Raw genomic sequence first — 70,599 nt, forward strand, 5'->3', positions numbered from 1 at the left:
TAATTTAATCCTTCATGTATACAGTAAGCCTAGGGCTTTTAGGAGGTAGGGGACTTTCAAACATGTCTTCTCTCTTTCCAATAAACTGCAATAAAGGTAGAAATTACAGCTGCGCAAGGTTCTGAGAAGTGACAGCTGCATGCTTGGCCATGAACAAGACATTTATACCATCTCCTCCAAGCTCGGGAAATACAGCAGACACTGGGAGGTGGGGCGATTGTAAGGTCTGGAAGGTAGGGAAAAGAGCTGCAAGATGTCACCTTCTGGGCAGTGCACAATCTTTATGATGTACCCTCAGCGGCTGCAGTACCTACTCTGGGCCTGTGTGGCAATGGGACATTAGCACCCAGGCAAGGCTGGAGGAGAGGCTCTGAGGCCCTAACTCTCTCTTACTGCTGAGTCATGTCCTATGGAGTGAGTCACAGAAAGAGGGAGTCTTTGCTTTCGGCTGTGACCCTCTGAGGGTGACCCCATCGGGCCCCAGTGGATAACTTAAATCTAACTGTTTCACTAAAGGGATGGCACAACAAAACTTAGTCACGAATCTGGGAAAAGAGCAGGTAGGGAGAAGGGAAGGTTGGTAGAGGTGGGGAGGGAAATGAAAGAAAGTAGCAAGAATACAGTGTGTGAGTGAGTGAGTGAGTGAGTGAGTGAGTACATGCCTGTGTGCGAGCATGTGTGTGAGTGTGTACACACACGTGTGTGAGTGAGTGAATGTGCACATGCTTGTCTACGAGCATGTGTGCATGTGTGAGTGTATTTGAGCATGTGTGAGTGTGTGTACATGCCTTGTGTGAGCATGCATGAGTGTGTGTGTGTGTGTGTGTGTGTGTGCATACATGTGTAGGTACTTATCAAATAACTTACTTAATATAAAACAAAATGACTTCAATGGCCTACCTACAGTTTTACCCATTCAACAAATTGTGTGTCCCTAGAAGCACGTCTGACCAACCAGCCCAGGTCAGCACACACCTGAGTGTGTCTGCAGCCACACTCAGCCTTCCTCAGAGACAACACCCCATTCCACAGACTGCCACAGATGATAAACAGCAGCATAGGGGGAAACGGGCCCCCACATCCACCAAGAACCAAGGCAAAGGCTCTCAGCACGTACAGGAGGCATCTGCAGAGTCGCTGCACACAGGAGAGAGAGCCTTGCTCAGTTCCCACCTGAACACTCCCATGGAGGCAGGACTCTGGGTCCTGTCTTCCCTTCACGCACTATTTTCATTATGAAGTATTTCAAATACATCGAGAACTGCAGTTGATAATATAACAAACACCATGTGCCCACTGTGGGAGTGAACAAAGGTTAACTTTTCTCCAGTGTTTTCTCCCTGCCTCTGCTTCAGTTCCTACATCCAGATTCCTACTTTCAGTCTTGGCTTCCTGCCATGACGGACTGAACTATAAGCCAAATGAACCCTTCTTTCCCAAGCGGGTTTTATTCAATGTCTTCTTGCAGCAGTAAAAGCAAGTTAAGATGGTTGTTTTTCTGTTTGTCGTCTTATCAGCTCCAGCCTGATGCGTGATCTAAGCATGGGGTATGCATATTTCAACTTTACTAAATGGTATCAAGTTGCCTTCTAAATTGCTGGAAACTTGGATTGGTTACTTTTCTCATTGCTTAGAGCATAGACCTGACAAATGCAACTGAAGGGAAGAAGGCTGGCCTGAGGGTGTGGTCCATTACTGCCTGGGTCTGGCTGCAGGAGCAGGAGGTGAGGGCTCGCTTTGCATTCAGAGTCAGGAAGCAGATAGAGGTGAAGGCTGGTGTTCAGCTCACCTTCTTTACCTGGTCTGGGGTCAAAGCCATGGGATGGGTTTCCGCCTCCATTACACCTCTCTGGCGACACCCTCAAAGGCACACCTGGGTTTCCTAGGTGACTGCAAACACTGAAATTTCGACAACACAACCCTCTACTCCCATCAAGCAGGGACTTCACAGTCCTCATGCGAGCCCTAAGAACCCATTTGCTTGCAAACAGCACCAGCTCCTGAGCCAAGTCTGTAAGGAGCATCCCTGCTCTCATGAAGCCACACCTTGATTTCCCCTGCCTCTCTGCACTCTGCTTTCTTCATACTGGGGGCTCAGCAGTGGCCATCTAAAATTGTATTCTGTGGGGGTGGGGCTGGAGCACTGACTGCTCTTCCAAAGATCCACAGTTCAAATCCCAGCAACCACATGGTGGCTCACAAGCATCTGTAATGGGATCTGATGCCCTCTTCTGGTGTGTCTGAAGACAGCTACAGTGTACTTATAAATATGATGAATAAATAAATCTTTAAAAAATAAAAAAAAATGAAATCGTATTCTGGGAGGAGCAAATCCAGATTGGGAGCAAATAACGACACTGCCCCCCAAGATAGTCTGTGCAAAGAGAACCTGAAAAATCATATGTGATTGAGATTGTTCAGCTACTGTAAGTTACCATAGCCTGGGTAGTTCATGAGTGACAGCAGTTGGTTTCTTGAAGTTCTGAAGGAAGGAAGTCCACAGTTTAACAGACTAGAAATCTAAGGCCCACCCTAACTGGGCTGTAGTGAGAGCTCCCTCCAGACTGCAGGCTGCCAGCTTCTTGCTATGTTCCTATACTGTAGAAGCAGGGCAAGAGACTCTGGGGTTTCTTTTTATAAGAGCACCAAGGTCACTCATGACAAATTACCTCCTAAAGCATCCCCCACCCCATGCCTCTCACACACTAGGACTCTAACATGGGAGTGTTACAGGAACATGATTGGTCTGTCTATAGCAATCCTCTCGTTAGTAGTAATTGAAAACCTTGCGTTCAGAAATCATTTGTCAGATCCCAAACCCCATCTTTTTTTTTTTTTAACAAACATCAGTTCTGTTTTTAGATATGGTTTTCATTTGACTATCCAGGCGATTTAATCCCCTGGAAGCCATGGAACAATAACTAAGGAACTTTACCATTACTGAAACTATCAGCCTCATCAATAAGTAACGGAAACTGAGTCACAGTTCACCTGGCATCGCTTTGGTGTTATGAGAAATATGTAACAGTCCACATTACACAGATGCTGATCAATCAGAACAGCACCTGCCAACAGCCTAGGACAGCCACACCATAACGACGTAATGAAATGCTACCTGGCCTGGGGGCCTGCTGGTTATTACTACACTGCCAGACATTGGGAGTGTGCACCGTCAAGGTGTTGGGGCTGGAGTAGGTAGAATATGAAGCTAGGATATCACCCCAATATGGTGTTTCACCAGAACCTCAAAATGAGACCAATGAAGAGGGCAAGTTTCTTTACCAAATCTGTGACCTGTGTTCCTCTGCCTACATCACTCCCTGTCCCTTTATCTTCTTACCGCTTTGGTATGTAGGACAAATTCTTTTTGGTGGGCAGGTGGTATGGATGAGGGGAAGGTGTTAGAGATGATACAGAGGTACCAATGGTACAGGTGATGAGGGATGATGGTGGTGGTGGTGGTGGTGATGGAAGCAGTGAAGATGACCGTCCTGGATAGTTTTATGTTAACGTGACACAAACTGGGGTTGTTTGAGAGGAGGGCACCTCAATGAGATGCCTCCATAAGATCCAACTCTAAGGCTTCTTCTTAATTAGTGATTGATGGGGGAGGGACCCAGCCCATTGTGGGTGGTGCCATCCCTGAGCTGGTGGTTTGAGATTCTATAAGCAAGCAAGCCATGGGAGCAAGCCAGTGAGCAGCATCCCTCCATGGCTTGTGCATCAGTTCCCGCCTCTAGGTCCCTGCCCTGCCTGACTACCCTTGATGATAAACTAAAATGTGAAAGTTGTGAGCTGAATAACCCTATTCTCCCCACTTGCTTTGGTCATGGTGTTTTATATTAACAATAGAAACTCTATCTAAGACAAGTTGGTACCAGGATTGTGTGGTATTGCTGTGACCGGCCTGACTGTGTTTCAGGGAAGATTGTGGAAGGACTGTGGAATTTTGTCCAAGGAAAGTCATTACTCAATGAGCTCAGGTGGGATGTTCTGTAGGAATTACAAGACAAGAAGGTTGAGAGCAGTGTAGAAAATGGAGGCCTGGCTTGTAAGGTTTCAGAGGGAAGTTTAAAGACTTTATCAGGACCATTTGCTATTTTTTAATTAAGATTCTGTCACTCTAGTCAATTCTACCTGAAGAGTCAGCCACGATTAGAAAGAGACCGGCATCATTGATATGAAACCTTTACATTAGTGGGACAATTGGTGTTGGTTATGTACAGCTAAGAAATTAGTGGTGATTAAGAAGAGACCAGCATCAATGAGGTGAAATATTTTTGGTAGTGTCTCCCTGGGGTCAGCACACAGAAGCTGTCTTTTAGAAGCAGCAGAGGTTGTAACTTGGTACTGTCAGAGTTACCCTGGTGGTACTGGTCTTGAAGGCATAAATGAGTCATGGAGAACAGCTAAGGCTTGGCACTGTGAAAGGCTGGGAGTGGCCATTGGTGAAGGTACAGACTCAATGGCAGTTGAAGGCCTAGAACTGATGGGACCATACAGAGAAGTTAAGGCACCATAGTTAAGGTCATTGGCAAAAGGGCAGCTCAGTTGCAACAGAAAAACCCAGCATTTGGGCTGGAGAGATGGCTCAACGGTTAGGAGCACCCGACTGCTCTTCCAGAGGTCCAAAGTTCAAATCCCAGCAACCACATGGTGGCTCACAGCCATCTGTAAAGAGATCCAATGCCCTCTTCTGGTGTATCTGAAGACAGCTACAGTGTACTTACATATAATAAATGAATAAATCTTAAAAAAAAAACCCAGCATTTTGGAGATGACAGCACAATGGAATGACCACCAAGAACAGTGGCAGCCATATCATAGACCCTAGACAACAAGCTGCGTGTACTGCAGAAGGTAGAGCTAGAGAAGTGACCTAAGCCCTTCGGAGGAGCCCAGAAGATCGTGTGTGGATCCCAGACATTGGACATTGAGTTATCTGTTGGACTTTGGTTTTGCTCTGTTCAGATAGTGAATGTGCCCTGGTTCTTCCCTCTTGAAGGGAGAAGGCCTTTGATTTAATTTTTATTTTTCACAGGAACCCACAGCTGAAAGATTTTGAACTTTTGAAATATATTTTGGATTTTTAAGAAAGAGATTGGATATTTTAAAGAGGTTAGAGTTTTAATGTGCTTGAATTTGTAAGGACCTTGGGCCTTTTAAAAGTATTTGTGTTTTATGTTCTAATATATTCATGTACCATTTGGGGGATAAGCAAGAAAAGAATAGTTCTAATTGGAAAGTGACGTTGTGTTTATGTGTCAAGTTGACAAGAGGTCAGTTACATAAAACTGTACTGGCTGGTTTTATGTAAATTTGGTGCAAGCCAAGAGTCATCAAAAAGGAGGGAGCCTCAATTGAGAAAATGCTTTCGTGAGATCTGGCTGTAGACAAGCCTGTGTGGTATTTTCTTAGTGATTGATGGGGGAGAGCCCAATCCACTGTGGGTGGTGCCATCCCTAGGCTGGAGGTCCTAAGTGCTATAAGAAAGCAGGCTGAGCAAGCCAGGAGGAGCAAGCCAATAAGGTGCACTCCTCCATGGCCTCTGCATCCAGGTCTCTGCCTTGCTTGAGTCCCTGTCCTGTCTTCCCTTGATGATGCACTGTGATGTAGAAGCATAAGTTCACTCAGTTCTTTCCTGTCCAAATTGCTTTAATAGTGATATTTCATCACAGCAATAGACACCCAAACTAAGACAATGCTTCATAAGTTTTTGTGTGGAAACTACCACATGTTGAAGAAACAGCCTTCACCCTTGAAACTGTGGTGAACTGGAGCTCAGTGCTGTTTCTCCTACAATCTCCCTACTCAAGGCCTCATGCCTACTGAAAGACAGTCTTCTCTCTCTCTCTCTCTCTCTCTCTCTCTCTCTCTCTCTCTCTCTCTCTCTCTCTTTCTCCCTGTGTCTCTGAGTCTCCCTATCCCTTCTCTGTCTCCCCGCTCCCTGGAGGCTTCCAGGCTGGTGGCTGGGAACAGATGGCCATTAGCCTTTGGCCAGAGGCCCTTATCATCACTGAGTCTCCTCCCTCCGTGGCAACTTGTCAGAGACCACCTGGGGAGTGCAAACGGTCCTGCCACAAACAAGTCACTGTCACCAGTGATTCAGGGCCTGGCCCTGTCTAATCTCAGCCTGCCTCGGGTAACCCTGTGTGTGAGTGGCCAGCTCCCTGCCTTGCTTGCGCAATGGGTGCCGCAGGGGCCAGAAGCCAGGAGTGGGCTAAAGAAGGACAGTGGGAAGTTTTGCACCCAGTAGGGCCTTGCCAGGCCCAGAGGAAGCACCTGGGGGCAACAATCATCTGTGAGCCATGGCCACAGTAGTTGAGATGCCCTGGGCCTGTATCCTGTCACCAACCTCCCGTATCGGAACATAAGAAATGAAACCAGGCTGCTCAAAGTACCCCAAGCCCCAGCCTGAATTCTCCTGGATCTGCATGGTGGAGCTAGAGGGGCCTTATTTAGGTGTCTGAGGGCAAGCCCTAAAGAACACTGCAGTGTCCAATGAGAAGCTGGTACTCCCATACCCACCATGGCCTTAGCTGTGCCAGCACCATTTGCCTCTGTCTCCTCTTTTAGGGTCAGACCTCAGGCAGCCTGAGGAAGTCTCTACAGTGGGTAAGGGAAAGGATGAGGTGTCCAGGTACCTATTATTTACCATGTGGGCACCATCTGCATCTGACCAGAATGAATGCATCTACTTTTCCATTACAGAATATGGATCCAGAGAGATAAAATGACTCTGCTAGCATCCCAAGCACCTGAAGGGTCCTGAAGTTCAGGTAGCCTAGCTACACCCATGTAGGTACACATCACACACACCTACACACACACACACACACACACACACACACACACACACACACACACACCACATACTCACGCATGCACGCATGCACGCATGTGCTCACATATACATGCATGCACGCATGAATGTACTCATACACACATGTGCAAATGCATGCACACATGAATTCATCCGAAGATGAATTACCATAAAGTAATACCTATCATATGTCAAAATGCTGTTCTCAAAAAAACACAAAAAAGCAGACAGGATCACCTCTAGAAAGCTCCCTGCACAAGTACCTGGCACACATTCCTGCACTCTAGTACACGTGAGATACCGAAGTGAGATGCTGGTGTATGGCCTGCTTGCACCCCTGCTCTTCCCCTATCCACACAGCAGGGGCTCCGAGGGTGAGGTGAGCAGCTGTGGTCACATGCCTGCAGTCCTGCCCCAGGTTCGGGGACAGGTTGATGTCACCTGTGCCCTATTCAGTACAGAGCACATGCTCCTTTGCCTTATCTGCCGCCTTCTATCTAGGCAGTGGGTCAGATGATCCTGGTTTACCCAACGAGGCTGACGCTGCAACTAGCCTGGAAATGCAGGCACTTCAACCTCATCATTCCTAGATGTTGTTATAGGAATCCAAAGGAATCCTGTAGGATCCAAAGCAAAAACCCCCATCAGGAGCAAAAGGGTTGGCTGAGAACCACTGGGCTGGCCCAGCCTTGCAAGTGTGAGTTGCAGGAGGCCAAGCAGACCCATATGCAACCTCGGGAAGGAAGGCTTGGGTTCTGCAGTCACCATGCACCCACACCCTATGAGCTGCCTGCTCTGTAGCAGCCAGAGGCAGTAAGGCCTAGGAGCTCTTCCCCAGGCCTGTCCTCCTCTGTCCCCACCCTAGTCACCCCCCTCCTAGTTGGAGGAAGGACAGGATGGCAGGATACAGTGGGTGCAAACCCGGCTCATGTTTCCCTCCTCTCTTCCTGGCAGGGATTACGCGGTGAACAAGGAGAGCAGCTGAGCTGGCAGGTGGGTGGCTGGCCCTGCCGAGGGGCGAGCTGGGGAGGAAGGACAGGACAGCTGAGGTAACTTGGGCCTGGAGCAACTTCACTCCCCTTTCCCACATCTCCCCTCCTGGCTACCCAGGGGAGCATGTATGTCAGAAATGAGTCTATCAGGCCAAGCCCCCACCGATGCACAGACACTTCTCTTGCTTTACCCTAATTCTTCCTGAATGGGGAAAAGCAAACTACATAGGGTTTTTTTTTTCTTCAACAGACAGAAAGATTGAACACAGAATTGAAGATCTGTGGGCTGGGGATGGGTAGTAGCAGGCCTCGAGTGGGTGAGGTGTATCCAATTCTAGATCCACTCGTAAGCATTGACACTCCTCCCTCTCCCAGCCTCTGCCACAGCCGCAGTAGACCTATCTCCACAGCTGTCAGGAGGCATCTGTCTGTACAAATGCAGCTGTGCCTTACCCCATCTCCACCCTGATACAGTCCCAAAGCCTGTCATTTCTTGGGCTACCTACCTGACCATTTGGAAATACTCAGCTTCAGGACAGAGGAGGTCAAATGGTGACCCTTAGATATTTATTAGAATGACTAGGGACAGTTTGGAATCAAGTGATAAAAAGTTAGGTGCGAACCTAGAAAACACAGGAATCATGTGTCAGCAGAAAACTGACCTGGGCTCAGGTCTTGCCGGAGCCCTGAGTGACAGTCCTGTGCAAGGAAGTAGGAGAGGAGCCTGTCGTTCTCATTCCCACCCCACCCACAGGAGGACATCCTCTATCAGAAAAGTCAGGGTAGATATTGAAGCTTTTATGTGGATGTCCCCCAGATCTGACCCAATATCAGCTGGTATACTCCAGCCAGAGACAGTGTAGTTGATCTCTGGGTCTGATGCAACCACGAAGGAGTGCTCCAATGCCATGGCCAACAGGTATAATCAGGCACCCGACGCCATCAGCTGCACAGGCTCTTTACCCTCCTCACCTGGCGCTGCTGAGCTAGTAGACTCCGTGGTTCTTCTCTATATCTACTCTGAGCAGTGCAGTCTAGAGGTTCCTGCCAGGTAGCATGTTTGCCACCTGCCCTAGATCTGTTTGCTTCAAACCCTCGTTCTGGAGTCCTATATTAGCAAGCCTGTTCTTCACACACCTGTGCACGTTCCACAGAGACTTCTCCGAGCCCTGCTCCAGGAGCGCAATGAGGTAGCTACTTGGAGAGTCCACTGAAAAACATTCAAGATCAAATAAAAGCACCTGGCATGGGGCCCAGCGTAGAGTGAGCCTAAAACATGTTTCTCATCTTCTGTCAGTCCACTATAACAGCTATGATGAAATACCATTAACTGGGAAACCTATATACCAGAAAAAAAAATTCTCATAGTTCTAGAAATTGAGACATCAACAATCAAGAGCTCAGAAAATTTACCATCTGCAAGGTCTTCTTCCTGCGTCCGAGGTGGCACTTCCTATGTCCTTACACACTCATCTGAGATAGTTTGATAAGGATGCTAAATACCATTTATAGCTTAGTCATCGCCCAAAGAACCACCTACTGTTACCACCACATGGACGATGAGGATTTCAATATATGATTGGGGGTGGGAAGAACACAACGGCTCAGGCCATAACCAACCCTCTTCCCAAACCTTCTTGCCTGCCTGCCTGCCTGCCTTCCAACCCTCCTTCCTGCATTCTGTCCTTCCTGCTTTCCATCCTTCCTTCCTTTCTCCCCCATCTCAATCCTCTCAGTGTCCTAATTAATCCCCACTCATCTGCCTCTCTTTCACTCCACCCAGATTCTCAGTGCGCCTCTGGGGTCCCAATGGTCTCTGTTGCCTTCCTAAGTGGATCTGCACACAATTTTCTAGGTCAACTACAGAGAGGGACTCCTCCATCTCTGTGTTCCCAAGCATCAACACAGGCCTAGAACATAATGTCTGGCTCCAGATGGAATGAAGGGGTTGTGGTTGGATGGGGATGGAGGACAGATGGACAGATGATGACTATGGGGGTGAATGGACTGGGCTAGACAGAATGGATACAAGGGTAGATCTGGCAGATGGGTTGAGGACCAGTGTCTACGTAGAGATGTAGGGATGGGTGCATTAACAGCTAAGTGCAATGGACAGATGCAAATGTGTGATACCCAAGTATTGAAGAGGAGGGATAGGAGGATGGATAGACAGATGGCTGCCGTCGTGTGCCAAGTTGGCCTTGGGCCAAGGCAAGAAGGTTCCAAGGAACTCTCTTTAATAATTTCACCCCAATCCTTGTCACATCCTGTGTCATTGTGGCATTGCTGTCACAGCACAAACTTGCAGTCGTGGTGACCTATGGTGGTGGGTGATGCCTCCGTTTGCAGTTTTACCCAAGCCCTCACTTACTGATCCCTGCCCCAGGCTCCGTGTACCACAAAGCTCAGAGCACAAGCATGGCTGAAGAGCACATTTGCCCTTCCCCAGACACCTGCCCAGCCCTCAGAAGTTGCCACAGAGAACGATAACTGAGAGATGCTGCCGTCCTCACACTCGATAACTAACTGAGTATATCAGTGAGGATTCTGCTGTCCTCACGCTCAACACCAAAGTCTGGACACCGGCCAACCAGTCTTCTCCCCAGGGTGAGCTTGGATTCCAGCCACATGGAGGTTCAGCTAGGCTGACACTCCTAGGCCGCCCTCAGTAAATCCAGAGCTCCTTGACGGCAAGAAGGGTATCATCCTTCCTGCCCAATCCAGTCATACCATCTCTGACACAGAGTTGGCAGAGGAAATGTTTGTGGGCTAAAGAAAATGAACAAGGCATCCTAGACACAGCTGGTTGTTGCCATGGGAAAGCGTGGTAGGTGCTCATCCAAGATGAGAAGGTGCACACCAGCTCTGCCACTTCCCAGATGGGCGGCTTACCCAGTCCCTGGACCTCCTTGACCCAGCCTCTCTTCATCCATAAACTCATAGTAACAGACGGTACCACTCAGCTATCGCCTCTGCTTGTTTGGATCATGCAGAAGACTTCTCATGTTGGTCTTTTGAAGGGCCCTTGTTCGAACCAATGGTTCCCAATAGTTCCTGCCCTAGCTCTTCTCCACCAGGGCAGAGCAAGGCCTGTACAGAGGAGCTGGTGAGTTGAAGGCAATGAGCATACCCCACTTCCAGGTTTCTGCAGCCAGGGCTATCTATAATCACCCTGACCCCAATCTTTCCGTGTGAATTATGTAAAGAGAGTTCTCTAAAAATGAGGCCTATGAGCCGTTCCGGCCTGACTTTCCAGCCCTCATGCCATCGTTCCCAACTTGAGAAGGATCACAGCTTGTTAGTTGCTCCTATCCAGCTCACCCTGTCCTGCGCCTGCACACGTGAGACTAAAAATACCCATGGCTCCTATTAGACACTCTGCCCTAGGGACAAGCCAAGCCTGAGTCTGCAGTGACACCAAAAGCTGGCTCCCTCACAGCCCTGGGATCCAGGCCACTGGGCTGTTTTCCCCAGCAGCATCCTGGGGTCCCCCGGGGGTCCACAGAATTGATCACAAGGCTGCTGCGGGAGTGGTTGTAGCTCTGGGTCACTCTCCAACGCCTCTCCCTTCATCCCACTCATCCACTTCTTAGACAGCTTCACCTGCCCAGAAAATGGTTCTTTCTCAAGGAACTCTCATCACTCTGAGTGCTTCCCTGGTTCCTACAGATATCCAATCCAAACCTCAGCTGCCCCTGGAAAAGACCCTTGTGCCACTTCTCATGGAAAACATATACAATAGCACGTGTGTTAGGTTTAACGGGAAAGTCAGACAGACCTCCTCAGAAGCCATGGGGTAGACACAAGTGTGTGTGTGTGTGTGTGTGTGTGTGTGTGTGTGTGTGTGTGTGTGTGTATTGTTGTTGTTGTTGTTGTTGTTGTTGTTGTTACATGTCAGTGAATGTGTTTATATGTGCATGTAGGTACACATGCATGTGTGTATGTATGATTGTAGAGGTCAGAGGTCAACGCCAGTTGTCTTCCTCAGCTCTCCTGCTTGTACAGAAAAAAGAAAATCTTTATTGATAGAGTCATTTCTCCAGTCTCCTGAACCAATCTCTTCATCCTTCACTATTTTCTGTCAATAAAATAGACACAGATCCATCAGTCCAACCTCTAGCTGTTGTGAGACAATTGGGATGAACCTATGGAAAGAACACAAGCTGTGAGGTCTAACCCAGAGCTGGCACTGAAACTGGAACAATGGGGTGGGCAAGGTCTCTTATTCACAAGAAACATGCCAGGGACATGCCAGGGACATGCCAGGGACATGTCAATAGCCAGTGACGCATGCTTGGCAGGGCGGAAGAGGCAATCTCTCCTTGGGCTTTCATGTGCTACTGGATATCTCTCTTGGCATTGACCAAGCTATTTTGGAAATGGTGGTGAGAGACGAATTGATTTTCATCATCTCCATCCCCAGGAAAAGGCCAAGAGTGTCACAGAGCAGGACTCCTATAGTCAAAGTACTTGAGGGCTGGACCAGAGTGTTTCCAACATTTGCCCATGAATGTGTGTGACAAGGCGTGGCTTTAACAAGCTATGGACAAACAAACAAACAAACAAAACATACAGAAAGCTAATTCAAGGATCACAGAAAGTTAGACTGAAATGGAAAGTGTTGAATGGTAGACTGGGGAGGCAAAACAGAAAAATGGAGAACAGAGATTGCAAAAAAAAAAAAAAAAGACTTCTGCTTTGGCTCTTGGCAGCAGCCGGGTTGGGGGTGTGCGAACAGGACTAAGCAGCTCTCTGAATGAAGCGCTCCCCAAATCTGTGCTCCAGAACGTTCTGCCAGCAGCCAAGGAAGGTGTCTTTAGAGACACTTGTCCTCACTTAACCTTCCTCTCCTCCGGGCCCGGAAGGTCTGCGAGAACGATGCAGAGAAGGAGCAACTGCTCTGCAGGGCTCAGCAGTTCCCGGGGCTACAGCTAGAAGCACCAGCTTGCTGGAAGCCTTCATTCTGTCCAATTTGGCTCAAACGTTTATTGAGCACCTCCTGTGTACAGAGAGTGCACAGGAAAGCAGAGGGCTGAGGAGCAAGAGAGGCAGTGACCTGGTCCTCGAAGAGTTTAAAGCGCTCAGAGGTTTGGAGAGGCCTTTATCAGAGTTTACTGTGAGATAAGGAAGACCCTGTGTAGAAGGAAGAGTGTTCCTCCTCCCGTTAGTGTTCAAATGTCTGTGCCATCACAGTAGAAAACGGAAAGAAAGGCTACGAGGGAGCCTTAGAAAGTCAGCAGCACACACATGTGGGCAGGGCGGGAGGGGTGGGAGTGGCTCGGTTGATAAACTGCTAACCTTGCAACAGAGGACCTAAGTTCAATCCTCAGAATCTTTGTGTAAAAAAAAAAAAAAAAAAAAAGCTAAGCAAGGTGCTGACGTTTGTAAACCCTGCACTAAAGAGACAGTGGTGAGGGGGGAAAGGAGAGAAAGGAAATTTAAAAAAAGATTATCCTCTGACCTCCGCATGCTTGCCCATAGGCAAGAGTACACACACATGTACCTGCACATAAACACACACACACACACACACAGAGAGAGAGAGAGAGAGAGAGAGAGAGAGAGAGAGAGAAGGGGGGTATAAAAGTTCTACTAAAACTCTGCCCCATGCATTAATTATTCTAATGCCAAAGGCTTATGTAATGACAGCATTCAATCAGGGGGACAGGCGACCGGAGGTGGACATACAAGGCTAGTGAGTTTGTAAGTAGACACAATCTTTTTGGAAAGTCATTTGACATTGTATATATCTCGAGCCTTAAAATAGTCATAACCTTTCGAGTCAGTGATCCCACTTCCAGGAATCTATTCTAAGGAAATAACCAGCTATGTGGCCAAAGGGGTAGGCACACAAACATCCACCGTGGTATCACCCTGGGGAGAGGATAATATGAAACAAGCTGAACTCCTAACGCTGGGCAAATCACTGATTATAGCCTTTTAAATTTGTTTTGAGGAGGTTCACTGTGTGTGCCAGAAATGGGGAACCTGTACACGATACCACCCTGGTGTTATTTTTAAGGTGCTCATACTCAATTTATTATATGTAGCAACAATAGCAGAAGAAACACTAAAGAACAGAACACTTAAAAGAGGTCATGCCTAAATGACAGGGCTTGGGTGATACAGTTTCTCTCTTGCCTGGTCTTCTAAATTTTCAGTACTGGTCATGAGTTTGGCAGAACTCAAGCACTTTCATTTGCTGGAAGATCGCCATGAACTCACTCATCCAGAGGGGTCACATTGCTCTGAAGACTTGGTCGGCCACCTTCCCTGTATCCCCTCACTTCCTGTTGCCTTTCCCTAATACATCCATGGAGAAAAGTTTGCTGTACCTGCAGGTTCCCTGCTAAAAGCTTTGTCTGTACCCACTGGTGCCTGACATCTGCTTCTGTGGAGAAGAGAGAATTTCACCTCTTGGAAACCCAAGGGAAGGGAAAGGGTTCAAACTAGTAGACCCAGAGAGTGCCTCTTTCTAAGGACAAACAGCAGTGTGAGGTAGGACACAGGGAAACACTCCTCTCAGGTGGGAACCTGTAGCCAGGAGCAATTTCCTCCCCACCAACCCCGTCCTTCAGCTCAGGGCCTGGAACTCAGCAGACAACTGACAAACCCACCTTCAAGCAAAGGATAGGAAGCTGTGAGGCTGACAGCTGGATGCTCCTGTCCGTCAAATTGGGAGGAGGACACTGGACTACAAAGCAACAGTCATGCGCTGTCTGTCTAGAGCACTGTGGTCTGAGAAACACATTATTAAGTGATGTCATCGTTGTATGAGCATCTCACAGTGTATTCAACAAGCCTAGCTAGGGCAGGCATAACGGGGCTTCGAAACACTTCCCTCTCTTGTGGCCTCTTTTCATCCCCCCAAAAAAGTCTTATTCAACCACAGGTACATAAGTATATAAAATAATACAAATGGAGCATTTACATTCACTGTATATGTATAACTTTTGCCATGTATTAAAGGTTAAGATAAATTTGCATACTGATAACATGATTGTTGCTTTTTTTACATAAAGAATTAAAGTGTGTCTGAGAATTGGATAGGCCATCTTCAATGGTTTCTTTTTTTTAGAGTTGACCAGTGTTTGGATTTTATAATCAATCATCAATGCTGAGATTATGGCTTCCCTTAAACAGAAAGGACAAAATAACAGAAGAATATTTAGGGTTATTCTGGAAATTGTTGGAAAATGTATCCTAATCCCAAACCAAAATTCATCTAATCATTTTTATCAAAACTCACGTCAGCAACTTGTTGAAGCGATGTTTAAAATTGAATATTCTGACAAAATACACTGGAAAAGTAAGTAATTTGATATTTATATCCTGGGGGATAATAGTATGGAAATATTTCTAAAGTTTTTATTTTCTATAAATAAACTTATATTTCTATATGCACTGAAGATTCTGATGCACAGGGAAATGCTGCGATCCGTAAAGTGCAATTGTCTGATGCCATAACTATTGTCTTCAATCTGAGCCACAATATCTAGGGCAGCATTGGTTGGTGCCTCGTGAGTGATGTCATGCCCAGTGCTGAGCGTGCATGCTGTGTGCTCAGAACCAAGGCTGCAGTGGAGTCCCACAATGCATTGAGGGTGAGCACTACCAGAAATACTCAGACTAATTGCACATTGATTTTGAGTTAATTTGGGGTCATTATACATTTAGAAACTCTTGTTCTTGCCAAGTATTTTTTACAACTCGCACATTTGTGGGCTCCCAGCCCCAGTTAAGAAGCTCCGTTGTAGCCTGCCACCTATTCCTTCTGTATGATATCAATACGTGGATAAGCAAATACATGACAGATACCGAGGGAGATGCAGATACATGGGTACGTATATAGAGTAGCCTACTGCCTGTGGGTCACGATAAACAAACACGAGATCGAGTGAGATTGAGTGAAACACAAGAGAAAGTGACACTATCAAAACAACGCAATAATGGAGCAAGAATTTCTTGCTTTTTATAAAAGTATTTACATTAGCATGTAAGATATAAGATAGCATTATGGCATTTTCAAACAAAGTCAGAATTGTTTCATATCGAACACTTTTTGATAAATACAAATACACTCTAACAAGAAAAGAATAGTGTAAATACATGAGTGGTTAACAGTCACAGTTATCAAGAATGTACTTTGCGGGGTTGGGGATTTAGCTCAGTGGTAGAGCGCTTGCCTAGGAAGCGCAAGGCCCTGGGTTCGGTCCCCAGCTCCGAAAAAAAGAACAAAAAAAAATGTACTTTGCATAACTCTATTGCTAATGGTTGCAGGCAGATAACAGGTTTGCCTTCAATGCATCAACATGTGTGTGCTGTGCGGTATCATGGTTAATATAATGCCAACCACATCCCTAGGACACTCGGAGTTCTCAGCCCCTTCAGAACCTTGTGAAGCCTCCGTCGTACACAAATGTGGTCCATTTCTCTACAGAGACATTGCCTATGCAATGCACGCTGAATTCTGAGTGTTCTGTGTCATTTAAATTCTGAAATGTCCAGTTCACTGCAACTTAAATAATTAAGGATTTACCCCAAATGGAGGCAGCCTCTGTTTTGCCAGACCTTAGGAAAGGGTAGAGTACAAATTCCTTAGTGAGCTCAGAATAAAATCCTTGAAGCCCATTATTCAACATGGCATCAGGACGGAGGGGCTACCTCTTAGAAGAAAACCTAAAAGCAGAAAAGCCGGGGGTGTTCCAACCTAAGAGATGATTTGGGCTGCAGCATGGGTGCATATGAAGCTGGTCCAAGGTGTGAATTGAAGGCTGTTGCTTGTTTGTTTGTTTTGTCTTGAAGGTCCAAGTGGAGACGGGCTTTGAGCAGATGGAGTAGACACTCTGCCTAAAGGCTCAGTATCCTCAACCTTCTCTCCAGCTCACCCCCTCCCCCTCCCTGATTGATTCGTCCTAACATCCTCTGCTACCTCCACTTCTCTATGAGGACCTTCTCAAGTCATCAGAAGAGGGAGCACAACTGAGTCATCCCAGGCCAGGGATGGGATTTGAGCAGGAAGAGGGGGAAAAAAAGATCATCTCAGTTTTTCCTCCAAGCTCTAGGCAGGGAGAAGCTTACAAGCCACAGGAGCTGGGTCTTGGCAGGAAGGACCATGAGGAGAATAAGTCCAAGTGCCTGGCAGCCTCAGGATTCAGAGTCAAGGTGACCCTCGTTCAGGGGTTTGCTCCAAAGCAAGACTCTCGGTGCAGTTCTGGAAACATTTGTTGACATCTAGACACATTCTAGATCACTGGGATTGGGAAGGAGGTACTACTGGGCATCTAGTAGGATGCTGCTAAGTATCCTACAATACATAGGATGGCTTTCTACGGCAAAGACATCTCCAGCCCAAATTTCCAGTCACAAGGATGGGAGGCAAGCACTTCTGCAGAGACTTGGATTTCACACACAGACAGTAGGACAACACACACACACACACACACACACACACACACACAATCTGCCTGTACCTCTGACTCATATACTTCAGCTAACCATGTTTCCCAGAGAGGGCTCTGAGAGGAAGCATTAAGCTGAATCCTTTTTTTTTTTTTTTTAATCTTTGTTAACTTGGGTATTTCTTATTTTAAGCTGAATCCTTAAGAACGACACTTTGCAGCATGACAGCAAGGGTGGTCATGTAACCCTAAGGACAAGGGCCGCAACCTCTCTGTATGTTATACCACGAATCCCCTTCTAGCAGCAAGGGGAGATGTTAAGACGGTCTACTCTCAGACAACAGGCCTGTGTTAGTTACTGTTCTTGTCTCTGGTACAAAATACCTGACAGAGGCAATCTAGAGGAAGAAGGATTGATTTCGCCTCAGTTTCATGACCTGTTCTTGGACACAGAGAGGGGCCTCATAGAGAAGTTTAGGTGGCAAAGGATGTTAGGATGGATCAATCTGGGAGGGGGAGGGGTGATCTGAAGAGAAGGTTGAGGATACTGAGCCTTTAGGCAGAAGATCTACTCCATCTGCTCAAAGCCTGTCTCCACTTGAATACTCAAGCATAGCAAAGTTCACAGAGGTAGGCATGGCTTGCGCCCACAGTGTTGAGGGTGTGGCAGCTTGCTTACATCTCTAGGCCCTGCTTCCTGAAGGTTCCACAACCTCCTCAAACAACATCAACTGAGGGCCAAGTCGCTTAACAATGACCAGGTGGAGAACATTTCACATCTACACAGTAACACTGTCTCTTGAACAGTGACCCTTCAGTACAATTCCTCATGTTGTGGTGACCCCCAGTCATAAAATTACTTTTTGTTGCTACTCCCTAAGTGTAGTTTTGCTACTGTTATGAATTGTAATGTAAATATCTGATATGCAGGATATCTGCTATTCGATCCCTGTGAAAGGCTTCTTTGACTCCCCCGTCCAAGGGGGTCTTGACCCACAGGTTGAGAACCACTGACTTAGGACACACTGGGTGAAGGAGATGAGTGCAGGTCTTCAAGGTCTTCAGGTCCTCATGGTTGCCTCAACCACCTCTAAGACCCAGAAAGTTTGCATAACCCAGTCCTTTCTTTCCCAACCAGTATGCGTGTGTGTGTGTGTGTGTGTGTGTGTGTGTGTGTGTGTGTGTGTTGACACACATATAGTCAGGGAATCGGACTCACTTCAGCAGAATGAAACCTGCCTTGTTGGCCATCTGTCTCCCCTGTCTGTCAAGAGACTCAGCTGTCTAGCAACACCAGCTCAATATTGTTAGAAGCCAATGACAGACACCCAGTTAGAGAAGGCATTGTGTGGATCCTGATGCTAAGAAAATGGAGGAAAATGGTCCAAGGTCACATGGCCAGCAAGCAGTGTGGCACTGCAGCTGGAACATAGCTTGTACCCATAGTGGCTGTTTCAAGGACAAGGTGGAGAGCTCTCAGGAGCATGTACCAAGGTAGAGTCACAGAGCAAGACCTCCGTGCAGAAGTGGCATCTATTACCTGTGTAAAAACATATTAGGAAATTGTCTCCCACCTAGTTGAACCATAAGTGCCAAAGGCTGCAAGGCAGAAGCCATGTAAACACTCCTTAGACATACAGCCAAATGCCCTGTCGCTGTTGGCTAGGCAGAACAGGCCTGACTAAAAATAGAAGGGGCTCTCAGGTCCAGCTCCCTGACAGCAGCCGGCAGCTCCCAGTTCCCTGGCCTCTCTCTCTCTCTTGTGTGTCTCTGTCTCTGTCTCTGCCTCTGCCTCTGAGCCCCCCCCCCCCCCCCCCGCTTTCTCTCTTTTCCTCAGGCAAGAGCTAGTCTTCCCGAAGGAATGGAGAATTTTAAGACCTCCATCTCAGGAAAAATAAATTGTTAGTGTGATACCCAGTAGATATGACCCAAGGTCTGAAACAGTCATCAATGGGACTTGGGGGCTTCACCATAATGTCTTAATCTATGAAAAGAACTATCAACTTTCATGAACTATCAACTTTCATAACCCACCCAAGGGAACAAAGAAGTCAAGGCTACAGATGTAGCCAACATCTGCACACCCTGCAATTCAACCTTCTCCTTGCCTTTCTTTTCCAAAACTAACCCAGCTCTGATTTGAGGTTTCAGGGTTGGCCAGTGACTTCTCTTAGGAGATAGATGGTGGCGATGAGGCAGCACCCAGCCCAGCCACAGGGAAAATTTTGCAGGAGCCCAATACCTGCACTTCCGTTGCATAGGGAGGAAGGGTCATAAACCCTATAAAGTGCATCCTGGGTGCAGTTCAGGGCCAGGGCCCGGGGATTTCCTTTCAAAGGTGACTTAGAGGCACTTCAGGAGGGTAGCGCCCTCCCGGGCGGGTCCTAATGGTGAATTTGGCAGAGTCAGCGAAACTGCGCCCGGCGGACCTGGCGGCGGGGCAGCGCCCTCTCCCGCGCCCTCGCCCTGTCCCGCGCCAAGCAGCGGCGCGCACGGGGCCATTTGCAGCCTAGGCAGCCTCGCGAGCAGCCGCTGTGCGCCGGCCGGGAGGGAGGCGGCACCATGGAGCTGAAGAAGGACAGCAACGCTGTGGCCATCGACATGCTGCTCATTGTGCACTCCGAGAAGCGGCGCGCGGCGCAAGCCACGCACTTGGACCCGCAGGCGGACCCGGGCGCGCTGCTGCAAAACCGAGGAGGTAACACCCGCCTGGCCCGGGTCCTCAGGATCCCTGGGCACCTCGGCCACCAAGCCCCGGGGTCCGCCCGCCGTGGGGCGCCTAAGCAGCACCCCCTTCCCTTACGAGGCCAACCCAACCCTCTCCCGGACCACTGCTTATGCCCAGGCGCCACAGCACTTGCGTTCCTTGGCAACGCACAGCGCACTGGTTGCCCTAGGCCTGTTTTCTCCCTCTATTCTCTGAAGGGTGCAAAACTTGTAGAAAAAATGCTCCGCAGAAAGAAGCCAGGGCCTTAGGCTGATCACGTGTAGCAGAGGCCTAGTCCCCAGGCAGTATGCAGCATACCAGAAGTCACCAAGGACCCAGAAGGATCCTTGTACTGAGTCAGACTTTGAGATAACTTAGAGCCTCAGTTTCCCCTTTCTTAAGCCTCTCTTCCAGCCTCCAAAAGATATAAGGACTGAATGGGGGAAGGGAACCTGGTGGCGTGTGGTGGAGTAGGGTTTGAAGTCTCCTGACCGTACTTGATTTTTCAATTTTACTTGTTCTGCAGACTTAGGGAAACAAAAATTAACAAGTGATTGCTTATAGGGTGATTGCAGAAGTCAGGATCTGCCTCTATTCTCCACACACGCAACTTGAATAGAGTATAAAGGGTGCCGAATGGAGGCTCAGGAAATCCCCAAGAAATATAGGAGCCTCGTGGCGCTGGTCTTGGAGGAAGCCTCTGAGGCTAACTGAGGGGTCTAACCCCGCAACACTTCTTCAGCAGAGACGCCTGACAGCTTCACGGAAAAAGATGACTGCTGTCCCCCATTCTCTCTCCAGCTCCCGCGTTCCTTTGGGACTCCCTCCTGCTACTGTATCTGTCCCCCAGAGCTTCTGTGCCCATGAGGTGCCCACAGCCCGTCCACCTTCTGTGCTAGGGCAGGGGTTCTATAGACAACCTTGACCCACTAGCCACATGGCGCTAGTACTGGGATGCAGGTCCTGGGGAGCCTGAAGAGAGGCCTTTAGGGAAAGAAAGACTGGAGAACTGAGAGTGTTCACCGCAGAGTTTAAGAGCGAGTGTGGGGATGGGGGCTGTTTGGGTTAATAGATTCTGTAGCCCTCCACGCCGCTTCTGGGAGAAGGGATTAGACCCTCTCAGGGTCTTTGAAGGAGAAAGAAAATGTCCTCCGCTTCTTGATGGGAATGAGATGGCGCCCGTCGCTCGCTCGTAACCCAATCCAGAAGACCGCTCCCCTAGTGTAGTGAGAGAGGCCCAGTTCCAAGTCAGCCCAGGAGTCCCCACCGCCCAATCAGAGTCCCTTCGCTTCAAGAGAGAAGCCTTGAAGTGTTGGGTATCAAAACTGCCCTCAGGGTACCCAAAATGTCCATATCTCCATACCGGCATACATACTTTGGCCCTGACTTGGGGTTAAAGCACCTCTACTTGAAAGGCATTGGTATTTTTCTATAAATGTTTTCCCAGCGAAGGTTTCTGAAGATGCTGGGCAGTTGAGAAAACTGTTATTCTGCACCGAAGCGGGAAAGGAGGCCAGTGTGGAGTTTCCAAGGTCTACTGCCCACGGAAACCCCAGGCTGTGCCAGCCTGTGTAGCCACACTTTAGGACACAGTCTGGGGGAGAAAAACACTAGGCCAAACTACTTGTTCAGACGCCTCACACAGATGCATATATCTATCCAAAATCACCCCGCAGACTTTCAAATCTCTTCCTGTCACCTTCAATCGAGTTCTCCCGGTAAGGGGAAGCTAGAGGAAGGCTTTAAATGCCGCCCCACCCCCATACCCATCAGAAAAGAATAAAGCTCAATTATTGTCAGGAGGCAGACAACGTGGCCTTGCGCGGGAAAGGAGTCAGAGGGGCAGGACACTAAGGCAAGGAGAGGCATCAGGGATTTAGGCTGCAGGGCTAGCCTAGTCTCTTTTCTCTTCTCTAGGAAGCCTCATTCTCCCAGCTATTCACATAGAACAGCACTTCCCACAAAACAGACGATGGAGGAGCAGACTATGGGGAAATCAGGGGATGGGGAGGCTGAGGAGCTTCTGAGCAGGTGAAAGGTTAGAGGGCCAACCCTGATACTGAGCTTCCCAGGAACACAAGAGTCAAGGGTGCCACAGAGTTAGTCTTGTGGTGACACCTCAGCAGCCACCAAGAGACTCCAGATACTGCTCCCACACCAGAAATGAGTTTTATTGCAGTGGTTCCCACTGCCCGGGCATACATCGGTCCTGTGCCAGGAACTCACCCTCTCAACTGTCACTTCCAGCAACTGCCAGGGAAAGAGCTTCCCTTCCCTTCCCTTCTGCATTGCATCATCGCCAGAACGAAACACAGGTGCCATGATGGGCCGTGCTGAGGCCTATCGAGGCCCACAATCTAGCTGCAAGGGATGCTGGGAAACAGGCAATTGTTGCTCTCTATTCCCCTAGGAAAAGGCTGTCTTTGCCAATGCTCCCTCAGCCCACTTTAAGACTCCCTGCATACAGAAATGGGGAGGCAAAGCAGGTAGAAAACTCAGAAAATCATACTTTCATACTTACATGTTGGAGATATGGGGATGGGTACTGGGCATCTGTACAGCAAAAATTCCTTCTGGAAAGTCCTGATAGCCAGTCCCACCATCACTGAAATCTATCATTTTCAAAATATTTTTTTTTTAAATTTAAGGGTCAGATTGTTTCCTCAAATGCGTCTCATTCAAGGGCAGCCTATCTCAGATCCTGAAAGAACTGGTTCCCACCAGGCTTGTTTAGCACAGACGGGTCTATAAGTGGAACAGTGGTGCATGGCACTTGCCCTAGGGCTCCCTCCAGAGTCTCACACCCAACCCTTCTCTCACAGGATTCCAAGGTGTCAGAAACGGAATCCGGAAGTGGCAAGAATTGGAGGAAAACGGCTTTCAGGGTAAATCTCATTTTTCTTTCTATCTCCTGTTCCGTCTCTGTGATTCAAAACCCTGAAAAAATGACTGGAAGAGCTGGGTTGTGCTCATCGGGAAACTGGCTCTAACATCTAATCAGTGAGCAAACATGGCTGCCTGTGGCTTAGCCAGGCCTCTAGGCCTCTGTGAACCTGGAAAATTGCCCTGGCATTAGAGCTCCTGCTTTTCTGGAAGCTGTAAATGGGGATGGTGCCGTGGACTTCAGCACTCATGTGAGCTGAGCTGTAGAAAAGGATTTGGCTTCACTTGGGGTTGAGTGTGTTCCCACCAGAAGCAGAGCTGCTGACAACACAAAGACTTTACAGCTTTAAAATGTTTTGGGTTTGTTTGTTTGTTGTTATTGTTGTTGTTGTTGTTTTGTTCTGGTCAGACTAGGGTAGTGACCTGTCTTAAGTCAGAATTACTTGAGGCCTGGGCAGAGCCAGTCAAAAGTTCTATAGTCCTGCCTGCCCTGAGCAGTTAGAAGTTCATTTCCAAAGCCTCTTCTCTCTGGTTCCAGGCAGCGCTCTTTTCTGAACTTTTCTGGAACACAGGAGATGGGCAAAATATAGTGGGCTTTGCTTTGTGGTCCCCAGAGATTGATGACCCCAGCTTCCAGGGAGAAATATCAGTGCTAAGATGCAGGGTGGGGACACAGGATTCTAGGAGGAATCAGACCTCCACTCCCAGGACGTTGTTAAGGAGTTCCATCAGATGCCATCCATGTAAACCATGGAATCAAAGGCTGACCCTCCGCTGGAGCATAGCTGAAGAAGAGTGAATAACTCTGGTTCCTCCAGCCTTCAGACGGGGGCAAACAGGCAAAGCAAACTAAGAAAACTAAACTCCTTCAGCAGCTCTCCTTAGTGGTTACTTTGCACCAAGCAAAAGGTTTAAGTGTTTGAAATCAAACAGTTAACATGCAAATCAAGAACCCTGTCCTAGTAGGGCTGTTTTCAAATGATTGCCATTTCCCTCTGTCCCTTAGTTTGTTCACGGGAAGGAGCCATCTTCCAGATGCACACACACACCCGTTTTCCAGAGGCACACACACACCCATTAAGGAAATCACTGTGTCCTGGTTAGTGGATCCGTGTAAAGGCTTCCTTAACTAGGACTGAGCTATAGGGAAAACCTGACTCACTCGGGGTGGCAAAGGTCTGTACCGTAGTTAGCAAAGTGAATAAGAAGCCCGAGAACGAGACTCTGGGAACTTCAACCACAGGGATGGCCACTCAGAGCGTGTGTGCATGCGTGCTAGGTCCGTGGGTGAGCAGGTGAGTGAGCGAAGTGAGGCATTGTGGATAAAGGAGAATACCCTTCATATTGATCTTCTCTTTGCCTTGCGTGAGCCATCTGTCAAGTATCAAAGGCCTCCCAGGAAACACTGGAGCCATTCCACTTTGAGCATCTTCAAGGTTGGATGGGAGATTAGTGAAAAACTTCATGAAACAGAAAGTAATACAGTAACTCTCAAGATGATTATTAAATAAAAAAAAAAAAAACTCAGGCTCTTAGAATCGGTCCACAGAAGGTGATTCCAATTGTCCTTGAAAAAAAAATCTATTGGTTGAAGATTTGGTATAAATCTGGCTACAAAGGATGTCTGCGGAAATCCCAAATCCAGGAAACACAATGGTTCTGCCATCCTGCCAACATGTGGCGTTTTAATGTAAGTCTTCACCTACTTTTTAAATGGCATGCACGTATGGAGAAATATAACGACTTCTTTCCTTGGTTTTTGATGCCAAGATCCAGGTCACTAGCGTTGCTGTTGATGTCATCACATATGTGCCTTCTTGGTACCTAAGTCACCCAGTCCTGGTAACCAGCAGGCTGTCCAGCCCCGGCAGTTGGAGAAATTTCATCTCAGAAGGAAATGGCCTGGTGGCATGTGCTGACAGAGTGTGCACAAATGGGACTGAGTGTGGTGTTGATCCAAAAGGGCACATTTGTCCTCTTGTTGCTACTCTGTACACTCCTTGGGCTTGGGTGTTGGCGAGAGGAAGGGTGGGGAGCCTGAAACACTCCAAACTTTAGGAAGCAGCAGGTGTTTGGGCTGAGCCACCCCTCTCCCATAGCTCGCCCAGCAACGGGCTTCCCCTGCTGTGATTGGCTGCTTTCCTTGGTCCTGGCTGAAGTCTGCCTAGCAGCACGGTGTCTGGTGCCCTAAAACTAGAGAGAAACCACTTGTGCTGCCCTGGCTATAAATACCTCCCAGGAGCTGGGCCAGCCAATCATCCTCCTTGAGGATTTCCTTCCCAGCTCCTGTTTCCTCGTGGAGGTAAAGCCAGCTGTGCCCACAGAAGGCAGCCTCCCTGTCCTCGCCTGAGTGGCCTGGCGCTCCAGCCCAGCATGCCACATCACCTCACGTTGGCACACAATGACAGTGGATCTGGCCTTAGCTAGCCAACCATGTTCTGGAAGCGCTGGGGGCCTGACTCAACCTGTTCATAGGGAAAGGCTAGAACGTGCAGGTTCCCCAAGGCAGACCTCTGCTGGGTGGATCCCAAGTCTAGCCCAGGTAAGGGCCTTGCCTACCCACCTTGACCAGCTTCTGCTAGGAGTAAGCATGGGAACCACAGAGCTGCCTATGTAGTTGGCTCAACTGTTCAAGGTAGCAACCCTAGAGACATGTTAGTGCCCGGCTAAGCCACTGTTTCTCCCAAAGTGAGGCTCACTCTAGGTCACAGAGAGATGATGAACTATAAGGGACAAGTAGTTCGGGAACTTCCTTCCGCCATGATCATGGCCCTTCCTCAGACTCTCCCTAAATCCATGAAGTCAAGGTTCAGGGGCCGTCTCAGTAAGGATAACCCACCACCACAGAGCAGCAGAAATGGATCCATGCCTAGGAAGGGCAGAGAAGAGAGTGATGGCCTGTAGCAAGAACTAGGCATCTCTCTTCAGCATCCTGACCCCACTGGGCTATAAGGACATGTAGATATCATCAGTGGATACAGAGAACTCAATCATGTTGAGTGCCCTGTCATATTGGTGAAAGGAAACCAAACTGAGTATCCTCCCATCTTCGAGGCTAAGATCAGAGGCAGGTTACTGTCCCCTGTGCTCCTCATAGGGAGGAAAGAAAGCTGAGCTAGGAGTTTGGAAACTCAAGAGTTCAAGTACCATGTTGGAACCTCCCAATCCATTCCACAGAAAGGTGGGGCGATCAGTCAGGCGTCTGTGTGTGAGAAATTATTTTGGAAATTGTAGCAAAAAAGTGGTGGTCCCATAGACTACTAGAATGAATCCCGGCCTGGCTAGGCTTCCACTGGGAGGCAGAAGGGGTGGGCACTTGTGGACTCCCGTGAGTAAGGCTATGCTGGTCCAGAGGTGTGCACACCATGGCAGTAGATGTGCTCAGCCCCCACCAGCACACAGTTGTCTCCGGTGCACCCAGCTCCTTCTGTCCCCCTCCCAGGGAACACTATAGCATAGTCACCATGGTCACCTGGCACCTTCTTTGTCTTTCTTGAACAGGAAACTTGCCAGAGAAGCAGTGCCTTCAGCAGCCTCAGGTCATCACTTCCTATGACAACCAAGGTAAGAGACAAATCGCTAACAGCCATCTCTCCCAAGCCAGCTAGCCCAGGATACAAAGATCAGGTTCCAGGGAGTCCCTCCTCTGTGATCCATGAAGGCCAGAGCATCCTCCCATCTCCCAGCATCCCAGAGGAAGAACGGAAACTGTATGGTCCAAGTCTGCCTTTCCTCTCCAGTCAAGAAGTGAAGACCTCGGATTAGAGTCCCACCAACATCGACATCGTCCGCAGTGCTACAGCTAATGGTTACTGAGTGCAAAGCATGTGTCTAGGACTCTGCCAACCCCTATACACACTCAAGTATCAGAGCAACCTAACGGGGTGGCAGTCTCACTGCTTTACAGACAAGGAAACCAAGGCTTGAGACAGTGATCCACCAAGAGTCAGGGCCAACTCTCTCGTACCTTACCTCCACTCCCAGCAAGGTCTCAGTGGTTAACCTTCACATATCTGGGCTTCTGTGACTCCCTGGAAACTGATCTCCTGCTGGCTCACGGTATCCAAGTCCTCCCACATCCTGACTCATAAAGGTTCCTTGACCTCTCTTGAAACTGAGCCTGATGAAACATCCCATTTAGCGTCGAGTTTTCTGCAGCAAGGTGGAACGACCTGGTCCTTCCTTGAGAGACCTAATTTTCCCAGAAGTGCTCTGGGTACTTGGAAATGGTGGGCAAGGGCACTCTCTGGTGGCCAGGCTGATTCTGCAGTTGTCTAGATCTGAGACTGTCACAAGGTAGAGTTAATGTTTCCGCTATGGCTGGAGGAGAACCTGTTTAAAGGACTCCAGCATCTACCATGGCTCTTCCTCAGATGCCTGGGGTTCTCAGGCTCAACCTACGGAGTCAGCTGTCATTGCTGATGCTATAACATGCAAGAAAACTATGCCACGGCACCCAAGGGGAACCCATGTGCCTTTTCCTGAAGCACAAGAATCCATGCAGGCCAGGCTGCTTTCTGACACTGACTTGGAGACACAAGCCTCACATCAGAGACATCTCGCCGATGTAGAAAGGTCACAAATGGGCTGCCATTCTCTCAACATGGGAAACAAAACAGAGGCTACTGTATGTAGAACTGAGCCCTCTCAAGAGGGAAAGACAGAAGGGGAAATTAAGGCAGGAGGGATGGTGGGGGTGGGGGTTGTAAATCAGCTTCCTGTAGCTCATTGGCTAGAAACAGCAAGAAGATTTCACCTTATGCTTCTAGTACTGAGAAGTCTGAAGTCAGCTTCACTGGGTAAAAAGGCAGGTGTCAGCAGGCCGCAGCCTTGGGAGGGAGTCCATGCCCTCCCTCCTTCTGCACCTACAGGCTGCCAGCATTCCTTGGCTTTATGACTGTGCCATTCCAGTGACCGCTTCTATTATCACATTGCCTTCTCCCCCATTTTAGGTAGGCAGTTCTCTCTCTGTCTCGCTCTTATAAAGTTATATGTGGTCACATTTAAGGCCCAACCAGATAGCCCAGAACAATCACTCTGAGATCCATAGGTAAGGCGGCATCTGCGAAATCTTCCTCACAGTCAGACATTCTGCATGGATACCCTGAAAATTCATCATTCTGCTCATGATAAGGAACCATTGTAAACAGAATAGAGGAGGCTTAGTGGTTTGGCTAGCATTCATGAGGCTTTTGAGTCTGATCTCTAGCACCCTCCCCCAACCCCAGATAAAAAGAACAGGTGAGAAACACCTAAGACAGAATATCTGTGTAAGAAAGAAGGGGTGGGACAAACACAAGGGCATCTGGGGAGAGATTGTAGCTGGGAGCCATGACGTGAAGGCACCATCAGGCAGGTAGGCATCTGGTGGGTGTAGAAAATCTGTATCTGTGGCCAGGGGAAAGGGGACATGAGCAGAGTATGAAGTAGGCGTCGAGGCAGACAGGACTTGTGGGGCAGGACATACAGTCCTATGTGTAGGCTGCCTTCAGGGTGCTGGCTTCTGATCAGAGTGTGATTGGAAGACATCAGATGGCTTTAGACGCAATGCTTCTAAGATTGGGGGCATAAACAGAACAGATGGGGCTGACCGAAAGCAAAGAGGACTACCCTTGAGGTGGTATCATGGTATCCAATGGCAAGAGGGTTTCCAATGCTGTGGGCCTGGGCTAGAAGGAGAAAGGGGGTTGGAGGAGACAGGATTGAAGCATAAACAGTGGGAAGCCAGGGGTAAATACAACAGATGCAGACTGGGGAAGAAAGGGGAAAGGTTGGACATCATTCTGTGGAGACTTGGCATTCAGGAAACAGCAAGGACATCACCATTGTGCTCTGAATTCCTACTCCTCTGCAAGCCCACTTGTTCTGGGGACCATGTCAGCTCTAGCACGGATTTCATGGGAGGTCCTTCCCTCCCCCCCTCTCTCCCCCTCCCTCCTTCCCTTCCCCCTCTCTCTCTCCCTCCCTCCTTCCCTTCCCCCTCTCTCTCTCCCTCCCTCCCCTCCCCCCTCTCTCTTTCTCTCTCTCCCTCCCTCCCTCCCCCTCCCCCTCCCTCCTTCCCTCCCCCTCTTTCTTTCTCTCTCTCCCTCCCTCCCTCCTCTCTCTCTCTCTCTCTCTCTCTCTCTCTCTCTCACACACACACAAATAGATCCACTTTATGGATGGAAAAATGAAGAAACTGAGGCACAGGGCCATTTAAGCAGTTTGCTTAAAGTTATGCAACTAAACAGAACAAGCCAGACCCAAGAGTTGAACATGTTTTTGTGTCTTCGTACCCCTCAGAGCCAAGTGGGCTTAACTTCCATACCACACTTCCCCACACAGGACGGAGACCTATCGAACAGAGCTGACTTGAGTACAACTTCCCTACCCACCCCAGCTCCAGAAGTCCAAGGCTCCAGGTGGAGCTTGTTCAAAATGCCTCAGCTTTCCTCTCCTCAGCAACTTGCTCAGTGGCAGCTTTTATACAGCAGGCGATTAAAAAGCACCTTGTAGTGCAAAGGAGCCTTGGAAGATGGAGCTGCACTGGGTTTGTGAGTTGGGTGACAGGAGAGTGATTATGGGGAGGCACTGTGACTTCCGACCCTCAGGATTGTGGCTAAGGAGTCAGTTCTGAAATGACACCCATCATGCTTGTCCCCAGCTCTTGGAGCTGACTGCTTCCAGACTACTACATCCCGGAAGCATAGTGCACACATCTTTTAAGATCTAGCCAGGCATGGTGCATTTGAGAGTGCCTTTAAGATGACAAATGTTTAACTTAGTTTTTTCCGACTTTATTAAGTGTTACAGAAAAGTATGTCCAGGCTGTAAGTGGATCAGCATGTACAGAGACTCTTAAGTCAACGGTGCTGAGTATCTCGAATAAATCCTGGGACTCCTCCGAATGCACACCTGTCTCCCCCTGCCCCCAACGCATACGCACCCATGCACACACATGCTTGCCTGGCAGTATTTGTTAATTGATCAATGCTCCTGGCAGCCACTTCCAATCAGTCAGAGTTAATGAACAACACAAAACCCTCTTGCTGTGCCCACATTAGGTATTCTGAGTAAATTGAGCCGTTAGACAAATACTGATTGAAACCTGGAGCCATTAGAAGAGGTGTCCTGTGGGAGACATCACCTGCTGGCTAAGAGGCCAGCCTAGGACAGTGCCCACATAGACTTGGGACCCTGTATGCATCTCTGCTTGTGAGAGAGAAAAGAAGAAGAGTCAGCAGGGTTTAGAAAAGGTCCAGCCTGAAAGCTACTTCATAGGGATAGCAAGAAATAACCCCTAAAATGCTTTTACTAAATGGCCAAGGCTGCAAGTCAGAAGTCTTAGTCAGCAAACAAATTGCTGGGGAAGGGTATTGTGAGAGAAACCAGCCAGGACACCTGATGTTCCAGAAAGGTCTCTTACCCTTGACAGTCAAGGTCGGGGCGATTGACAGCTGCTTGGATTTCACTCTGACTTGAATGTTGCCTGAGAGTCTTTGTGATGAGAGCTAGGTCAGGTTAATATTTTTATTAAAATCTTGGTTTTGTTTGCTCTGAAAGTGAGCTCGGTGCGCTGTCTGCCTCTCTAGGGAATGCTGTCTGTCTTGATGGACACAAGCTACGCCTGGGGGACAGAGAAGTCTCTCAGATGGTCTCTGAATTCAGTCTCTGGGGGAACGCTAAAACTCCAAAACCAGGGTAAGAGTTTGACTGCGTTCAGAGTAAACCAGCAGCACCTGGGCAAGGAGATAGAGTGAAAGATTACAGGGAGAAGAGGGGGGTCAAACGACATCAGGAGGAGCTGGTGGACGACAGTCCCCTGAAACATGAGGCTGCCTCCGCCTCCCCGTCAGCCCCAGAAGGACCACAGTCGTGGTTGGTTTCTCGGCTCCACCACTCTTTACAAGATGCATGGTTGGAGGCTGGCGGCTGGATGCACCTAAATAAGAGAAATGTGGCCGAGAGGTTCCCTGCAGCCCTAGGCCCACGAGCTGCTCACCGTCACAGCTCCTTTAAGGCTACGTCGGCTCAGCCCAGCCAATCAACAACAGTTGCACTGGGTCGGACAGACCCATTTGCATTGTGGGTTGCAACCCAGAATAGAAAGAACGCGCAGGGGAACCTCTCACAGTTCGTCTTTCACAAAGCGTCTTATGGCCACCCACCACTTTGGGAAACACCTCAGAAAGAGATGAACAAGAAAGTGAAGAGGCCAAGTTAACCAGGGCCGCAGAGGGACTATGCTTGGATGACGGTGGTGTCCGATCTTCTGACAAGAATGAACTCACACCCTGAATTCTGATATCCTCAGCGTCTTCATCCCAGGATCACCAGGCCGGTGTCCCTGGCAGTGGATTGCTAGATTCTCTATTCCACAGGTAAGTGTTGGGCTAGAGAAATGGCTCAGAGGCTAAGAGCGTTTGCTCCACAATCATGAGGATTAGGGTTCAGATCTCAGCACCCACATGACAGGGCAGACATCCTCTCAAATGTCTTTCACCCAGCTCAGAGGCTGGCAGAGACTGGAGGCTCTTGAGAAATGCTGGCTTCTGGGTTAGCTGAAACACAAGCCTCAGTTTCAGGGAAAGACCCTGCCTCAAAGAAATAGGCGAAGGGTGAAAGAGATCACCTTATGTTTGAACCGCATACACAATACACATATACCCACACACACACACACACACACACACACACACACATACTAACTAATTGATTAGTTAATTAAATATTTAAAATGTATGTTAAGCCTTTTGGTCTGGAGAGAACAGACTCTATCTCTGGTCTGGTTAGCATGCAAATCAAGTTTTAAAATTTTATAAGAAAATCAAATTATTTTCCAAAAGAAAATAATCGCAGTATATTTTAACAAAGGATTAATAAAAAGGAACTCTTTCTTATAAAACCATCAAGGGAAACATAATAAATCAGTAAATAGGTCTAGAGAGATGGCTCAGCAGTTAAGAGCACTGACTGCTCTTCCAGGGGTCCTGAGCTCAATTCCCAGCAACCACATGGTGGCTCACAACCATCTGTAATGGGATCAGATGCCCTCTTCTGGTGTGTCTGAAGACAGAGACAATGTACTCATATAAATAAAATAAATAAATCAGTAAATAATAATAATAGTCAATACAAATTAAGAGCAAATAAAATATTAAAAAACTACACTAAATTTTAAATACATAAAACAAACAATAATGCACTCTTCACTAATAAAAATGTAAAGGATTTATGAAAGCAGGTGCCAGTGAGCTTAGCAGGCATGTTTGTGTTATCCACCACCTCAGGACTCAGCTGCTAGTGGCATCGTGAGCTTCCAAGCCTGCAGGTCTGCTGGACGATCACTGTCCACGCCATACCCGGCTGATCTCGGCTCTTGGCTGGGCTCGTGCTGGCTGTCAGCTGGTGGGCTGGCTGGAGACCAGATGGTTTCAGATAGCCTCACCTGAGCAGCCCTGCTCTGCTCCCTGTGGTCTCTCACCCATAATCTGGTGCACACACCACACGGTACTGTGGCAGGGATGCCAAGAGTGCAAGTGAGCATTGCAACAGTCTTTCCAGGGCTAAACTCAGGCCTTGAATAACAACAAGGCTTCTACCCCATGCTAAGTGCCGTACTAACTTGTAAGGTCTGCCTACATTCAAGAAGTGAAACAAATCTCCTCTTGTTGGAGACGAAATGTGGGCAATCAACCAGGGCAAGAGTGAGAGAAAAAGTCACTCTCCACCCCGGACCCTTTTAGTGAAATAATAAACCAATGGAAGCATGCATAGGAAAGTTGGCCAGTACTGAAAAAAAAAAAAAAAAAAGCCTTACAAACTCCTCATTCCCTTCCATTGGTATTTAAGAATTCATTCACAGGAACTGATTGGAAGTGTTAAAGATGTCTTCTTTATCCTGTTCACTACAACATCATGTATCATAGCAAAGCACTTGGGGACTACAGAGTATCCAACGCACACAGCAAGTCATGGTGAATACTCTGAACACATGACATGAATGTGTGTCCCACTACCTTCCAGGACTGGGTGACACTCTCTATAGCACCCCAGAAGCCAGGCCAGCTGACAGCGCTATTTAATACTTCTCCATAGTTGCTGGAGTTTTTTTTTTTTTAATTAATCCTTCCAATCTCTGAGAGAAGAGAACTGATAGCTCTAACTATACTGTATATGTGTCTATTCCTCTTTATAATTTTATAAGTTTTATTTCAAATATCTTAAATCTATGTGTTCAGGTGACTACATATTTGACATTGTCCTATCTCCTTGATAAGCTGACTTTTCTTCACTATTATATTTCTCTATCTCTGGTATTTTCCTTTGCTGAGTGGGCATGTTACTGAGCAAATTGTCTTGGTCTCGCTATACCTGAAAAGTGTCTTTATTTCATTCTCGTGTGGAATTTTTATTGGACAGAGACAGTTAATTCCTTTCAGAACCTTTCAAAGATTCCACCTCTTTCCCACCCAGTTTCTGATGGGAAATATGTAGCAACTTACTTGATACATATTATATCACTTATCCTGAGAGTTTTTGGGGACATTGTATCTCAGTGGACTGATTATGTCAATGTCTGGACTTGGACCTTCTTTTATTTATCATGTTTTGGACACACTAAACTTGAGTCCAGACATGTGTGTCTTTTCTCCAATTTGAGTAGTTTGTTATTTCTTCAGCTACTTTTCTGCCCACATGATTTTCTTCTTGCCAGAGACATGAACAGTGGACTTCTATGTGGCCCTGTGATCCCTGAAGCATTGTTGGATTTTCCCATTGTCCAGATTGGACCCTGGCTGCTGTTCTCGGGTTCTTTCCTTTGCAATGGAGAATGCTGCAGCCCATCCTCTGTTTCAGGGTTAAAATCTTCACTTGTTTCTTTGCTGAGTTTAGTATCTTTTGATTTATTTTTTCTTTTTTTTTTCTTTTCTTTTTTTCGGAGCTGGGGACCGAACCCAGGGCCTTGCGCTTGCTAGGCAAGCGCTCTACCACTGAGCTAAATCCCCAACCCCTTTTGATTTATTTCAAAATGGTTGGCCTTTAGTTTCACAGTATGGCTAATGTGCCATTTTATTGTATCATCTTTGGGGTAACTATGACTTGTCATGGTTAGTATCTTTTCTTCTCAAACTGAGATCTTCCCAGGAACTCTGCTGAGTGGTTCTGAGTGGTAGCCCTTTTGGGGGGGGGGTTTGCTGCACCATTCGTGAACCATGAAGTGACCACCTCAGAATGAGGACATTGTCCTTCCCCCAGAGTTCGGTATTCAGACTGTCGTCTATAGTGCATGGGTGAGACCTGAGGTGTGCAACTGAGAGGTGACCATGGGAACTTATTTGTAACTTTAGGGAATTACACTTTGTCACCCACTTCCTGTTCCTCTGGCCAGAAAAGCTGGGACTCTGGTCTTTTCACTCTGTTGGAGAGATGAGGGAGGGAGGGAGGGAGGGAGGGAGGGAGGGAGGGAGGGAGGGAGGGAGGGAGAGAGGGAGAATACACATGACACACATGCCTGACCTCACAGCTACCTACATAGTTGCTACTAGGCTGAGTCCAGAAAATATAGAATAAAGAAAAAATCACAGCAGAGGATGTCCCAGCTCCCTGAGACAATTAGGGGTCCCCATTCTTACCCTTCAAGTAGAAATTGAGTTTTTTCCTTGAGTAATCTTTTGCATTCATTCTGTCCCTCTGAGTTGGGATACCTTGACTGAGGTATTGCCAAAGTGGGAAGGAGAAGTAGACTGATGGGATCCTGTTTCACACCCCAAACCCCTGTTCTTTTCTGTCACTGACTTTCCAGGGCCTGTGGGAGGTTGGGGGGTTCCCTGTATTCTATCCAGACTGGTGGCTACATTGGATGGAATAGAGTGCATGCCTGTGTTTGTTGTTTGGCTTAGTCTGAAAAACATGAGTTATCTACATATCCAATACAAAGTATCACGCGCCCAACGTCTCGCCAGCAAGAACGACGCGCGGCAACAGGATTCTTCTGCGAACAAGCCTTTACTGTACAGCTCTCTTGAACAGGGAGGGACAGGAGACCTCAAGCAGCAAGAGTGCTCGCCTTATATAGACAGCAGCTGAGGCTATGCTAATTGTCCTTCAGGGATTGGCGGAGCATGAATTACCTCATTAGCATGGTGCTGCTCCCTCATTAGCATATTACCGGCCAACTGATGCCAGGTGCAAAGCCTGCGCATGCGTAGTACCGTTGTTCACCACAGGATGGCGCCCTACAAGAAAGATCTAAAATGAAGCATGTTTTGCCATTTGAACATCTGTCAGGAGATGGAGTGCCCTTCCTAGCAGCATTTGGCTAAGAATATCACCTCCCCCTTCACAGGTACTCAGCTGACTGTGGAAATCCACCCCCAAGATGCCATGCCCCAGCTGCTTAAGAAGTTCTCTTTGGCTAAACGTATGTACATGCGCAGGGCTGCTCAGATAGAGGGCAAGCAGGGGCAGGTGGGTGAGACAGATTCCAGCCTGGACATCTTCTGAAAAAAGCAAAGAGGGGCTTGAGCCTCCAACCTGGGAAAAGACAGAAACACCACTCTTCTATACACACCCGTTGTGTCAGTTCCTGGTCTTATTTCTGTGACGAGAATCAACTTGAGGGAGGAAAGATTTATTTTGGCTCACGGCTGGGGAGATACAGTAGACCGTGACAGAGAAAGTTTGGTAGCAAGAAGTTCCATAATGTCAGGAGTGTGCAGCCGGACTCACCACTGCCTCACGTGGTGGTCAAACAGGAAGCCGAGAACAAACAGGAAGTAGAACTGGGCTTTAGAGACTCAAGATCTGCCCACCAGTTACTCACTTCCTCCAGAGAGGCTTCACCTCCTAAAGGTTTAGAGGGATCTCTAAAATAGCATTAATATCCAGGGACAGAGTATCCACACACATAAGTCTATGGGAGCATTTCACGGTCAACTACGACACCCAGATGTCGCTGTCCTTGTGTCTCTGCGCTGAGGTCCAGGTGACAGAGCACATAACTAATAGTGCATTTGCTACTCATCAGACTGTTGCTACCAGCATTTTTTAAGATTGCCATCTGTGGGCTGCCAAAAATCATGGCGTGCACAGCGCTAAGTACTTCCCGTGTCTCAGCTTTGTGAATTTTATGCTTTGGCTGGTATTTGCCCCATGGTTTTTCAAGTCGGCAAAGTGAGGCTCTGAAAGGAGAAATGACTGTCCAAGAAAGGTACTCCAGCCAAAAGATAAAGACCCGGGTCCAACTCTGAAGCCTCTGGTTTTAGCTATAATATGTGGCGGTTGTCAGTATATGTAGGCAGGCAGGATCCTGACTGCGATGAGTCTCCGCCCCACCCCACCCCCCACTCTATCTTCACCCTGGCCTGCCTCTTGGCTGATGTGGGCCTCATAAGAAAAGAGGCAGAGGAGGCTCAAGCCCCCTCCCACCATGTCCTCTCAATGATGCAAAACCGTCCAAGGCTATTCTTGCAGACCTCAGCTGTCAGGACCCCAGGAAGGCAGTGTCGGGTGGCTCTGGGACCCACGGTGTGGTTTCACTTAACCTTCTTTTAGATTCTTTTTTTCCATATAGAAAAGGAGGAAAATAAGTGAGACACCCTTGTAAGATTGTTCTAAATTCCCAGTAAACACTAGCCACTCAGAACACTGTCATTCTATCTGAAGATGAAGGAGGAGGGGGTAAAAAAAAGTTCCAAGGAAAATCAGAACCTATTTCTGGGAATGGAAAACACCTTCTCAGCTTTCAGTTCCTATATTTACAGCCTGCAGTGGCTCTGGGGGCATAAACCACCTGCCTCGGTGAGCCCACCCTTAGTTCCGAATGGTTTTATTAGACACCACGTCTCCTTGGCCTGGCTTCGAGCCAGCAGCAAAAGTTCCTTTGCTCCTTTCCTAGGACTCTCCTGTCGGTCACCATTCACAGCATAGGGCCACCTACTTCAAGGGCTACATGACCTCCTGGGTCCCGAGGTCCGTACACATTACCTTTTGTGCCTCTGTTATCGTTCTTAGCCACTGTCAGTTGTTGTCTTGGGAAGACATAGAACTGCCTGCAAACACTGACAGCTACCCCGTGTTATAGCCAGAACCAGATGCTCTGGAGTTGGATCTGAGTCTTTATCTCTTGGCCAGGTAACTTCCTTAGACAGTCATCTCTCCCTCCTGAGCCTTCACTTTGCCGACTTAGAAAACACAGGGAGAATACAGGTCAAAGGGTCTGAGGCCTGGAAAGTACTAGAAGAAACTGGTTAGTACCTGTAGCATTTGCAGCTATGTTCCAAGATGGCAGAATGCAGAGGAGGGGTGAACCACAGCTCCTTGTGGAACTGCTGTAAGGTATAAAGCCTTGAGATCACAGCATGTTCTGACTCCGCTCAAGGACCACAGATATCTTTCCTGCCATCCGTTCCCTGTTTCCAGACCCCCCACTCTGGCCCAGTGGGCCTCATGGAAGGTCTAGTCACAGTGTGTGGTGGGTGGGGATGGGAGCAGGGAGTCTATGAGGGCAAACATGAACGGTAAGAGCAGCCAGGACTGCTACCTAGAGACTCTTCAGTGCCTGCTTTTCTGTTCCTTCTGAGGTATCTCTGACCTTTACAGGTTTACAAGGTGATAAAAATGGAAACATGAGACCCCGGCAGCCTGGAGGGAAAGATGCCCATGGTAAGTCTCAGGCCTTCTCTGAGGCCTCTTGAGAAAGCAGTGAGATGGCCTCATGGTCCAGTCTCCAGCCAATTGGTACTGGCTTGCTGGGACATCGGGAGTCCGAGACCACCTGTAGATCTGGGGGAAAGAGTGTCATGACTGACTAGTAGTATCTGCCACAGACACAGGTGAAGAAGAAAAATTCTTATGTTATCTCAGTGCTGTAGATTGACCCCTTCTAACTACAAAACAGCCTACTACAGGAGACGGTAGTGGACCCAGGATGCAGAGCGATGCTCATTTAGAGCTGGAAGTGTAGCTCAATTGGTAGTGTGCCTACCTAGCATGCATGAAGCTCCAGGTTCAGTCCTCAGAACCAGATCACCTGGGTATGCTGACATTCTCCTGTAATCCTGGCACTCAGAAGGTGGAGGCAGGAGGATAATTTCAAAGTCACCCTCTGCTATATACAGAAAACCAGCCTGAACTGGAGACTAAATCTTAAAAAATAAAATAAAATAAAACTTAGACGGAGGACTTGGAATATAGCTCAGTGGCAGAACGCTTAGAACGTTTACCTACCATGTGCAAGGTTAGATCCCCACTGAGACAAAAAATGCAAAAGATAAATAAATAAAATGGGGTGTCAAATGTTTATAAGGTAGAGAGCATGTGGGTAGCAGAGTGAGGCAGAGAAAGAAACACTAAATGGGGTGATATGATGAATAGATGGCCTGGATTAGAATCCTGCTATTTCCTCTAATTCATCTTCTCTAAGCCTCAGTTTCCCCCTTGGTAGGCCAGACACTATCTATGACTCCATGCTCACCTGCCTATCTTATTTGGCCTTAAAATCAGAGTAAGATAATTAATGTTCCTGGTGGTTTAGGTATCTTCGTATAAAATCAGATTCTCCTGTTTGATTTTTATATAATCTGCTCGGAAGGTAGATTTAATGAGGCATGAATCATCATGGGTATTTTGAATATAAAATATCAAATATTGTAAAAATGGAACCAGGAAAGGAGGAACTAATAAAATGGAAATTTTAATGCTATTTTAGAAATGCCAGCCTTCTACACAGGAAGGCAAGGAAGGGCTAAACTGAGTGGAAGCCTGTGTGGTGGGAAAGCCCACCTGATAACCACTTGTCACTCGGGCACTTTTATAGGACATTGATGGGACTGAGGGAGCTCTGAGACGTGAGGCACTCAGCAAGAGCTGGCCAGTTATTCCCCTTCTGGTAGGGGTGGCTGAAGTATGGCTGCCTTTGGACCATACTAGATGGTTATATCTATATTAAGTGACTTTAGGCTTGAGCTCACAGCACTCCTCAGGGATCCCTGTACTGACCTGGTTTCTCTGTGGTAACAGCCTACCCCTGGGACAGATCCAATTTGAAATCCATGCCCCTGGACCTCCGACACTTTGAAAAACTGGATGCCTCTGCCTCACAGGTAGGAGAATTGACCCTAGGCTAAGGTCCCCAAAGGTGACTTGGAGTTTCCCAAGTCAGGATAAAAAAGACCTACCTCGGGGTTGGGGATTTAGCTCAGCGGTAGAGCACTTGCCTAGCAAGCGCAAGGTCCTGGGTTCGGTCCCCAGCTCCGAAAAAAAAGAAAAAACAAACAAACAAAAAAAGACCTACCTCCAGGCGTCTCTTGAACATGCCCTGAGTAAACTAGACGGATAGTCCATGACTGTCCTTTCACTGTGTACCTTGGTTACTTTGTTACTTCATTACTTCGTTACTTTGTTACTTTGTTGCCCCTGTGATCAAATAACTGACATGGAAGGCGAGTGATACAGGGAGAGTTTGTTTTGGCTTACAGTTTGAGGAGGTCCTGTACCTAGTGTCAGGGAGGGTATTGGCAGCAGGAGCATGAAGTGGCTAGACAAATTACAACCCTGGGCAGGACAAGAACAGACAGGAAATGGAGCTGGCTATAAAACCTCAAGTGACCTCCTTCTTCCAGCAAGGCTCTGCCTCCTGAAGGCTCCACAATGCCATCAGCTGGGGACCAAGTGTTTGGTTACTTGAGCCTATGGGGGATGTCACACATCTAAACACCACCAGAGTGGCTGAGGATCAGAAGGCCCAAGGGTTGTGCTAAATCCATAGGTGTTGCCTTGGTTCCTTTTCTCTCGCTGTGATAAAACACAATGACCAAAAGCACCTTGGGGAGGATAGGGTTTATTTCTTTTTTTTTTTTTTTTTTTTTTTTTTTTCCGGAGCTGGGGACCGAACCCAGGGCCTTGCGCTTCCTAGGCAAGCGCTCTACCACTGAGCTAAATCCCCAGCCCCATTTTTTTTTTCCGGAGCTGGGGACCGAACCCAGGGCCTTGCGCTTCCTAGGCAAGCGCTCTACCACTGAGCTAAATCCCCAGCCCCATTTTTTTTTTTCCGGAGCTGGGGACCGAACCCAGGGCCTTGCGCTTCCTAGGTAAGCGCTCTACCACTGAGCTAAATCCCCAACCCCGGGTTTATTTCATCTTACAACTTGGAGCCCCTCATCCAGGGATATGGAGGCAGGAACTCAAAGCAGGAAGCCCAGAGATGGAAACTGGGGCAAAGGCCGTGAAGAACATTGCTTACTGGCTTGCTCCTCAGGGCTTGCTCAGCTTGCTTTCCGGTAACCCTCAGGAACACCAGCCCAGAAATTACACTGCCTACAGAAAGCTGGGTCCTCCCACATCAATCATCAATTAAGTCAATGCACCACAAACCATAGGCCAATCTGGTGGGAGGTGTTTTCTCAATCGAGGTTTCTTCTTCCCAAATGACTCTAGCTTGTGGCAAGTTGGCATGAAACTAGCCAGCATAGATCAGGTTTAGTAAATCTTAACCATGGCCACAGGCTGCTGTAGCTACCCAGATGCCTGACTGGCTTGACCCCAGATGGAAAGAAGAAAGCTGAGGTGACTCTAGGCCTGGGATTCAAATGGCCAGCACATATGCCCTGTCCAACTCCCCTACCCCAACACTATTTACCCCCAGATGGCCTCTGCCCTGCCCAGCCCTGTTCCAGCTTTCTGACTAGAGGAAGAGTAGCCGGCCACAGTTGGTGGGTGTTACACTCCCATCCTCCCCTGGCCCAAATAGAGTCTGATCCTTCTGCTCCCAGGTGACCCTCAAGAGTGGCCTGAATGAGCTGGTGAGTGACTTGCTCCAGGAAGCCCACAGCGATCTGGAAAGGGTCAGAGCCATCTGGATCTGGATCTGCCACCATATAGGTATGCCCCTAGAGGGTGGCCCTGGGAACCCCGGATGCCCTTTCCTTTGGATTCCTGCATCTGTTGCCTCATCAAAGTGAGAAGTTAGGTCAGGGAGAAGTGCCTGAAGTAACCAAAGACTAAACCAAGAAAGGTAATAGCCACGCTCCTGACCTGGGCCTTCACCCAGAAGCTGCCCTCCCTGGGTCCAGGATGGGTCCTCTCCAAGACGGGTGGCCACAGGCTGAGGAGAGCATAGCTGTATGCAGAACAGTAGCAGCACCAGAATGTCCTAAGACAAGTGCCAGCAAAGGCAGTCACTCATCTCCCTGTCTCCTCCTGTCCCACTAGCTTTCACCTACTCCCAGTGTTCTCAGAGCCATCTCAGGGACCTGGGCCTGAGCAGCTGCCCATGGCTCTCTGTGAGAAAGTTTTAGGAATCTCACGAGGTCCTGACAAGTTACATGGGAGCTTGCCAATGGCCTGCTACCTCTTGCTGAAGTATGCAAATGGGTGAGACGGTGGCCAACTGAGTAGTGGGATAGACCCTTAGTCCTCTGACATGAAAAACAGCCAGCGTCCCATCTGGGTTCCCCAAGACTCTTCTTTTGTCCCCCAGAGGCAACTTAGAAAGTGTACTCACCCAAAGTCTGAAGCTGAGGGAGGCTGCCCTCTCCCCTACACCACCACCAGCTTTTCTCCCTCCTACCCAAGGTTTCATTAGGTAGCCCTGCCTGGCCTGGAATTCTCTATGTAGAACAAGCTGGCCTTGAACTCACAGAGATCTGCCCACCTCTGCCTTCTGAGTGGTGGGATTAAAGGCGTGTACCATGAGGGCCAAGTGGTCCTCTCTGCTTTGGCCTCCTGTTCCTTTTGCCACCTACACAAAAGGTGACCACATCTGCTAGGTCTTGCCCATGTTTCCTCATGAGCACAGCTGGGGGTGGAAGCCACTGTGCTATGGGCTCTGTGGCTTTCTTTTTCTCGCTGAGACATCCTCATGCACCTAGGAGCCCTGCGTGCTCACGGCCACCTCCTCTGTCCTCCAGAGTACGATGTGGAGGCTGCCCAGGAGAAGGACCGACAGGCCTTCAAACCCACGAACATCCTGAGGACCCGGAAGACCAACTGTGATGGTTACGCTGGCCTCTTTGAAAGGATGTGCAGGTACGAAAGACAGCCTGTGGTAAGCTAAAGTCCCCGGGCTGTCACTTGACTGCGACCTTCTTTCTTCTCGTCCTGTCCCTCTGTGCCTCTGCCCCCATGCCAGGTCTGGCTGGAGCTTGAGTTTGCAAACTCTGCTTGGGAATCGAAGTGAGTCCTGAAAAGGTCAATTTCTCCCTTTTTAACACCAGCGTAATTGACTTTGGACCATCTGCCCGGCTCTGCCATGCATTAACATAATGGCAGATGAATGCGCAAAGATAATTTGGTTATAAAAGGCCCCTTTTCTGCCTTCTCCCTTCACTGTGCAGCTGAAGGTTAAAAGAATGGCAGGCCTGGAAGCAAGAGGACAGTGGCTGCCGATGCCAAGGGGACTATGAGAGGCTGTCCTTTGAGGAGGGGGACGAGCCATGCCTGAAAAGATCCGTTGGTAGGAAAGCCCAGTACCCAGGTGGTAGTTCTCTGTGCCATTGGGCCCCATTCTCAGAGCTATGGCCCAGATGGAGGCCTAAGAGGGAGAATAGGCTACACTACTTCCCAGTAACATCTAGACGGTGTCAAGTCCAGAGGAGCCATACAAGGCCCTACAGTTCCCCTTTCAGAAGTCTCCTGGGTTCTCCTAGGGAACAACCAAGAAGCCCTGGAGGGTCACCGGAAAGTGATTGGCTATGTCTCTGAAAAGCTGTAAGTAGGTCTCAGAGGCCCAGTGTTTACCTATCAGGACTGCAGGTGGCAGCCATCAACCAAATCTGGTAACAGATCATGGCTTAGTGCTGTGCTGCTGGCCCCCTGTGGCCTTGTGTGCACTTATGTGCACCCTGTCCTGAGATGCACACAACCCATTTTTAGCCCAAGGTCCAGTGCCTCCCGACTCTGCATTACCACTTCCAGGTATGGGCAAATACCTAGTTCTGGGTCCCTCTAGCCTCCTGCCCAGCTCCCTGCTCCAAACTTCCACCTCCCATCTCTGGGACCCTAACCTCAGAGGTAACCTGGACAGGAACCCTTCTGGCTGACCCATTCTTCTCCCTCCAGCAATGCCTTCTACTCCTTCTTGTTCCCAGTGGCATCCCCCAGACCCAGCACCAGTGCTTTTGGGGCTCCCTGTCCCTGGGTTCCCCGACATCTTCCAAAGTCCTCCAAAAGCTGACCTCAGCCACCAGTTGGCTCTGCACCCCGAAGCAACACCCACACTTCTGCTTCCTGGCCCTTCTCTAGGCCCCATGCCAGAGACTCTTCCCCATCCTTTGACGTCCGACCTTGTCTAATAATGTGTGTGTGTCACTTTAGGTTTCCATCTCGTAGCTACTTCAGGTGATGATGAGGAACCAAACCCAGGGCCTTTCCCAGGGGGAAAAATAATCTGCCATGAGCTTCATCCCTCCCGTGGTGCTTGAGACAAAGTCTAGCTATGTAGCTCAGGCTGGCCTTGAATTCGCTGTGTAGCCAAGGCTAGCCTAAGTGCTGGGATTATAGGTGTGCAGCACTTGTTCGGTTATTTTTTTAACTCTATTACATTTATTTATTCATTCATTCACTTATTTTGTCATAGTATTCATGTGAAAGTCAGAGGAGGTTAACTTTCCAAACTCTCTCTTTGTAACATAAGGGAATTGCGTTCGGCTTGGTGGCTAGTGCTTTTACCCACTGAGCCATCTTGTCAGCCCACTAATAGCGTTTTTGATTTAAAAAAAAAAAAAAAAAACAATGGTCATGCAAAATGTACGTGGGGGACGGGGGGGGGGGCAGTCTCTCCCCGTGTCCCTTCCAGGCTTGTTCTCAGCACAGTTCTCTCTGCTCCTTTGTCCCTGTCTTACTCCCCTCCTCTTTCCTGCCTCTCTGAGAACATCTGGCTCAGATTCTTTCACACAGTAGGCCCTCAATGGGCATTTGTACACAGTAGGCCTTTAATAGGGGTTTGTTAAACAAGGGCGACTTACCAAGGAGAAATTTGACTCTCCCTCTGCACGCAACCATTAACTGCCCAGAGCTTCTCTGAAAGGGCCTCCTCCCCCACACTGTATGGAATGGTCAGCTCAGGTCCCTCAGCACAGGACTCCTGCGGGGAGCACCAGCTGCTCCTGCGAGCATTTCTGTGTGTCTCCTGAGCCTCCGGGCTCACTGTAAACCTGTCACTAGCACAGCCAGAAAGACCAGGGCCGCCATCCCTGACTGACTACTTACAATGAGTTTCGTTCATTTTGGTAAGGTAGCAACCTTCCGTAAGCCTCGGTTTCTTCATCCGCATTTTATGGCAGAACAGCAATGCGGCAGAACAGTAGAACGGTTGAAAAGAGGGGACAAGGCCATGTGGAGGTGCCACTCGGCTGACTTCGGAAGTGCTACTTTTTTTGTCTAAATCCTGCCCCATCTCTCATAAGTACAGGAGCATTTTTCCGGAACTTTCCTACTGACTGTGCCAGCCCGCCCACATAGAGCCAGAAAACTGACGCTGACCCTGATTGAAACCGGCAGCTCTCTGACCTGGCCCAGATGCTTAACAGTGGCCACATCCTGCCCAGTAGCTCCTCATTAAAATACACCCCAACATTTTACATCCCTTAAAGTTAGTCTCGACCTCGCACAAAATTCCTTGCACTGCCTGGGACACTTAACAGTGGCCCAGGGTTCTGTGAACCCCCTTAAGTGTTACCTTAAAGAGCTGTAACCCGCTCATGCGTGGCTTCCCTAAGCCCCTTCACCCCTGGAATAACTGCCAATCATTTGGTAAATTCATCAGCCGATTCCTTAATAATCTTAGGCGTGCGGTCCACACTTTGCTGATTGAGTCTGTGCACTGCCAGGGTGGCCTCTATGAAAGAGCCGTCCTCCTCGGAAGCCCTGCCTAATCCTCTGCTTCCTTGCCACGGCCTCATTAAAGACCAATTTAATCAAGTGGTTTGCTAAGGACTTGGATATTTTCAGGCTTTATTTGTCCCCCCCTTGGCCTCCCTAAGCTTCCGACATGGCGTGTGTTTTGTTACTTCTCTCCTCCCCTGTGTAATTGCTGGTCCAGTTTCCTTCTGACTTTCTATCATGGAGCAGTAAGTCCGTCTTTCGCCTGGATTGCCCACACAGCCTTAATTGATTCTGCCTAATCTCCTTGCAGGGGCTAAGGTTAATTCCCCAGGCTCCTGCCACTGAGTCAGCCTGCAGTAAATTCTCCTCCCACTGTAATCACGGCCCCAGTAACACCAGCTAGCAGATTTCCCAGAGATTTGAGATAACCGGGGGTTTATTACCCGTCTGAGGCTTTGACGCTGAGCATGCTGGTTTGTCACCCATCATATGTCAGCTGCAGTCCCATCCATCCATCTTCTAGTGTCGTGAAGAGCAAGGACAGAGGCATGGCTGCTTGGTTTGCTGTTGGTGGTCAATATGACCAGAGTGGCCGTCCAAGCCTCTAAGGAGAGGCAGACGCTCCAGGAGCTACATGTCTTTTTTTCTTCTTTTTCAGCAGTGTTGGAGACTGACCCCAGAGTCTTATATATGCAGCTAAGAACTCCCTCACTGAGCTGCATGCCCAGCTCTCTGTTAAGTTTTTATTTTGAGACAGTCTCTCTCTGAGTTACCCAGGCTGATCTTCAACTCTCTCTGCAACTCAGGCATGCCTCGTACTTGTAGCTTATCTACCTCAGCCTCCCCGAGTAGCTAGAACTAGAGGCCTGCACCCCTTCCCTCAGAGCTGGCTTAAATCATTTAATTATTGCCAGCGCTGGCTTTGTCACACAAGGCCTCTGGAAGGGACGCCTAAGCTCCCCCTCCCTTATAGACACATTGAAGGAGAATTCAAGCACGAACTCTATCACTGGTCATTCCTCATTTCATTGTAAACCACGGACAGACTTACAAATTCAAACAGAATGTTGATCTGCAAAAGTCCTGGCATAATTCGAAAGCTCTCGGACTGTGTCTCAGGGTTGCTGTACCCTAGGATCGTGTTAGTATAGCTGGCTGTGTGTCCCCAAGTCAGGTAGCCTTTCTTTCTGAACCACAGTTAGACGGGAAACCTCTGAGATCATGTCTCAGGAAGCCAGAGGTGGCCAGGTGTGTAGCAAGACAGAGAGACCTAAGTTTGTGAGAAGTCAAGTCCACGAGATGAAAAGAGATGCCACTGCTTACACCTGCTTAGAAATCACACTCTTTCAGCGAGATAATGAAAGAAAAGAATGTTTCGTTTATCATGGTCAAAGGCTGCTGCATGCAGTGTCCCTGCCTGCCCAGCCCCTCCCCCACACTACCAGCTGCTCACGGGCTACAGCCGTGTCACACGCTCCTGTGGCAGGGCCTGGACCATAACTGTATCAAACCACCACCATTGTCTGGACCCATCCTCAGTCAGTCCCCAGGGGACACGCCACAGCAAGCTGGTACACTCAAATCTTTGGTGAGGGACAAGAAAATGGACGTGAAGGTAGCTTCAGAAGCCAGCCGAGGTCAGTGGGTTTAGGTAGGTGGTCTTCCATTTGCCTACCCCTCTGCACAGTGTATACTCATCAGGCTCCCGTGGAAGGCCAAGGGTTCTTCCAAAGCCTCAGAGCATTGGTTGGGTCCCTGAGCCCCAGCCCTGGCTGGGGATGGGCTGCAGCTTTCTCCTGATGTTCTGGGTGTCTCTGAAGGCTTGCTCAGGAGTCTCGCATGCGAGCTGGCTTTGCAAGTTCAGATGCACATCCTCCCTGTGCTGCTGTGCCAACAGTGGTACTGGCAGGACTCTTGAATAGAAAAGCAGGATTCTGCAGCCCAAGGTGGTTAAATAGACAGACGACCTTGAACTGTGCTTGGGGCTGGTCAGTCAAGTTGCTCAGCAGGTGGAAACATGTCTCAGCTGAGCTAGCTTCTTCAACACTTTTCCCAGCTCCTGCCCCAGAGCTCCCAGCACTTTGCTTCAGTCCGGTGTTTCACTAATAGTGCACAGATCCTGTTTCGCAAGCATGAGCACTTCTAAGGCAGCCACTGAGCCAATCTCTTACTGTGTGGTTTGTTATATGTCATGTGCTTCCCCCCGACCCAGTGCCCTATCCTGCGCGTGGCACAGCATTTGTACGGTCAGAGCTCTTTCAATGACATGAAAAGGTCACGGATCATGATCTGATCAAGGAGCCAGAGAGGCTAGATAGATAGTTCTACAATCATTGTTTTATGCCAGTGAATTATTTAATTCATATAAAAACTATGGGTTACTGACAACACTTTACATTGTGACTTCTGTCCAAGTCGTCTTACACATAGCTGCCAGATAATAAAATATCCCCCTGCCATACACTGGCAATGCATAAACTTACAGCTGACTTCATTTTTCATCTTAGCTCTGCCACAGGCATTCCCCACGGCCCTTTCTCCTTCTCCTCCGTCTGTCAGAGGAGAATCACCCCCTGGAGATCACTTAATGCCAACCATCCTTTTTAGCCCATAAAGAGCCTGGCAAGGTCACCACAGGTGAGACTGTTAGACGTAGCAATAGAATCCTGATTTCCTGGCTGCACTCTATGACCACCCATTCCAGCTTGGAGCAATACAGGTACAGGTCACTTGTCCTCTCTTCCTCCTGTGGCCCTTTCCTGGGCTGTGCAAAACCCTTCCCCACTTGCTCCTCCTGGGTGAAGAAAACCTCCCATTCACTGTTTAAGACAAGCTTCCCCCAGGAGGAGGAGACACAGTCTGCCCATGGGAGAGCCCAGTTCACTCCAGCACCCAGAGATGACGTGGCTGCCAAATGCTCCTCCCTCCTCTCTTGATCCCGATGCTCTGAGCAGAGAGCAAGCACCAGACAACAATCACCACTCCACTCACCACTTGCCCTTCCTGTGAAGTGAGCCATTTGCAAATGCGAAGGTTCCCAGGGCTTCCCTTTGCTCTCCTCACCAGATTAAAGTTTATATACGCAGTGTTTTTTGAGCGACCCTGGGAAATAATTACTGAAGACTATAACTTAAGTTGTGTGTATAGATTTTCCCAATCCTAAAACTAACACATAATCATATTTTAAAATGTTTGCTGTGCTCCCTCCCCCACCCAGACCCCACACTGCCCCCTGATTCTTTTTTCTTTTTTTTTTTTAAGATTTATTTTATTTATTTCATGTATTTGACTACACTGTGACCGTCTTCAGACGCACCAGAAGGGGACATCGGATCCCATTACAGATGGTTGTGAGCCACCATATGGGTGCTGGGAATTGAACTCAGGACCTCTGGAAGAGCAGTCAGTGCTCTTAACTGCTGAGCCATCTCTCCAGCACTCCCTGCTCCTTTTCACAGTGCTGGAGACTGAGTCTTGGCTCTTACGTGCAAGGCAAGCACTCTGCCCCAACCCTACAGCCCCCTCCAAAAAAAAAAACTTAAGATGCAGAGAGGAATTTAAAAAAATAAAACCACCTATAATTCCATTTCCAAGGGATCAAGAATCTCTTCCCACCCATCCCTGTCCTCATTCTCCATGTATACATTTATACTCAGGGAGACTGTCTGTGGTAGCTTCCTGCCCCAGGAAGACCTGTTCTGGGACTCATTTTGGCGACCATCAACAAAAAATCCTACTCTCAGGGTCTAGCTATTCTTGGTGTCTGTCAATAGGATATCCCCAAGTGCTCCTGAAATAATTTCACAGGGTCCAGCTGCTTTCATGAGATTCCTGAGGAAGCCCTGGAGGCCTAACGCCTCTTTGATGCTGTATACAGAAGGGCAGGTACCTGTTGCAGTAAATATTAATTGGTGATTCCTTCCCCACCCTTGATCATATAGTTCCCCACTAAAAGACACAAAGCCTTTATATTTATAATAAGCTTTGTCTTGCTCTGCCCAGGCCACTCCTACTCCAATTGGCCAGCCCTCCTGGCCATGCCCTCATGATCTGCCTACCTCATGGTGTCTTCTTCTTCTCTCCCCTCCTCTCCTCCTGTTCTCTGCCTCAGACCCCAAGCCCAGAACCAAAATCCACCTACCTCTTCTGCCCAGCTACAGGCTGTAGACATCTTTATTGACCAATCGGGGGATAACTTAGAGGGCAGTGTGACACAGCATCACTTGGCGTATGTGAGGATTTCCTCGTCTCTGGAGGCAACCAGACCTTGGGGTCCAGAATTTAGCATTACAATACACAGCAAACAGACCAAACGTCAACAGGGATCCCAAATGTCATCCCCTGTGAGGAGTCTGGGGTGAGTGGCCTCAGTGTGGCTTTGCAGGGAGAGGAGGGCTGCAGCAGGTGTGGTAGCATGCCATCATCATCTGCACGAGAAGCAAAGTAAGAAATGAAAGTCTCTTCATTTGCATGCTACCACATTTGCCCCAGTGACCCAACAAATGATGTGTAAGCACAGATCAGTGCTATTCAATGTGGCGTTCTACTACATACTACCTACTCATACATACTACCTACTCACACATACATACTACCTACCTACTCATCTTCATGGGGAAACCTCTCCCTAGTCTCACAGTAAATGCATGATCTTCTTACCCCATTAGCCTAAGACCCTGTTTTTAATGGTACTGGGGTCTCAGACCTGATGCATCCCAAGGGTGACCAGGCTCTGCTACCTGACACGGGCATCAGAGAGAGACACTCAGGGTCAGCGCTGTGTGGAGGGTGGGACAGTTGTTGGGGTGCAAATGGAGTTCCATTGAAGAATCCCTTGGGCACCAGGACTCAGTAGACTTGTCAATTTATTCTATCAGTTTTCAGAAATGCAAGAAAAGCGTTGGGGCAGAGCAACTCAGCACCAGGAGTAGCAGCACCAGGGTCAGCAGCTCTGCGTGGGTCAGACTGGTACTGTCTAGCTATGTTGGGAAGGAGCTACTGGAAAGGGGGCCAGTGGGTATGGGGAAGGCAGGGCCTTCGGTGGACTTGCTTTCTCAGCCTTGGGGTGCTAGCCACAGCCCAGACCTGGTTTTATGAGGCCTCCAAAAGTGACTGGCACCCATCCCCGACCCTCCAACTTTCCCCAAAGTGATACCTGCCTTGCTGTGTGCCATGGGATACCCTGTCAAAAAAAAACAAAAAACAAAAAACCAAAGACTAGCCAGTCAATGTCTTCCCTCCTCTTGGAGCAGATAGAGATTTCAAAATGGTGGCTGTGTTAGTGACTTAGGGTTACTATGACTGTGGTGATACACCATGACCAAAGCAACTTGGGGAGGAAAGGGTTTATTCAGCTTATGCTTCTATATCACAGTTCATTGTAGAAGGAAGTCAGGACATGAGTTCACACAGGGCTGAAGCCTGGAGGTAGGAGCTGGTGCAGAGACCATGGAGGATGCTGCTTACTGGCTTGCTCCCTGTGGTTTGTTCAGCCTGCTTTTTATAGAACCCAAGATGGCCAGCCCAGTGGTGTCTCCACCCACAATAGCCTGGGCCCTCCCTCTATTAGTCATTAATTAAGAAAATGTGCTACATTCTTGCTTACAGCCCAGTCTTATGGAGGCATTTTGTCAATTGAGGCTTCCTCCTCTGATGGCTCTCGCTTATGTCAAGGTGATACAAAATGGGCCAATGCAGGCAGATAGTCAGTGAATGATATTAATGCACCATGGTGCTTTCTGTCCCTTCCTCGTGAAGGCCAAAGCTGATGATCAGGTATCCTGGCTGCCATTCTCCTAGGTTAGTTCTGGACACACCCATTTGCCTGCCTTCCCAACCCTGTGCAGTGAAGAATAGCCAGGAATCAGATCTCAGCTACCTCCTGCCCTCACCAGCACACCCAAGGTCTGCCGGCTTCCCAGCCTCAGTGTGCAGCTCTCCCTTGTTGGTTTCCTTCCAAGAACATCTCCATCTCCCTACTCCCTACATTCTCAAGGCCGTCCTCGCTCTTGTCCTGATTTTTCCTCCTGAGGAACTGTGTGCATCAGATCATGTCAAGCAGGCCCTGGGGAGACACTTCAGAAGTGAGCAGAAGGGTCTCAAGGGAGTAGCAAATGACAGGGCTATAGTCAGTCTGCACAGGCAGGGCCTGCCAGCACTGTGGATTCCTGTCCCCACACCCCAGCCCTCAAGCCCCTTCTCAGACCTATGCCTCATCCCCAGGGTTGCTGGTGTGCAGTGTGTCACCGTGCCTGGCTACTCCAAGGGCTTTGGCTACAAGACTGGCCAAAGCTTCTCTGGAGAGTTCGACCACGCCTGGAATGCTGTGTACCTTGAGGGTCGTTGGCACCTGGTGGACAGCACCTGGGGCAGTGGCCTGGTGGATACCGCCACCTCCAAATTCACCTTCCTGTAAGTACAAGGCTCTGTCTTGCCAGTGTCTTATTTGTGTGTGGGGTGGGGACAAGGTTGAAGAAGGGAGGCATCTGGTGGAAGGGAAGGGCCAAGTGGGAGGGAAGGCTGGACAGCTGTGCCTAGCTACACTCACCTTCCCTAAAGTTGGCTCCAGATCACTTGCAAGGAGCTGAATTTTCTTGTCACCTCACCCTTCCGTGGCTCCTCTGACTCTTCATGAGTCTTTGCAGCTAAACCCAGGAGCCCTTCCAGTTTGCCCCAGGTCACACATGAGGAGGGGTGAGGCTAAGGAGCCTCACTGCCCACAACCATGATGCCTAGATGTTACACCTTCTCCTCCATTTCCTCTTCTCCAAAGGAGGAAGAAGGATGTGGTTGGCAGGGAGGAGAGCTGTAGGTGGAGTTGAGTACCTGGGTGCTCAGGGTACAGTCTGGACCACGATTATCATCTAAGGCTTGGCCAACCCTGAACTTAACCCACAGCCAAGCATGACATTCTTTTTTTTGAGCTGGGGACCGAACCCAGGGCCTTGAGCTTGCTAAGCAAGTACTCTACCACTGAGCTAAATCCTCAACCCCCAAGCATGACATTCTTATGGGTCACAATGTCCCTTGGCAGCCTTGGCCCCCTTTATTTGGGAAACTGACTGCTCCCTCCAACGTGTGCAAGTGAAACCTTGGCACTCCACACTCACCCCACGTACAGCTGTTACTCCCAACAGTGTCCCCTTTAAGGGGAGCAAAGCCTCCCAAGCCCAGGCTGGCTTTTTTTTCTTCTCTTTGTCTTGGTCTCTGACCAGCCCTAAGGAGCTACAGAAGTTCCACTACTAAACCCCCCCCCCGCCCCTCAGGCACAGGGACGAGAAGGGTCCCTCGCAGCTAGGATACTGGCACCTTGTGTCCCCAACTCCCCATGCTCTCGCTGTGTGGACCTGCTCCGTGGATCATGCTTTTGGTCCTTTCAAATACTTGTGGGCATTAAACACAGAGAGAGCCATCTTTTCTACCTCACCCTATCCATAACATCCTAAGGCTCTGAGAGCAGGCCCCTGAGTTCATGCTGTGGCCTTGTCTTAGAAGGGACCTCAGATCCTATGTGACCTCAGGGTCTGCACACAGCCACTGAACAGTCTGCAGTGCCCATGACCACAGATCATCCTGCTGTCAAGCTTCTGTGTCAGCAACACCCAATCCAGTGGTTGGGTTAGCTGGACGAAGGTTTCCCAAAGCTCCCTTGTGATACAGCCAGATGTGGTTGATGGTGGTCAGGCCTACTCATGGCTCCTAACCAGGTCTCCCTCCACTACAGCTACAATGAATTCTACTTCCTCACCCACCCTGCCCTGTTCATTGAGGACCACTTCCCAGACAACAAAAACTGGCAACTGCTGAAGCCACCCCAGTCTCTGAGGCAGTTTGAGAACAACATGTACCACAAGAGTGAATTCTACAATAAGGGCATGTTGAGTGCCCACCCAGAGACGCCCATGATCAGAACAGGTAAGGAGAGGCAGGCACACAAGGGTGGGTCATCAGTAATGACTGAAGCTCCCTTCCCCCTAGAGCGAGCCAAGAAGAGCAGACCACCAAGCTTAGCTATCTCCCATGGCCTGAGCGGACACTTGCTGTCCCTTGACATACCATGGAAACCACGGCAGCCAGGTGTCACCCTTGAGGGACAAGGCCTGACCCCAGAGTCACAGACATGGACCTCAAAGGACTCTTCCTAAAGGACTGTTTCTCATGCCCCTCTGGGAATCCAGAGCCTGATCCTACTCTTGACACACCACAGCAGGAGTCAGGAAGGCTGACCAGCCCACCTCCTCCTTCTCATCAAAACCCAACCTGTCAGCACCAGCCTTGCCACCAGGAGGCCTCCCTGACAGAAAGTCTGAGCTCCCAGAAGCAATCAGCTAGGTAGCCGGAGGGATGATGGCCTCTGCCCTACCCCACACTCTGACTGATGGAGCAAGGGGATAGGGCCAGGGGTGCAGTCCAGGAGCAGGTGCCTCTTGCCCACTGCACTTCCCCATGGATTCTTGATCTGGATGCAAATCCGTGGTCTCTGGTAAGTAACAGACACATGGCCGCTTCCGCTGTTGAAGCAACAGCCCACAGCTGCTCACTTTGACACTTATTTCCCCACACCTGAGTCTGACAGAGGCCTGTGGTCTCAACTGTGAAACATTAAACCACAAGAGAGACTTGAGCAGACCACCACGCCATCACCACGCCATCACCACGCCATCACCACGCCATCACCACGCCATCACCACGCCATCGTGATTGTATTGCTGAATCGAGTTTGCCCTTTTTTGGGGGAGATGAAAACAATGTAAACACCAGATTTCTTAATTTATACTAACCTAAAACTCAGTTCCATATTCATGCCGCATATTGAAAGGATATTTCTTGGTGCCCGTGAGTTTGCCTTAAGAGAGGAGGGTGGAGGTGAGATGAAGAGGAAGGGGAGAGCGCCAAGATTCAGGGAGGGTCAGTGAATGCAAGGAGAGAAGAGGCAGAGAGGATAGCGGGGTGTTTCGGAGGCCTTTGGGGCTCCCAATAATTTACCTCTTCCTAGAAGATGTTCAGCACACTTCTGCCAAATGTTCCCTAAGACAGGCACTAAACTCTTCCCAAAGAGCTCACAGCCCAGACAAAGGCAGAGTGTAGAAAAGCGCTCCCAGGATTTATTCTGAAATGACTGGTTCTCTGGAAGAGGCCTCCAGCACATCCAGCTCACCTGAAGGGCTGAGGCAGACTCTTTGCAGCCAGGTCTTTAGGGTGAGTCTTCCACCATGTATAGAATGGAGGATTAATAGTGACTGTGAACCAGCCTTCTCTTTTGCCTGTCTCCATCCATAAGCCGGGCTGGAGAAGTTGATGGGCCAAGGGGTAGGGTGGTCAGCTTCTCACAGAAGCTGTGGCCAGGCTTTCAGAGCAGACACTGCCCTGGGGAGCCAGCGAAGCCCAGATAGAAAAAGCCTTCGTGAGCTGCAAAAGCCAGTGAAAAACAATGACCAAATAAAGGCATCCAAATGCAGGTCGAGGGGGAGCTGGAGGGAGAGAGAATGGATGGACTGGTTCTCTGAGACCCAGTCCAGAAACCCAGCAATGGCACCCCTGTGTGAGAAGCAAGTGTCGAGGAGAGGAGACCAGATACCCTATACACTCCTAGGCACAGACTCCTGGAGTGAAGCCCTTACTGGTTACGATGTTGTATTCATATGACAGCTGTTGATACCATAATCATTACACGGGAGTGATACAAAAGTAAAACTTAAGAGTTAAGGGGTGGGGTGGGGTGGATGGGTAGCTCAGTGCTCAAGAGAGCTTGGTGTTCATCCAGAGGACCTGCGTTCTGTTCCCAGTACCCACATCCTTTAGCCAGCTCAGAATCGACTGTAACTCCAGCTCCAGGGGATTCAGTACCCTCTCCTGGACCATTACACACACACACACACACACACACACACACACACACACACACGGCATTCAAACAAAGACATGCACACACATAAAAGTCTTTTTTTAAAAAAAAATATATATATGAACTGAAGGAGACAGCATTCTTTCCATCCTTTTAGCCCCTTCCCTGCTCTGGAACAAGTTAAATATCTAGGCAGGCTTCCTCTTATATAAACCAAGTGGGATAGTGAAGGAAAGAAGATAGATGGCTAGGGTAGGCTTTCCTTGCCCCACCTCCCAACCCCCACCCCCCCAGTTATCAGCTGTTTCAAAACGATTTGCCCAAATGAGTCGGGGGAATACCATGTTCACAGGGCAGGCCATCACGTTGGTAAAATCGAGTTTGGTAGAAATATTCACACCACGGACACGGATGCACACTGTAAGTCACACCTCCCCCCGTGGGTAAGCACTCACCAGAACACACAGGATCCGTCTCACCTAACCACGACTTCCTCTCCACAGTGAACGGGAAAGCCACCGTCACCATAGAGAGCCGTGCCCCGACACTGTTCATGTTCATGCTCAACGGCAAGCAAGAGCACGGGCTCCTGAGCCTCAGGAAGAACGGGATGAAACTGGAGGTGTACCCTCCAACCATGGGCACCCACAAGCTGCAGATCTTCGCCAAAGGCAACTCTGAAATCTACAGTTCGGTGCTGGAATACACGCTCAAGTGCAACTATGTAGACTTCTCTGTCCGGCTGCCCACTGAGCTTCACCAGCCCGTGGGCCCCAGCTGGTTCTCGGAGCAGATGGGCATCAGGAAGCCCTCACACCCTGACCCCATCATCCATACCAGCGACGGTCGCTGCTCCATCAGCTTTGTGGTGGAAGAGGGCATCAGCATCCTGGCATCCCTTCACGGCGATGACAGTCCCATCACCGAGGAGACAAAGAGGCGCTACATCTTCCAGATGAACCGAGAGAAGAGGACCGAGCTGAAAGTCCAGCTGCCCCATGCTGGCAAGTTTGCCCTTAAGATCTTTGTGAAGAAGAGGCAAGAACAAGGTAACTTCGTCTTTGTCTTCAACTACCTCTTGTGCTGTGCCAACACCAAGGTGAACTGGCCTATGTTCCCCGAGATCTACGGCCACTGGGGACAGGACAATGAGCTGCTAGAGCCTCTCTCGGGGGTGCTTCCCGCCAACCGCAACATACCCTTCAAACTGAAGCTGCATGGCATTGCCAAAGCTCTGGTGAAAGGGCAGGACACGTGGCCCCTCACCCTCAACCCTGAGGGCTACTGGGAGGGCAGCTGCAACACGGCCGGCTGCCAAGAAGTCTATGTCATGGTGCTAGAGAATGCTAACCACAACTTCTACAGTTACATCCTGAAATACAAAGTGAATGACCAGTGAGGGAGGACAGCATTATCCACAGTCTCCCAGGGCTACGGCCAGCACTGCCCAGGGAGGACCCAAGATAAGTGCAGAGAGAGCCCAGGACACCACTAATCTGCATGAAATCACTTCTAGGCCTCTGCCTCAGTCCCCTCTGCCTCGGTCTCCCTGCTCTGCCTCAGGCACTGAGGAATTCATGCTGCTGAGGGCTCACTCAGTGTGGCTGTGGATTGAAGGGACAGAGGCAAGGGCCCTCTAAAAGGAAAAGGTGCTATGTAAACCCAAGGTATTGTGAAGTGTACGCCCCTGCCTGTGCCTGCTCTTGTGTTCGTTCATACTTTGGTGTAGAGCTGGGTGGGAAAGGAAAGTGGAGGTGTTACCGCTGCTGAATGCTTCCCTCAAGATGCCTAGAGAATTCTCCTCCCTGCCCCAACAGTGTGTGAGCTATTAGAGAGGTGTGTCCCCGCCCCAGTAACATGGTGTTCCCCGATACTTCTGGACCCCAGGGAATGTTGGGCCTGCCCATCTTCCACATTCCTGGTGCCTCTATTAGCCACTTCATGCTCTTCACGAACTTGTGAGGGGAGGGTAGAAAACAAGCTAGCTGCCCCTCAGCCAACTGGGGGCTGTTATCTCCTGATCCCTAGTGTCTCTGAGATGTGATAAGGGCAGAAAAACAGCCATGTGCACACATGGATGTCCCGGCTAGGGACCAGGGATGGAGTGTTTTTGGAAGTCCAGCAGCCCACACGTAAGGGTGAAGATCCCAGATTCTGCGTGCTTAGCAGAGTTTAGCTGAGTGCCTGGAGATGCCCTTCCAGCCATCATCAGGAGCCTCAAATGCCTATGTAGCCTGTTGAAGCCTGACTGATGACTGTGAGTGGAGACCTGGGCCCTGGGCAAGCAGATGAGTCTCAGCAGGCCAAACCAAGCTGAGGGGACCACCACCCTCCCCTAGAGAAAGTGTTTGTGCCTGTCTCTGAGAAAAGCCCCATCATAGCCATTTTTGCTCCTGTGTCTCTGAGATAACAACCCTGCCCCAAGCTCAACCTTCCATTGGGAACAGTTGAGGGCCTCTTACTTGCTTGGACCTGTCCTAAAAAAGCCTCAACTGCCTAGCTGGCCCTCAGCAGCACCTGAGGCTGGTGTTTCCATGGCAACAGCTGAGGAGTGAGCAGGCAGCAGCAGGCAGGGAAGGCCTGAGGAAAACCCCAAGAGGCTCCTGCAGTAGCATCCCACACACCGATGTGCTCCAGGATGATCCCCACCAAACTTCTGGGTTCTAGGACTCTGCCCACTGCACCCATCTCAGGACTCCCACCCCTACCCCTCACTGCTCTCTGAGGAATGTCCTCAAGCTCAGCTGCAGCCAGAGTCAGCCTGAGGTACTCACAGCCTCTGCATCCAATTCTTTCCTCAGTAAGAGCCCATCAGACTCGTTCAGTAAGTGACTGACCCCCGTGCTGCATGCTGGGACTGAGGAGGGGAACACAATGGACTCAGCCATAGGCACCCACACCTCTGGGTGGGCAGTCTGCCAAGTGAAGCCCATTCGAAGACCTAGGATCCCAGAACTTCAATTCCTCATTCCCTTCTGCCCCTTCCCTACTGTCACCCACCTGATACCAGATATCAGTCCTCCACCAGTCTGGGTAGCCTCACTTGTGATTGGCATAGCTGCTAGGGGCTGAGCTGCCTTGCCTTGTGTCCAGGGTCCTCTGGCAGTCTTGGCCCATCAGCATCTTGTCACTCACTCCTGGAAAACGCACAAAAGCCCAGTGGGCTGAGAGGTGGGGGTGTCTCAACTACAAGGCATAGGCACCACCACAAGTAAACGGTGGAGTTTGCACTGCCTGGAAACAGTCTTTCCTCACCCCTTTGATGAGCAGGAAGAAGTGTGCTATGTTTTAACGAAATAGTAAGTGCTTCTGCGACTCCCTGCCACTCGCTAGACACAGCCGCGACAGCCACTGCTAGCCCTGAAGAAAAGCAAAAAAAAAAAAAAAAAAAAAAATCCCCATATTTTTCAAAACTGCATAATTAATCCGTTCTGGAGCTTGTAGAGGATGCTACCCCACAAAACAGGAGCTGTCCTCAGCACCAGAAACCCAGACCTGGCGTCTCCCAGTGGCCCGGGTCGTCCACACGCCCCTCCCTCCTTGTTTAACCAGGCAGCCCCTTTGTCAAGGCAGCTGTAGGTGCACTCGAAAAAACGCCTGCATTTCTTTTTACTGAAGCAAAGATACATGAAACTGAATCCAATCTTCATGAATTTTTACACGCATGCTGCTCAGGCTGGAAATTTGGAGGTTGCGTTTTGAAGCTTTTTTATTCAAATCCCCCTCTTTGTCTGCTGGTCCACGAGTCCCATTGGCCGATCAAATGGCACGAGCGCCCCCTTGTGGTTATGTGCGAAGTTGCCACTGCTGCGAACCCCCAAGCAGGATCTTTCTATGATTGTTAAAAATCACTAGGTGCTTTCTTGTCCCTTGTTCACGAGTTATGCTGTCTACGGCATCCACATCGTGGATCTGTCATCCTCGTCGTGGATACACCAAGGTCAGCGTTGCCGTGCAGACTGTGAGAAGACCCTGGTGAGACTTCCTGGCCTGGCGTGGTGAGGAGACATGGGGTGCGATTGAAAATTGAGCGCCTTGCCCAGAAAGCCTTTCCAGAGACAGAAACCCTGGGCACGGGGATGCCTGGCTAGTGTCGCTGTGATCACACTTATTACTATGGCAATGACAGGCTGAAACTGATCAAACTTAGCATTTTGCCAGGCTGGCCCCAGGATGGGTGCCAGGGTGCAGAAGGACGGGGCGTGGTGGGGCAAAAGGGTGCAATTAAGCTCTTTTCGGCTTGCTTCAAAAGTGCCACCAGCTCAGCTGGACTGTTCTCTGTCTGATTGTGAATATTTTGAGTTCTCCATATGTTACATTGTCCCACCAGGACAGACTCCTCCCAGCCTACGGAGATTAGAGAGACATAAATAGATTAACTGAAGCATGAAGGATTTGAGCTAGATATAAGAACCATTTCCTGTTGTGAAGTAGGAGGGACGCGTTGCCAATAAACTCTGAGAAATTCTCAAAGGACTTGAAAAGGAGAAAAGTTACCCCAGTGGTCCGGCCTTTTCTTTGCCATATTTACTGAAGTGGTTGGGTTCTCCCTCCGCTAATTCTTGAACCGTACTGGTTGGCCGGCAGTAAACACCAGGTTAAGGCTGTGACCGCATAGCTCACTACTGTGGGATGTCAGAGGCAGTTTATCTGAGGTCTGAAGTTTCCTTTTGTGTGAAGTAAACCGACAGAGGTGACTATTTCTCCTGACATGTGTGCTGAATTGTGTGGGCCGCTGGCTGTCGAGGATGCTGTTGCTGGAGTTCTTTTTCAATAAAATTTATATTCATTTTTACCCAACAATGTAATTATCGATCCATCCTTATCGCTGCTCTTACAAGGAGAAAAAAAAAAAAAACAAGGGGAGGGGGTTGGGGGAGGGCAACACTTTCATGTTCAAAGGATGCTTTTAAAAGAGAAACCAATGTCCCCACCATTTGAACGTGATGGCGAGATGCAAATGGGACGTTGGGCAAATAGCTATTCCACATTAAAGAAAACATAATTAGGTCAGACCCAGCCCTCCGAGGCTCACGTGCCTTTGAAGAATCTGAAGACGGCGCTTCTCTCATTGAATCTTGTTTAACTTGAACATTTTAAAGTCAGCCCAAATTTCTTTTTAGAGTGGGGGAAGAAAAAACGTGCCAAAGATTTTCCTGTCAACCTACTTTTGGGGTTCTGAATATATAATATACGTTTCTTGATGTTCACACACCACACACACACACACACACACACACACACGAGAAACTTTCCAGGTTGCCTAAACTGATTACTCATAAATTAGACATTTAGGGGACTAGAGGGGAAAAAATGAAAATCTAGACACCTCTGAGAAGCTGCTGTAACCATGGCGACCATTCTCATAGCTGTAGTGTGAAGGGCAAAAAGATTTGTGTTCCCAAATCTGGGCTTATCGCACCCCTCATTGCTAGACACAAAAGACAAGATGTGTTACATTTCGTCCTTGGGGTGGGGGTTCACAGAGGGCTGTGATCCATGGGTGAGGGAAGTTTCTAATGGCACACTATGGAAGAGTCACAACAAACTGTCTCCAGGTCTTCCATGCAGTAGAAGGACAAACTCCTAAATTACTGGAATGGGCTGCAAGTTCCCACCCAAGGGCTGGGAGAGCCTGACCTCCAATGTTCCTTCCAGTCCAGAGACTTTGTGAAACTGTGTCTTCGTGAACAGATGATGGCAGGCACCAGCCTGGGCTTGTCAGTTAGGCAACATCTGAAGGGCCCTGCTGTGTTAAGAGCCTGCTCCCTAAGCCCCGGGGAATGCTTCAGCACATGCTTCTTACTTTCCTGTGGTCAGTGGGATGCATGGAGCCCAGCAGGTGGACCACGGGGAAACAGAGCTGGTTCTCTATGATTTGCAAACAAAACTATAAAGAAGGCTAAGAGCCCCTTGGACAGCCCTCTCTTGGACACACCTCTGGATGTCTCCATGGAGTCTCTTTTCTTCTGCCTCACCCTCAGACCTCAATTATTCCTAAACCAATCAAATTCCCAAGGTGTCCTGTGACCTCAACCATCCTTCACGGTGAGATTTTGGTCCACTTCTCTGGTCTTGTCTCATGGGCTTCTTCATCCACCATGAGTGTTCAGGCCCCCACACTCCCTCAGCACCACTGCTTGGGTCTCTGTGTACCCAGGTGGCTCCTGCCTATGTCACTACTGTCCACACCGACCTCGAATCCAAACATCGACCCGGAACGTCGACCCCACTGAGCTGTGTTCAGACAAAATGCTTTTCATGATCCTTCCCAAGGAAAATCATTGTCTCTGGAGAAAGCACTGGTAGGCAAGATAAGTCTTCAAACAAAAATTGATTTTACATCTACAATCCTACCGCCTTGAACACACCAGATCCAGCTTGATCTCCAAAGCTAAGTGGGGCGAGACCTGGTTAATACTCGGATGGGAAACACAGGCTTATTTTAAGAATCAAGAGAGTGCCCAGTCACCACCTTCTCCTCTATTGACAGCATGCCAAGGGCTTCACTCCCAGGACAGTGTAAAGATAGCTCTTCAAAGCGGGACACAGATAAGGGTCTGTAGAGAGAAGTCTCCCCTGCAGTTGTGTAAGCTGTAAGCAGCACCTTTAGATCACAGGCTGCCTTCCTGTGGTTCTCCTGGACCAGCAATGGCACTGATCATGTAGTATGACCAGTCAGAGCCAGCACTGACCTTCGGGAATGCAATGTCGCGGAGGTCATGCCTGCACAACATAGAAGGCCAGCGATTGTGACCACGTAGGCAGCACCTCAGACTGAGATGGGACTGGACAGAAGCTCCAGAGCGAAGGTCCCCTAGAGAGTCCCTGGATGGTGGGGCTATGGCAACAGTCCTTAGGATAATTAATAGGAGACATCACAATCCACAAACCCTCCTGCTGCCCTGCTTTCAGACATGCTGGTCCCTGTTGTACCAACAGTCTTCCCTCCCTCTCTCCTGGAAAAACCTTGCCTGGTCCTCCTCCACCCTCCAGGTTCACACATTTGTGACTCAGAACTCTGCCTGATCCGATGATGAGAAGGAATTGGAGGTTCAGCGCTGGGCTGCAAATTATTTTTTTCCATACAATTTTATTGAAAAAATATTTTTCATACAATATACTCTGATTATGGCTTCCCCTCCTCCCAGATCCTTCCAACCTCTCCATCCACCCTCCACCGTGCCCTTTCTTTCTCTCGCTGTAGAAAGCAAACGAGCCCATCAATCAGTGGTGGTGGACACCTTCAACCATAGCACGTGGGAGGCAGAAGCAGGTGAGTTCCAGAGTCTCTAAGATATTGAGGCTGGTCTGGTCTACAGAATTAGTTCCAGGACAGCCAGGGATACATGAAGATATCCTGTCTCAAAAAAGAAGGAAGGGAGGGAGGGAGGAAGGGAGAGAGAGAGAGAGAGAGAGAGAGAGAGAGAGAGAGAGAGAGAAGCAAACAAAATGGAAAAAATAGAATTAAAGTAGAAAGAAATACACACATATACATACAACCAATAAAAATACAAAATCATGGAGCTGGGGAGATGGCTCAGCAGTTAAAAGCATGGCTGCTCTTCCAGAGGTCCTGAGTTCAATTCCCAGCAACCACATGGTGGCTCACAACCATCTGTAATGGGGGTCTGATGCCCTCTTCTGGTGTGTTTGAAAACAGAGCATGCATATTTTTCTTTAAAAAACACACAAAATTGGAAACCATGATACATACACAAGCAGACTAGTAAGACTGAAAAGAATTACTTAAGCAACATGAGACCAAAAATGTACAAAAATACCATGAGTTCTTTTATGTTGGCTACCTACTGCTGGGTCTGGGGCCTGCATGTGTGACTAACACACCCAGTGACAGTCCACCGGAGAAAATCAACTTTTCCCATGCAAGTAGGTATCAATTGCCGAGAGCGTCTTCGTTGGGGTTTGAGAGCCCGGGTCCACTTTCCCCTTCTCAGAACTCAGGACTCTTGGAACACACACTTTGGTTCTGCTGCTTGGCACACATCTCGGGGTGCTTGATTATACTCAGTGTGTGTTTCCTTGGGAAAGCTGAGGAGGGATGCGAACGGAGCCGCCAGCAGCCCTTCCCAGAACATTTGTAGCGTGTTTCCTTCCTTTTCCCAGGCCTGGCTCTTGTGGTTTCATTCAGCTCTGCCTGCCACAGCCTGGATGGTGACAAAGAGGCCAAGACTCTCAGGGGAGGATCCCAACCCAGGGAAGGGGGAACCGCTGCCCTAAGGGGTGTGGTAGGGGAGACTGAGGGCTGAGCGACCCCTTTACTGAGACCAACTACCTCAACTTATTCTTGAAGCTCTCCCTAAGGGGGTGTGTGCTCAGTCTGTGGAGTGACTGAATGCAAGATTTCATGCAGTGGCTGTTCCCGTATCTAATTGTGGCTCAGACCGTTTACAGGAGGTCTGGAACATGAGCTTGATGCTTCTCTTTGACCCAAAGTAACACAAACACACTAAAGCTCCCCTTAATTGTATCCTCACCTGCCCAGAGCTCAACCAACAAGCCTAGCTGCAGGAGACTCTCTGAGGCCCCAGGAGAGCCTATTATCTTATGGGAAAGCTGCAAAATGGCAAGTTTTGCTAATTGGGACTAAAAGGCACAATATTTTCTACTGGCAAATCAGGAGTGTGCCAGGCTGTCACAGAAGAACCCTTTATCCCTCTCCCTGTCCCTATCCCCTTCCTAATCTTCTCTCTGCACATGCATGTGGTATACATTTCTGTATGCATGTTCACATGTATGGAAACACATGTGTGTGCACGTATGTGGAGGCCCCCAAGTGGACATCAAATGTCTTCTTCAATTACTCTCCACTGTTTTGAGGCAGGATCTCTCAATTGAACCCAGAGCTCACCGATCAGCTATTGTAGAAAGCCTCCCTGCTCCTAGTCCCCCCCATTTCTGAGATTAGAGGCACCTACTCAGCTTTTACAAGGGCCCTGGGCATTGAACTCTGGTTCTCACGCTCACACTTTATCCATGGGGCCATCTTCCCAAGCCCCGCTTATAGATATTTTAAACAAGGTCGCTCTTGGTGTTGAGTGGAAAATAAACAGAAAGTGTGGATGACTTAGTGACTAAGAGCAGCGGTGAGGACTTGGGTATAAAATGGATACTTGGACAGGTCCACAGAGATGTCCCTGCCTCTCTGGAGCTGAGGAGATGACTCAGGAAAGTGCTTGCTATGCAATCATGAGGAGCAGAGTTGGATCCCCAACATCTATGGAAAAGGCCAGGTGGAAAGACATGGGTTTTGCAACCCCAGCACTAAGGATGGGCACATCCCTGGAGCTTACCAGCCAGCAAGCCTAACTCAGCTGGCAAGCCTCAAGTCCCAGAGAGAGACTTTGTCTTAACAAAAAGGTAGAGGACACCTAAGGTTGGCTTCCTGGTACATACGTGTACACACATGTACACCTCACATGGGTAGTGCAGACATGCAAACACATATACATACATACACACATACATACATACATACACACATACACACATACACACATACACACATACACACATATACACACACATACACACATACATACACACACACATACACACATACACACACATACACGCACACACATACACACACATACACACACACACATACACACACACACATACACGCACACACATACACGCACACACATACACACACACATACACACATACACACACACATACACACACACACATACACACACACATACACACACACACATACACACACACACATACACACACACCATTTCTTCTCTCAAGCTAACTATATAGATAGTTGAACATCACCGACTGAAGCCCTAGGTTGATGAGGAGTCTGCAGTCCCCTCTGAGCTCAGTAGGAAAGAACCTCACAGTAACCAAAGATCATAGACCCTGGGTGGGAAGGAAGTTCACACATACTCACCAACCCTAATAGCCAAACAGGAGCCAAGACTAAAAGAGTGAAGGAAGCTCAGCTGCATGGGGAGGGGGACCTCTGGCTCCCACCAAGTCAGCCCAGGGCTCAGAACCATCCAGAAACCAAACCATAGGTCCCTGGATGCTCTGGAGGGCTCTTCACACCCCTGGGCTCTGGGCAGGATCTGCATAGCCTCCCCATTTAGGGCTTCTCAGTCCAGAGAGGAATTGAAAAGTTCAAGTGAAACTCGACACCGACTGCACCTCTGATTAAATATTGTCCAGCACTCAGAGTGAGCAGTGATTGGTCCTATTAAAATGAAATAGTAGATTACTGCATTGTTTAAAGGGCTGTTGGCTAAGGAAGATTATTGAGTTACAACATCCTAGATAATAATTCCCTTCTTGCTTCCAAGTACGTCAAGGAGAAGACGCTCAGCCTCAACCTCTGCCAGCCTCGTGGGAATGTATCTCTCTCTGCAGGCAGAGAGGGCTGTCACCTGGCTCATTGTACTTACCTCCAAGAAACAAATCGGGGCTTGGGCAACCGATCGATGGATCTCGGGGAGCCCTTCTTCTGGGGGAACTCATTTGCTTTGAGCTTTGCTGACATTGCCAGATGACTGCCTCTGTGTCACAAGGAATCAGACATCAGAGGACCTGGGCAGTTACACCCCCTGGAGGGTAAGCAGAATTATAGAGAGGCAGCCACAGCCTTGAGTGGCCCAAACCAGCTATGCTGTGTGATGGATGACAGCAGACAGGAGAAGAGAGGTGCCTTCCTATAGCAGAGGAGAGTGCTGAAGGAAACTGAGGACAGTTTTCTTCAGAATACGAGCAGAGTGTGACGGTGTTTACTGTAAGCCCAGCACTGCACAGGTAGGGGCAGGAAGAGTAGGAGGCTAACCTGGACTACATGGACAGATAGATCCTGTCTCTGAAGAGGAGGAAGAGGGATGAAGAGAAGGGAAAAGTGGCCTCAGGATAGCAGATTGGGTAACAAACATTTTTGTCAATATATCTTTATGTGTGTTAATAGCAAAGAAACCTGAAAACTTACGTTGACCATTTCATTACATTATACAAAATGAACTGAAGGCCCAGTGATCTGGCGCAGTAGGTAAAAGTGCTTGCAGCTCAAGCCTGATGGAAGCCCGATGACCTGAGACTAATCCCTAGGACCCACATGGTAGAAAGAGAGAACCAACTCCTGATGGTTATCTTTTAACCTCCACATCCATGCCACGGCATGCACGCCTGAGCTCACACACATCACAAACACACACAATAGGAATAGCAGTGGGTAAATAAATAGATTTAAAGAAATTTAAATAGAATGAAGCCATTGCCTTGGAGGCACTTAGAGGTCACTCACACTCCTCCATGGCCTCGGCTGCCCTATCCTGGTCCCCGCACCTGTGGGCCGCATGCTCCCTTTGCACACAGCACACAGCGCACAGCGTCTTGAGAATCAGATCTCATTCCACACCTCCCCCAAGGAACACCAGGAGCAAATCAGTGTTAACCTGCTGTGGGAGGGAATCTCCTCGGACTGTAAAAGCTCCACTTGACGTTTTTTTAAAAGCTCAGCAAGAATGTAAAAGTCCATTTTGAAAAGACGCCAATGATCGTCTTTCCAGGAAGATGGCCTCTTAGCTACCGGTCTCGCCTCACTGAAAGCCTCCTTGTGCCATCAGGAGCCATTAACAGATGATTGAAGCCTCAGGTTTCCCTCTATAAACATTGATTTAACTCAGTGAAGAGTTTTAGGTTCCTCCGTACCGAGCACTGGCTGGCCCGGGCTGTGTGGCTCCAATTCTCTTTGCCACCAGGCAGGAAGGCACGAAGGTGAAAGGTACGTGCGTGCCTCAAAGTCGATTATTCTGCTCCTGATGCCAGCTTAGCCAACTCCCACCTGACCTGGCAAGAGCCACATCCTCCCTAGCTGTTTCCTCATCAGTGAGGTGAGAAAAATCATTTGCGCCTTCTCAGGAGGATGGCATGAGTCAAGAACTTTAAAAAAAAAAAAAAAAAAAAAAACGACCAGCAAACCCTGAGCATAGTGAGCATGCGCTCTCTAACAGTGTCCTAGTCGGAGGTTTCTACGGCTGGGATGAAACGCCGTGACCAGAAGCAAGTTGGAGAGGAAAGGGTTTCTTTGGCTTAAACTTCCACATCACAGATCATCATCAGAGGAGGTCAAGACAGGAAATGAAGCAAGGTAGGACATTGGAGGCAGGAGCTGATGCAGAGGCCATGGAGGGATGCTGCTTATTGCCTTTCTCCCCATGGCTTGCTCAGCCTGCTCTCTTATAGGACCCAGAACCACCACGGGGGGGGGGGGGGGGGGATGGCCCCACCCACAATAGGCGGGGCCTCCCCTATAAATCACTGCTTAAGAAAATACACTCCAGGCTTGCCTGCAGCCCAATCTTATAGAGGCATCTTCTTAATTGACCTCATCTCCTCTCAGATAACTATAGCTTGTGTCAAGTTGACATAAAAATATGCGGCAGAGTTGACCCCTTGCCATCTTGACTCGCAAACATATCACCATGAAACCACAACCTTTCCTTCTCCATCCATCCTCAAGACCTTACATTTAAAACATGAATAACTTGGAAAACCCCCACAGTCTTTACCAATTCAAACACATTTAAAGTTCAGCCCCTTTAAAACATCCGGTCTCGAGTCTCCTCGTTGTTGCCTTCGGAACAAGATGCAGAACTCTCAGCTCCTCCGGCGCCATGCTTGCCTGGATGCTGCCATGTTTCCCACTGTAGTGATAATAATGACTGAACCTCAGAACCTCTCCTGGCTGGAGCAAACCTCCTCATCTTTGCCAACAGGCAGGAGCTGCGTGGAGCACTGTCCTGTAAGGCTATTCAAGAGGCCCTGGAGCTGGGCTCCACCCACAGCCAACGCTGCCGCATCCCGGGCTTCAGTGCCATCGTAGGGGACGACCAGATGCTGGCTCCTCGATGACATTTCCTGTCATATCTTTACTGCCAACTGAGCTTCCCCAGCTCACTGTCCAGACCACTGTCCTCATCGGACACCAGCCAGAGGGATGAGCAGCAGCTGGCCAGACTAACACTCCCAACCCCACCATGACCCGCTGCTGCTATTGATGCTCCCCCTGGGTGAGGGTTGTCACCCTGGCTCTGAAAATGGCCTGCAACTGCCATGCCAAAAGGAAAGGCTGGACTGGGAGGCTTTCCAGACCCTGTCCAGCAATGAGAATAAAGCACTCCTTGACCAGTGTTTTTTTTTTTTTTTTTTTTTTTAAATCTAATCTCCTTAAAAGTCCGAAATCTCTTTCAAACATTTGAAAATTCTCGACTATGGGCTCCTGTAGAAACCCAAATTAAGTTAAATACTTTTTTTAATTGAAGAGGAAGACGCAGGACACAGTCACAATCTTAACAAAGCAAAACCACGCTCCAACGGTGTAAGTAACTCAATGTTCAATATCTGGGATTCACTCACCATCTTCTGGGCTCCTCCAAAGGGGCTTGGGTCACTTCTCCAGCTCCGTCTGCTCCAGCACACACAGTTTGTCTTCTAGGCTCAGGCCAGCTCCCTGGTCCACCATCTGCTGTCCTTGGTGGTCATCCCATGGTACAAGCATCTCCAGTTGGGACTCTTGGGTCTCTTGTTGCAACTGGACTTCACTTTCTCAAGTAGCCTCCCCTAGGCTCTCTTCTCGAATTCCAACCCTGCCACACAGCACCCAGCCTCAGCTGCCGTCCATGACCCCTTCATGTGTTCAAAACCAGTACCACCCAGGTAGTTCTCACATTACAAATTCTGCTTCCAGTACAAGGTGCAACCTAGGACAGATCTGGAACACTGCTTCTATGTGCTGGCTCTGAGGAAACACTTCCCGGAAGATTTCCCAGTGATGCTGCTCTCTTCTTAATCACACAGCTGATTCTTCAGCCCCAGCCGATCAACATCCACCATCCCAGTAAAACAAAGGTTTCAGTTTAGTAGTCCTGGTTACCTTGTTATTGACAGTTCATTTCCTCAGCCCGAGCTGACCAGAACCACAAGTTCTTAACTCAAATGGCCCACTAGAGTCTGCCTCCCTCTGAAATGTCACAGCCAGGCCTCCGTCGTCTGTACTGCTCCCAACAGTCTTACCTTCCAAGCTCCTACAGAACAGCCCACTGAGCTCTCAACACTCAGTGGCTTTTCTAGCTGAAAATCCCAAAGTCTTTTCACAAGCTTCCCAAAAAACATGGTCATGCCTGTCCCGGTAATACCCCACCACAACTTGTCTTAGGGTTTCTATTGCTGTGGTGAAACACGGTGACCAAAGGCAAGTTGGAGAGCGAAGGACTTATTCAGTTTATGCTTCCACAGCACAGCTCATGATCACAGGAAGTCAGGACAGGAACTCAAGTAGGGCAGGAACCTGGAGGAGGAAGCTGATCCAGATGCCGTGGAGGAGGGCTGCTTATTCGCTTGCTCCTCATAGCTTGCTCAGCCTGCTTTCTTATAGAGCCCAGGACTACCAGCCCAGGGATGGCACCGCCCACAATGGGCCGAGCCTCCACTGTCAATCACTAATTAAGAAAATGTCCTATAGGCTTGTCTGTGCCTGATCTTATGGAGGTTTTTTTTTTTTTTTTTTTTTTTTTTGAAATTGAAGTTACCTCTTCTTAGATGTCTTTAGCTTGTAGCAAGTTGACATAAAACTATCCAGCACACATAATAAGTACTCAGTGCATGTCGGACAGTTCTTGATGACATCATAGTTGTCATGGGAGAGGTGACAAGATAGCTCATCAGATCCCATGCCCAGGACCTGCAGAGTTTAGAGAAGACCAATTCCTATAAGTTGTCCTCTGGATGTCCTCTATGTCATATACATGCTCTCACACATAGACACACACACATGTACACACACACACACACACACACACACACACACACACCAGGAATATGTGCAATACATTCTTTAAATAATTTAATTTTTAAAACTTCTAAGGCCTCTAGTCCCACGTAGCACTCAGAGGTCAGGAAGATAGCTCATTTGGTAAACAGCTTTCAATGCAAGCCAGAAGACCTGAGTCTGGAGCCCAAGGGCCCATGTAAAAAGTTGGGTGGGGCAGCCATCTATAATTCCAGTGCTGGAGAGACAGAGACAGAAGGTTCCACAGGGCTCACTGGCTAGCCAGTCTAGCCATCAGTGAGCCGAGTCCCAGTAAGAGAGCATGTCTCGGACAGCAAAGTGAAAAGCCCTGAGAAGTGTCTGACATTAATGTGACTTCCACCAGCATGGGACACACTGCATGTCACTTCCTACCAGCTATAGTAGCTCATTTGTCAAACTGCAGTGACACCACATTCCAGGTACCCCTGGTCAACTCTTCAAACCTGACTGTAGTCTGAGGGTCCCCCAGCCTGGATGGAAGCCACTGCAACATACTCAGACAAGGAAGAGGACCAAAGGGAGGAAGGAGGAAAGTTTCCCACTCAACCCACAATCCAACTCTTGAAACCACTCGAAGGGCTGGGGGTGTAGAAGTGGACCATTTGCCTCACACCCGTGATACCCCTATTCCTGCACAAACACCATGACCAAGAAGCAAGTTCAGCTTACACTTCCACATTGCTGCTCATCACCAAAGGAAGCCAGGACTGGAACTCAAGCAGGTCAGGAAACAGGAGCTGATGCAGAAGCCATGGAGAGATGTTACTTACTGGCTTGCTTCCCCTGGCTTGCTCAGCTTGCTGTCTTATAGAACCCAAGATCACCAGCCCAGGGACGGCACCACCCACAATGGGCTGGGTCCTCCCCCCTTGATCACTAGTTGAGAAAATGCCTTACAGCTGGGTCTCATGAAGTCATTTCCACAACTGAGGCTCCTTTTCTGTGATAACTCCAGCTTGTGTCAAGTTGACACACAAAACTAGCCAGTACAGACATGAACGGACAGAGAGAGAGAGAGAGAGAGAGAGAGAGAGAGAGAGAGAGAGAGAGAGAGAGAGATTGGGGGCAGGAAGATAGTCAGAGAGCTGTGTCGCCACCACACTGAAAGGGGTCCTCAATGAGGCTTCCTGATGCAGTGGACAGCACTGAGAAGGTATGGAGTGCTGCTGAATTCAGAGGATGCTTTGTGCTAACTTGGCAAGGAAAATACGTTCCAGAAACTGAACATCAATATTTACATTATAATGATCCAAATGCTGCATGCTGCTGTGGAAGACGACGT

At 48.9% G+C, this 70,599-nt stretch overlaps 1 protein-coding gene across 2 annotated transcripts; it reads left to right on the plus strand.

The window, feature by feature from the left end:
* Nucleotides 1–19,713: 19,713 nt before the first annotated feature.
* Nucleotides 19,714–59,254, plus strand: Ky (kyphoscoliosis peptidase). Of its 2 annotated transcripts, NM_001413796.1 has the most exon segments (11): nt 19,714–19,914; nt 22,746–22,808; nt 26,308–26,370; nt 35,135–35,209; nt 37,390–37,452; nt 38,809–38,891; nt 40,560–40,668; nt 41,697–41,814; nt 50,833–51,021; nt 52,334–52,524; nt 54,958–59,254. In NM_001413796.1, coding segments are annotated over 11 exon segments (1,986 nt in total). In that variant the 5' UTR covers nt 19,714–19,778; the 3' UTR covers nt 55,854–59,254.
* The last annotated feature ends 11,345 nt before the right edge of the window (nt 59,255–70,599 follow it).

This window comes from Rattus norvegicus, chromosome 8, assembly GCF_021556685.1.
Source record: "Rattus norvegicus strain SHRSP/BbbUtx chromosome 8, alternate assembly SHRSP_T2T, whole genome shotgun sequence".
In the NCBI taxonomy this organism is placed as follows: domain Eukaryota; kingdom Metazoa; phylum Chordata; class Mammalia; order Rodentia; family Muridae; genus Rattus; species Rattus norvegicus.

Bases quoted from the DNA above. Each gene is read 5' to 3' on its own strand.
- Ky (XM_087562319.1), top strand. From the start codon at position 37,416: ATGAGACCCCGGCAGCCTGGAGGGAAAGATGCCCATG. The intron at 38,892-40,559 runs GTAGGAGAATTG...TTCTGCTCCCAG, and splicing joins TGGATGCCTCTGCCTCACAG to GTGACCCTCAAGAGTGGCCT. The intron at 52,525-54,957 runs GTAAGGAGAGGC...TCCTCTCCACAG, and splicing joins GACGCCCATGATCAGAACAG to TGAACGGGAAAGCCACCGTC.